Source organism: Clarias gariepinus, chromosome 17 (assembly GCF_024256425.1).
Source record: "Clarias gariepinus isolate MV-2021 ecotype Netherlands chromosome 17, CGAR_prim_01v2, whole genome shotgun sequence".
In the NCBI taxonomy this organism is placed as follows: domain Eukaryota; kingdom Metazoa; phylum Chordata; class Actinopteri; order Siluriformes; family Clariidae; genus Clarias; species Clarias gariepinus.
Window position 1 is genome coordinate 27,308,503 of NC_071116.1, and position 72,089 is coordinate 27,380,591.

Consider the following 72,089-nt stretch of genomic DNA (forward strand, 5'->3'; position numbering starts at 1 on the left):
TGCATCTATAGTAGTTATAATTGGTAAAGTAAAGGATCATTTCAGTTGTAGTATACGCATGTTAATTTTTAGATTTTTCTTTAGACCTATGTTTATTTAAATTCTCTTTTTGTTTAACGTAAGCTCACAGGCAGCGCCCTTCTTGCTCATTTTGCCTGAGGATCCATCTGAGCAGATGCTTAGACCCTGCTTTATCCATATCAACACAATCACCTTATCAGAGCACTTATTCCTCTGAAGAGGGTATTGCTGAGGATTAATATTTTCCCCCCCTTCTTTAAATACATTTATGTTTTTGTCTGCTCTTAAAAGTCATACATTTGTATCTTTGTCACCCCTTTGGCTCAGTACAGTAAAATTTAAGTGTGAATAAAGTCATTGAAAGGCTATAGAGGGTCTTGATCACAGGTAAATAAAAATAAAGAGCACATTGCATCTGAAAGCTTTAAAAGCTGCAGGAACACACCAAACCTGAATTACTTGCATCACTAATGCTTAGCAACTCTTCCCTAAAAGACATTTTGCAGCATCCTTGGAATAATTTCATACCTTAAGCATTTAACTTACAGTTTGGTAGTCAGCCCCCCCCCCCTTCAGCTGCAAACAAATGACCACTTATGCAATATAATCTTGTGCATCAGTATTTGTTTCACACCTCAACTCAAACTAGTATAATAAATGTGAATTTTGCAAAGCAGATGGCTTTCCAACATTTACCCCACAAATTGTTTCCACAATGCTGTAACCATTAAAGCAAGTTCTTAAATACTGGTAAAACCCATTACCATTTGATTCAAGAAGAGACATTTAAAGAAAACCAAGTCAAAATATGCACTCCATTTATTAAGAAATATTCAGACAAGCATTAAGGCAACAAAAATCACCTTAATCAAAGTTCACTGGGTTACTGGCCACTTCTTGCCATAGCTGCTTAACTGGGGTAAAGTACCCTGAAAAGTAATACCTGCAATTTTCTGTGGGGCACCTTGAGGGGTAGAACCAGACTGACTCCAAGCCTGTGCTGTATTGGGTTGAAACATCAGGTTCTGGAATCTGGAAAATTGGTTTGTGGGGACTACAGACTGAGAAGAGGTTGGAATGTTCTGGCTCTGTGCTGCCAGAGACCCAAAGGTTGGACCCTGGTACCATGCTGAAGCACTTGAGAACTGAGCTTGAGAAGGTGAAGGCTTGCTTGCAGAAACCACTGTTGTGGAACTGGGCTTGAATGACGGCTGGGACAGAGCTCCAGATATCTGGTTTGTAGCCACAGATGGGAAGTATGATGGAAAGCTTTGATCCTGTGAATTGTACCTGCTTAAGGCTTGCCCTTGATACAGCACAGGACCCAAGGATGGCAAAAGAGCAGTAGAGTCAGACTGGCCTGCCAAAATCTGTGTTGTGCTAGGCTGGTATAAAGATGGGGCCTGGAATCCAGACACTTGGGAAGATGGAATCTTACTCTGCAAAAAGGTGTTCCAGGCAGAGGTTTGACTTGGATATGAAACTGGATTTCCCAAGGACTGAATCGGAGCAATATGAGTATCTCCTGGCAAAACCCATGTTGCACTTGGCCAGTATGATGTCTGGTTCTGAAATCCAGAAATCTGGCTTGAGGAGGGCACAGACTGCAAGGAGGCTGTAATGCTCTGGTCCTGTGAAGGTAAGCCTTCAGCTGGTACTTGATACATTGTAGTAACACCTGAGCTCTGAGATGGAGGGGTAAAAGCAGACTGGCTTGGAGCAAGTTGTATGGTGTTAGGCCAGTATGTGGACTGGTTCTGAATTCCAGATATTTGGTTTAGGGCAGCAACAGACTGGAAGAAGGATGGGGTGCTCTGGTACTGTGATGTCAGATTGATGTTAGAGGTTAGACCTTGATAAAGTGGTGAGTCACCCATGGACTGAGCCTGAGATGCAGCAGGCCGACTTGTGGAGCTAGGCTGTTGTAACGCAGTCTGAAAAGCAGACATTTGAGAAGTTGGAATCATCTTACCCAACAAAGTGGTGTACCAACCAGGTGTCTGACTTGAACACAAAAGTGAATTTCCCAAGGATTGAGCTGGAGCAAGAGCAGACTGCTCTGTCAAAACCTGAGTTGTGGTGGTAGGCTGGAATGATGACTGGGTTTGTGATGAAATTATCTGGCTTGAGGTGTCCATAGACTGGGAGAAGGATGGAATGCTCTGGTCTTGTGAAATGCTGGACATGCCTGAGGTTTGCCCTTGAAACAGCTGTGAAGCACTTGAGCTCTGAGGGAGAGAGATAGACTGGCTTGAAGAAATTGGTGTGTTAGGCCAGTAAGTGTTCTGCAACCCGGATATTTGGTTTGTGACCATAGGCTGGGAGGAGGGCAGAATGTTTTGACTCTGGGAAGTCGGATACCTGCCGGAAGTTAGAGCCTGATACAAAGATGAAGCACCCATGGACTGAGATGAGACCGACTGACCAGGCATAACCTGCATTGTAGTGCTTGGCTGGTATGATGACTGGGCTTGGAATCCAGAGACTTGCGAAGGGGATGGAATCTGACCCTGTAAAATTGTGTACCATCCAGAGGTCTGAGGTGAATATGAAGCTTGTAAGAATTTATCCTGAGCAATAGACTGGCCCGTCAAAAGCCGTGTTGTGGTGCTAGGCTGGAAGGATGACTGGGTTTGTGATGAAGTTTTCTGGCTTGAGGTGTCCATAGACTGGGAGGAGGATGGAATGCTCTGGTCCTGTGAAATGCTGGACATGCCTGAGGTTTGCCCTTGAAACAGCTGTGAAGCACTTGAGCTCTGAGGAAGAGAGGAAGAAACTGGTGCGTTAGGCCAGTAAGTGTTCTGGAATCCAGATATTTGGTTTGTGGTGGCCACAGACTGGGAGAACAGTGGATTGCTGGAGCCCTGCATTTGATACTGTGTTAAAGCATCCAAGGGCTGTAATGTGGCAGTAGAAGCAGATGGGCCTGGCAAACCCTGTGTTGAGCTAGAGGGAATTACCAAGCCTGTCTGGACTCCAGAAACTTGGGAAGATGGAATCATCTTACCCAGTAAAATGGTGTACCAGCCAGAGGTCTGGGGTAGATTTAAAGATTGATCCTGAGCAGCAGACTGGCCTGACAAAGCCTGTGTTGTAGTGCTAGGTTGGAAAGATTGCGCCTGAGCATCAGTGACCTGGCTTGTGGTGACCACAGACTGGGAGGATGGACCGCTCTGAGCTGATGAAGCAAGATACCTGCCAGAAGTTAGAGCTTGATACAATGTTGAAGCTCCTATAGACTGAACAGGAGAAGCAGATTGACCAGGTGACACCTGTGGTGCAGTGCTCGGCTGGTATGACTGAGCCTGGAATCCAGAGACTTGTGAAGGAATCTGACCCTGTGAAATTGTGTACCAGCCAGATGCCTGAAGTGGATAGGCAGCCAATGCCTGCAAGGATTGATCCTGAGAAATAGCAGACGGTCCTGTCAAAGCCTGTGTTGTAGTACTAGGCTGGAAAGATTGGGACTGAGCTTCAGTGATCTGGCTTGTGGGGACCACAGACTGGGAGGATGGACTGCTCTGACCAAGCAAAGCCAGATACCTGCCAGAAGTTAGACCTTGATACAAAGACGAACCACCTATAGGCTGAGATGGCAAATCAGACTGGCCCATCAAAAGCTGTGTTGTGGTGCTAGGCTGGAAGGATGACTGGGTTTGTGATGAAATTATCTGGCTTGAGGTGTTCATAGACTGAGAGGAGGATGGAATGCTCTGTTCCTGTGAAATGCTGGACATGCCTGAGGTTTGCCCTTGAAACAGCTGTGAAGCACTTGAGCTCTGAGGAAGAGAGATAGTTTGGCTTGAAGAAACTGGTGTGTTAGGCCAGTAAGTGTTCTGGAATCCAGATATTTGGTTTGTGGTGGCCACAGGCTGGGGGGAGAGTGGAATGCCCTGACCCAGAGAAGCCAGATACCTGCCAGAAGTTAGACCTTGATACAAATTTAAAGCACCCATAGACTGAGACGGCAAAGCAGACTGGCCTGCCAAAACCTGTGTTGGGATGTTGGGCTGGTATGACTGGATCGGGTTTGTTGCGACTACAGACTGGGAGGAGGGAATGCTTTGGTCTTGTGAAACATGCCAGCTTAAAGATTGATACGGTGTTGAAGCACTTGGACCCTGTGCCTGAAAGGCAGAAGCAGACTGGCCTGCAGAGAATTGTGTTGGGGAGCTAGGTTGGTATAACTGGGTCTGAAATCCTAGCACTTGGGAAGAGGATGGACTTTGAAATCCAGGCAGATCTTTTGCTGGCCAATGCTGAGATGGCAAAGGGCCACAGTTACCAGGCTTGATAAACCCATTCCAATAAAATCCTGAAGACTGAGATGAATCATTAGGCTGGTGGCTAGGAGCAGCTTGACCATAAGCATTTAGTATTTGTTTGATGAGCACCACCACCAGAAGACTGAACAAAACTAGAGTCACGTTGAGCAGGTGGGACTTCCGAAGTAAGCACAGCATTTCCAAAGTTTCCACTGCCATCATTTCCATTTGGACCTTTTCTGGAAGGTAGCTCAAGTTGACCAGGTGTAGCAAGTTGAAAATTTTGGCTCCATGCGACATTAGAACGTCCAGCTTGCCAATCAAGAATAGATGTCCTATTCCACACTGTAGAAACATTTAAAGAAACATTTTTAGACCATAGTAAACTACAATTAGACATAGCTTACATTTAAGATATTTAAAAATTCTTACCATTAAATCCATCTGTATATCCACAAAAAACTAAAGCAATGGAAAGCAGATAGAACCTGGAAAAAAAGACACCACTTGAAAAACAGACTTAAAAAAAAAAATCAGGTTTTAAAAAACCTAAATACATACCTCATCACTGCCCATAACATCTCTCAAAGATTGCTTAACAGCAGGAGCCCTGATTAAAAACAGAGCTGCTACACTACACACAAATACTAAAACTATCACCAAACACAGCACGCTGATTATATAATGAGTAGCACCTGGTCACATGTCCACTAAGAACCATAATTAAGTCTCTCCAGGGTCCTAAACAATCTTGGTTAACTTTACTATTTAATTGTACCCTTATCTGTTTTCATTAGTCCCTTTAAAGGTGATGGAAAACTGAATTTTGGCTAAGGGCAACTAGCTATCATAAGTTCGCTCACATTCAACTTTGATTTTATTTTTAACGTTTGGGTCCTAACATGACTACACTAAATCACTAAATTTGCAGCTGGATCAACAATGTAAACTTATATACTGTATAATATAAACTTAACACTGTAAATCCACTTTCTATATATCCGCTATCTATATAAAAATCATGATCATGGGGATCACAGGTTTATGGCGTCACGCGGTTCGGAAGAAACACGTGATAGTCTTCGGCCCTCCCGGCTGAATGGTAGTAGTAGCCTTAATGTGGGAGCCCCCTAGTGACGGGGAAATATTGGCCACGACTAAATTAGGGAGAAAATTGTGAAAAAATCCCCCCCAAAAATTTATTAAATAAATGTAACCTTTTGTTGACTCTTTAATTTTGTGTTTTTTTCCTGTAATATTCCATTGTATTTGTACAATTTAATAAATAATCTGTATTAACTTTATATTTTGGTTTGACTCTTCTTTATGTTGCAGCCTCAAACAAGCGAGTTGTAACATAAAATTGGGCCTCTCATTTTTCATAAGGTAAAACTTTGATGTTTTTCCGTATATGTGTGGTTTGTGATCCCTACCAGATATCAAAATAATTTGACAAATGAGTTGTGACGGTCCCTTTTTTAAAAAAAATTGTACTTTAAAATTTTTTTTACACTCTAGTTACATGTGTGCTTGCCTTGTTGTGTGTTTGTTCTGTTTTCTCTTCTAGTAGGTATATCGTTATCCTCAGTAGTCGAGGATTTCTTTGCAATTTTTTTTTCAGAAATATTATTGGAGAGGTGCGCGAAGGAAGAGCTTTTGCAGATTGCTGAACAATTTAATGTGAAAGTAACGAGTAGTGATAAGAAGCTCAAGGAAACTCTGGTTAAATTTGTGAAGAGCGCACTTTCTGAGCAGGGCGTTTAAGAGGTAAGAGCTCAACCTATTAATCCTGAGGAGTGTTTATCCTCCCCTCTTGGTGATGACGATCAAAATACAAAGTTTAGCGAGATGCCTTTACTAGAGAAGCAGTTGCGTATTGATGCGGGAAAACCTTGTGCAGAACGTGATGTTTGTGTTTAAAAGAAAGATTTGGAGAATAATTTTAAAACAAAGAGGTTACAACAGCAGTTACGTAAAATAGAATTACAATTTGAAAAGGAAAGAAAGGAGAGAGAGTTTCAGCTGCGGAAACTTGAGCTAGAGCTGAAAGTAAAAACCGATCCAACAGTTTTGTCATCTGTTGAGACCGTGTTTGCTGCGCCTGTGTTTGATGTTTATAATGCAGAGTCCTTAAAATGGCCAAAAAAATTTTGGACTTTATTACAATGCGTGTTGGTAGGGAGAGCACAAGAGGTGTATTTCGCGTTGACTACTGAGCAAAGCGCTGATTATGAAATTGTAAAGCCTGCTATTTTACATGCTTATGAAGAGGCATACCGCCAGAAGTTAGGACTCATTCTACTGTAAGTCTGAAAAGTGTACTTATCTTGAGTTTGCTAGAGAAAAAGAAAATTTGTTTGATTGTTGGTGATTTCTGTAAAAATTACCACTAAGGAACAGCTTAGGGAGCTTATTCTTTTAGAGGAGTTTAAAAGTTGTGTTCCAAATGCTGTTGCTATGTATCTTAAAGGGGTCATACAGGCCTACATGCAAGCTGTTTGGACTGAACTGTGTGTTAGGAGAGTGCGTACACAACCACTCTACGATGATAAAGAGCCGCCCAGTGGTTTTTCTTTTCATTTATTACAATAACATGCCCCTTCTGAAATCAGGCCAATCGCAAATGCCTGTCGATGTGACGCCACACCACAAGAGGCTGCTCCCACACTAGTTGATTGACACTGGTGTTTTAGCAAAGACCCGCCCCGAGTGAGAAGAAGCTGTCGGCCATTGTTTTTCGCCGCTGGAGCAAAATGGTGCCTAAGCGAGTGTTGTGTACAGTAGTTGGGTGTAATAGCGAACACAGCAGTCGTCATTCACTACCTAGGTTTAGTGACCTAGGGTACCTACCTAGGGTTAGGTATCTGAGCCACTGAGGAGGCAGTGGCTGAATTTAGTTTTTAAAGCTAACGTCCCCGCTGATTTACCTAAATGCGTTCATGTTTGCGATAATCATTTTAAACCAGACTGCTTTATAAACGCGGGTCAATATAAAGCAGGTTTTACTAGGAAGCAGCTCCTAAAAAATGGATCTGTACTAACGCTTCGTCTTCCTGCTTCATCTTCACCAGGCTCGGTAAGTGTGATTTATTTTACTATGACTCTTTGCAGATCGCCTTTTCTAATAATCACGATGAATGCGGAGTGTAAGTTAACCTAGTTAACTTACGGGAGGGCGGGTTCAGCAGAGGTCATGAGCATTTAAATTAGCATCTACTAAAACAGGTTGCTGAGAACAGAGCTAGTTTTTACCAGGTAAAAGTAGTGTTTTTTTACACAATCCTTTTGAATTTTTAATTAACGTATAATACAAACTTTTCATTAGGACCCTAAAGATCATATTAACATTTAATGAAAAATATAATGTGTAGGACCTTTAACTGATAAACAGTTCAGAGTTTTTAAACAGCTCGTTAACTAAGCGCTCGTGCCACCGTGCAAACTCACGAAAATATAAACCTGGTTATTACCTTGCTAGCTCCTGTACAGTTATCCTCAGCTTGTGCCCTTCATGAACTGCATCACATTATATTCACAGAAATAACCTGCAGATTAACTCTTACCTAAAGAATAAATAAATGCTGAATTTATCCTCAGGTAGAGCAGCTTTTGTAATAGGGACGTAAATAGTATTTTGGAAGCTTTAGCGTCTTTTTAATTGAAAGAGGGGTGATATTGTGAGTTTGTGACACTGACAGTAAGCTTTAATGTTAACTTCAGACATGGTAAACAGATCATTAAGTTATCTAAAGTTAGCTACATCTGACCGCTGCTGGTGCTGCCAGTGATTTTCAAAACGGGCAATAAAAAACTAAACTCGGGTGGGATTGTTAAAATCACATGTTTGCAACTCAGCACAGCTAAATTGCTGGCTTGTGTTAACGTGTTATTGAGAATAAAAGCACCATCTAGTGGTGGCACCAGGAAAATGAATAAATAGGACTTAAATGGGCATGCTTACTGTGAAATCTTGACACGCCATTCTGGCAGTAAAGGGCCCCCGTCCATTGGGCAGCCGTATGCCATTCGCACGCCATTCACACGGCCGCGGCTATTTGACGTGGCTTAATTTTGAAGCTGTCTACTTTCTCCACTGGGCTCTCGTTCATAATAGGAGTCTGGTAGTTCCTCTCCTGTTTAGTGCTGAAGTCCACTATGAACGCCTTTGTCGTACTGACGTTTAGAAGAAGGTTGTTCCTCTGGCACCAGTTCTTCAGATTCCTAATTTCCTTCAAGTAGGCTGTCTCGTTGTTATCAGAGATCAGGTCCACAACGACGGTGTCATCAGCAAACTTAATGATGGTAGTGGAGCTGGTGGTGGCCACAAAGTCATATGTGTACAAAGAGTACAGCAGGGGGCTCAAAACACACCCCTGTGGGGCTCCAGTGCTGAGAATGATGGAGGCTGAGACACGTCCGCTCATCTTTACTGCCTGTGGTCTGCCAGTTAGAAAATTAAAGATCCACTGGCACAGAGATGAGCTGAGTCCCAGTTGCTCTAGCTTGGTGGTGAGTGTGGAGGGAATTATGGTATTAAGTGCTGAGCTGTCGTCGATGAAGAGCATTTTAACATAATTCCCCCTTCTAGTGTCCAGGTGAGTAAGTGACGTGTGGAGGAGATGAGAGATGGCATCATCAGTAGAACGATTTGGATGGTAAGCGAACTGTAGTGGGTCCAGTGTGTCAGGTAGTGAAGAGATGATGAAGTCCTTGACCAGCCGCTCAAAGCACTTCATCACTACTGAGGTGAGGGCTACAGGGCGATAGTCATTAAGAGAAGTAGGATGAGGTTTCTTTGGAAAAGGAACAATGATGAACTCCTTGAAGCATGTGGGGATCACCGACAAGAAATAGATAAAGAGAGGTTGAATATCTCTGTGAACACAGGTGCTAGCTGGTCTGCGCAGACTCTGAGAATATGACCTGAGATGCCGTCTGGTCCTGCTGCTTTCCTGGTGTTTACTCTCTTGAAGGCTCTCCTCACGTCATGCTCGGAGATGATAAACACATTTCTGGTCCTGGCAGTGTCTTCCTGTTTGCAATGGCATCGCTAGCGTCTTTAGCTGCAGCCTCGAAGCGAGCATAGAAAGTGTTCAGCTCGTCTGCCAGAGTCACGTTCGCGTTCGTCATACCGGATGTTGGTGTTTTATAGTCCGTTATTGTCCTTAGTCCCTGCCACAGGCTTCTAGAGTCACTCTGTTGGAGCTGTGAATCTAGTTTCTTCCCATAGCGCTGCTTCGCCGCTTTCACCGCCTTCTGGATATTGTTTGACGCAGCCTTGTGCGGTTCCAAGTCCCGCATTATAGGCAGCGGTGCGAGATCTCAGAGCATCACGAAAAGTTTTATCCACCCACGGCTTCTGGTTGGGAAGCGTTCTGATAGTCATTTTCTGCACGGTATTATTCGCTAGTTTCCCAATGAATGAACACGCTGATGTCATCATCTGAGCTGTTTTTAAACATGTCCAAGTCTGCGTCATCGAGTGCGTCCTGTAACGCAGCCACCGATTGGTCCGCCCAGCGTGCGACCTCCCTCTGAACCGAAACTTCCTGTTTCAGCCTTTGTTTGTATTTTGGCATGAGGAAGATGGCGGCGTGGTCCGATTTACCAAACATTGGATGAGATTGTGCCTTAGCCGTCCTTGATTGTAGTGTTGCAGTGGCTTAGTGTCCTTTCTAAGCCACAGCCTGCTGGTGGGGCAGGTGATGTGCTGATAAAAGTTCGGCACTGCGCGTTTAAGGTTGCCATTGTTAAAATCCCCCGCCACAATAAGCGCAGGACATGTCATGGTTCTGTCACATCAACACCGTGGTGAAAAAGGCCCGGCAGCTGACCACCTCAGGCACTTAAAAGACTTTAGACTTTTACACCTGCACCATAAAGAGCATCCTGAAGGGAAACATCTTAACCGGCTTCAGGAATAGCACCATGCATTACAGACGAGCTCTACAAAGGGTGGTGAGATCAGCTGAGCGCATCATCCGCACCGAGCTCCCTGACCTGCACTTGATCTACAGCAAGCAGTGCTGGACCAAGGCCAGGAAGATCGTGAAGGACCTCAGCCACCCCAGCCATGGACTGTTTTCTCTGTTGCAGTCAGGAAAGTGCTTCCGCTCCCTGAAGGTCAACACAGAGAGACTGAGGAGGAGCTTCTTCCCGCAGGCGATATGCTCTCTAAACCAGATTAACACACAGGACTTATCATCTCCGCGTTTTTGTAATACCGCACAGAATTGGACACTCATGGACATTATTCATCTGTGCACATACTCCAGTACGCTGCAGATCGGACAATCATGAACATTGCACATTTGCACACACATTGCACATTTGCACAACTTCTGGACATTTTATTTGCATTTAAATGCATTTTGTCTTGTACATATTGGTTTTATATTTCTTACATATTTTTGAAAATGTTTATATGTTTTAGTTATAGTTCAGCTATTTAACCAACATGGAACTATGCATACAGAGACACTGCAAATATACCAACAAAATTCATTTATTCATCAAAGATATACTATATCTTTGATGAATTGATGAATTATGTTTGCTTAAATTTCCACATATGTTAACAGGTTACATACCTAATATAAAGAATCTTATATTGTTTTGGGTGGCGATTTTAATGAATTCTTTGATGTTAACGTTCAGACCAAAATATAAAATATTATTTTTGCCCTAATTCAAGAGAATTTACCTGGTCAAATACCTTAACACTTAGGTCGACAATTGATTTGTTCCCAGTATCTCAATTCTTTTTACACTTTATTCAAAATATCTCACACTTGTTCGCCCCTTTTTCTGATTATAAGCAGACATTAGTTGGTGTTCATCAAACCAATTCCACACCAAGTGGATATTGGATAATTCTCTGTTAAACGATAGCACTGACCCTATTCTAATTTCTAAATCTGTCTCTAAATTTTATGGTGATCTTTGCTCTTTTACCCCAATAATTGTAGATCCTTTATCAATAAAATGTTTATGTTTGGAAATGTATTAAAAACCCATTATTCTGTATGTACAAAGAATATTTCGAGCAGAAAGAAATAATAACTGCAATAAAACGGGATTACTGTGCTCTGATTATTCCCAAACCTGATAAAAAAACATTTTTGATTGAGAACTGGTGGCCTAATACACTTTTACCTATTGATTATGAAATTCTGGACGTACTCTGGTATCATGATGGTAGCGGTATCCACGACACTTCCTTTTACACCCTAGTTGTATACTACATGCTACCACGGTACTTGGGTATATTGTAGTACGCAGTTAATTGTCCCATGCCAACATACCTACCTTTTATATATAATCTTTCAACCAACACTACTGTATTTGTTAATTGAAGGCAGCCCTGCCGACCATGCCAATATGTCGTGGCAAATTTTGTGAACTGCACCAATTTTCTAAACACAAACCAAACAACTACTTGAGTATTGAAAAAGCAAAAAAGTTTATTGCAACCAAAAGTAAATGGACAGCACTGGACTGGCCAGCCAGAAGACAACAGACACTCCACAAAAATTCCGCAAGCTCCCTCCACTAAGTATTCCACAATACTTTTGTTCAGTTTAGATTGATCAGAGGTGGGACAAAGTCATTGTTTGGCAAGTCACAAGTAAGTCTCAATTCATTGCCCTCAAGTCCCGAGTCAAGTCCCGAGTCAAGACAGGCAATTCCCGAGTCAAGTCCCAAGTCAAAGCCAACAAGTCTCAAGTCAAGTCCAAAGTCCTACGGTTTGACTTTCGAGTCTTTTTAAGTCTTTTTAGCAAAAAAATAAAATGTATACAGATTATGTATGGTTGTAAGATCTGTATTTATTAAACAAACCTTTTTTTATGAAAGAACATTGCTCAGATACATAAAAATACAAATGTTAGTAAATGCTAGTAGCAATGTAAAATGGTAGCACATATTCTCAATGATGTAGGCTACTTCATACAAACAATAACGTTGTTTTCTTCACATAACATTAAAGAACTTTGCTCCCTACCTTCCACTCACGTAGGCTACCTCATACAAACAATCCGGTGCTGTGTCGAAGTTGGTTCCACCATTGGGATGTATTTTTTTAGCCCCACCCCCGTGACAACGGCACAGTGAACATGCATTTAGGAGAAGGCTCGCCCGCGAAGGGTTATGCGTGGACCACTGAGATTCTACGGAGCGCGGTAAAGAATAAAAAGGACAGTTAGTGTTTTTTAATCCCTGACGAACTCTAGCCAACAGGATGTGTTTCCCTTGTTACAGTATCTTGGACATATTTAGAATGATGAACCTCGGCTGAGTCACTTGTAGGCTGTAAACATGTCAGTATTTTGTCTGATATTTCATATCAAATATGCCTTTTCAGCAAAACCATAATGCCAAAATAGAGACCCGTCAGATACAGTCTCAAGACATTAATAATAATAGTAATAATAATAATTATTATATATAAATTAATAATAATAATTATTATTAATATATCATAATTAAATATTATATATTATAATATTAATAATAATTATTATTATTATAATTAAATATCGTATAATAATAATTATTATTATTATTATTATTATTATGCGAGATAATTAGTCAATTCAAATATGTTAATTCACTAGGTCACATTATTTGAATAAACCCAAACTGCATATGAAAGAAATCGGCACTCGTAGTGGTCCATTTCTTTATATTAAATATATACTGTATTTTAAAAAAATCTCTTGATAAAATAGCATAAACAAATCATGGGTAGTGTATACCAGTGATTAAATATAAACAATACAAAGCATGTGCTGACATGTTTACAGCCTACAAGTGACTCAGCCGAGGTTCATCATTCTAAATATGTCCAAGATAACAAGGGAAACACATCCTGATGGCTAGAGTTCGTCAGAGGATTAAAAAACGCTAACAATTTCCTTTTTGGCCTTTACTGCGTTCCGTAGCCAATATAGCCAATTTTTTATAGCCAAACGAAGCTACCTTCGGTATCATTTCGCGAACTGGCGCGTTCACGTTGTTGTCACGTGTTGGACGCTGTCGAATCAAAAAAATCTACGGTACTTTGATTGGATGTCACACACACGCGCACAGACACATAAACAGAGATAAAGCGGTCCGTGTTAACATACTTTTTATCTTTGGGCTTTTTATGGGAAGTAGCAAGTCTTTACAAGTCAATAGGCGCAAGTCCAAGTGAAAGTCCGAGTTATTTATGTTAAAGTCCAAGTCGAGTTGCAAGTCTTTTTATATTTTGTCAAGTCGAGTCTAAAGTCATCAAATTCATGTCACATGACTCGAGTCCACACATCTGAGATTGATGTGGCATCTCCCCTTACATAATTTTCCCATATCATTTCATATTCATGTCTAGGTAGGACTAAAAGATCTTCTTTCCATTTTTCCCTTTTTTGGAGAAAGTTCGGTTTGTTCCTGTTTTTTTAACTAGACTATTGACCACTGTTGGTAAAGACTTGGGTTTTCGTCTAAAATGTGATTTAAAAAAAAAATCTTCCTCTTTAAGATGCATAAGTACTCTGTTCTTATTATTCCCATTATGTCTGATTTGTCTTTAACTGTCCATAGTATGCCTTACATATATCGATATTATCGTTTAGTACTTTAATATTTATTTAGATTATTATTAGTTTTGATTATACATTATACATAATTGTACAACTATGTGATTTTTTCCAATGATCTTGACCTTACAGTATATATCAACTACAGATCTGGCTATTAAAAATGCACGTTTCGAGAAAAGGGATCCTCATCCTTCATGAAATGAAACAAACAAAAATATATATGCTACTCACTGAATACAACGCGACAGCACGCAGAATCCCTGGGCTTTGACAGCGCTTTGTCCATCCATCAGTAGTAGTACACTAAAAAATGCTGGGTTTCTGTAAACACATCGCTGGGTAGTTTAAAATTCTGTGTTGGTTCAGATACTTTAATCACACTCTTGGGTTGCTTATGCAGTAAACCCCAGGGGTAAACATGATGATTTAAGAATTTAATTAAACACGAATATATATAGAAGTGGCATTTTAATTTAAGTCCAACATTTTAATGGTTAGTGATTGGTGCATGGGCATCAACTCGCACGTTCTGTGATATTGTTATTCATACTGCCAATGTTTTAGAGCCCTTTACTAAAGTATTCGCTAGTTAGTATGTAAGTAAGCAAATAAAAGATAAATAAATAAATAGCTTTAAATGGTACTTCAGCGTAGTAAAAGTACCCTAGCATGAGTTATAAATTAGATTTTCTTTATACATATTTATATTAAACATATATATATAATGAAAATATGTATAAAGAGAATCTAATTTATATATTCGTGTTTAATTAAATTCTTAACATTTTAATGGTTAGTGTTTGTTGCACTATTTTGGGGGGAAGGGATTGGCTTGTACAGGCTACTTTACACTGATCAACAGTCGGCGCCCCGCTGTAACCTGCAGATTAACGGAGCAGTTATCGTCTCTGACACGTAGCCTTCTGAGTTTGGAGGCCAGGCTTGGTTGAAAGGAGAAGGTAACATCACAAACACACCTACACTATAAGACACGCGTGGACACACACAAACTTCTGTGCACACACAAACACAATCTCTCCGTGACTAATGTGTTTAATTATTGGATACTAAGATTAGAGATTAAATCACATGATCATGTTTAAATTAGTATTTATTCATATAACTATTGCTGGTTTAGAGTAATCACATTGATCTGATTACTGGCTTGATTATTAGTTTTTAAACCTATACTACTCAGATCTATATTATTTACATGATTCTATTTAGTTATGCATCTATAGTAGTATATAATAGGTAAAGTAAAGGATAATTTCAGTTGTAGTATGCGTATTGTTATTTTTGGAGTGCAATTTTCAGATTTTTCTTTAGACTTATGTTTATTAAAATTCTATTTTTGTTCAATTTTATCTCACAGGCAGCACCCTACTTGCTCATTTTGCCTGAGGCTACTTTTGAGAGCAGACACTTACACCATGCTTTATTCATACCGGCAAAATAACCTTATTAGAGCACTTATTCCTCTGAAGAGCTTCCTGTTTTTGTATCGTTGCAGCGAAAGTTTTGCGTTTGCGTTTGTATTAGTATTAGCGTTTAAATTACATATCTTTTTCATTTATACAATAATAATATTAATAGCAACTAGTTTTTACATCTCATACTATTTGTCTTCGCCTTTTCGCCTTTTTCTGCGCTTTTTGGAGAACGCGCGAGTTTCTTCTTCTAAGAACAGCAAACGGAATTTAGCTCCAAACAACTAAACTCCCACTCAGGTACGATATCATGTCTAATATTCAGCTTGTTCAGTGTGTAGAGTGCAGGATGTTTAGACATTCTTCTTCCGTCGTTAGTGGTAATTTTATTTGTGATAGGTGTGTGTTAGTGAGCACTCTGACGGAGAAGATTTCAGCGTTAGAGGAGCGCATCCAGACTTTAGAGAGGGTTAGAGAGTGTGAGAGCAGCGTTATTCCTGTAGCGGACAGTCTGGGTGCCGCAGGCGGAGATAACCAGGCCCAACTCTGTCATTAGAGCCCTCACAGCGGGGCAGGTAGGTGACAACTCGGCGGTATACTCGTTTAGCCAAAGCTAACGCTAAGGCTAGCCCACCGGAGCACACCTCTTCTGCGCTTCACGTGTCCAACAGGTTTGCTCTCCTCAGTGATGCACCCGCTGAGAAACCTGAAAGAGCTCTGGTTATAGGAGACTCTATAATGAGGCACGTGAAATTAGCCAGGCCTTTAGGGGCGCCAGCGGCAGTGGTTAGGTGTATCCCGGGAGCCAGAGCACCGGACATAGCAGGTAATCTTAGGGCTCTAGGACAGCATAGGTTCTCTAAGATAGTAGTACATGCTGGAGCTAACAATATACGCCTTCGTCAGTCAGAGGTTAGTAAGAATAACTTTTTAGAGGTGTTTAAATTAGCGAAGGCGATGTCCGATGGAGTAGTATGCTCTGGTCCCATCCCAATGAGACGTGGTGACATAACTTACAGCAGGTTATGGTCGCTGAACCGCTGGATGTCCAGGTGGTGCTCCGAAAACAACGTGGGCTTCATTGATAATTGGAAGACCTTTGAGGGCAAAGCTGGCCTGTTAGGGCGGGACGGTGTCCATCCCACTCGGGAAGGTGCTGCTCTCATTTCTTGCAGTATAGCTCATAGTCTCAGAAGAGGCCTAGTTAATCGGTGACAATCCAGAGCCCAGGCCAGGGAGCAGACAGACAGGCTAAACCAACCGTCTGCTAGCTGCATAGAGTCGTCACCCAGGGTTCACTGTATTGAGACTGTGTCTGTTCCCCGAGCTAAAAACAAATTTAGAAAGACTCAGAAAGTCTGTTTTAGTAATTTAATTAACATAAAGACCACAAACTTGGATCAGACTGAATGCGCAGCCGGCACCTCTGATCTGAAGCTAGGACTGTTAAATATTAGATCTCTCGCATCTAAAGCAGTTATTATTACTAAAACTATCACAGACCAGGAATTTGATATACTCTGTTTAACAGAAAACTGGATTAAACAGGACGAGTATGTAGCTCTAAATGAAGCTAGTCCTCCTGGATACAGCTACATACACCAGCCTCGGTTAACTGGTAGAGGAGGAGGCGTCGCAGTTATTTACAATGATAATTTGACTATTGTACAAAAACACGGACACAAATTTAATTCATTTGAAATTCTTTATAGTAACATAAGTGTATTTAACTATATTAAGTCAGCTCAGTCGATCCCGCTAATTGTCATTTACAGACCTCCAGGGCCGTACTCTGAATTTCTTAGTGAATTTGCAGATTTCCTCTCAAACCTAGTCGTTTCTCTAGACAAATTGTTAATTGCTGGAGATTTTAATATTCACCTAGGAAACCCAGAAGACCCTCTGAGAACAGCATTTATGTCCATACTGGACTCGGTAGGAGTAAATCAGTGTGTAGTAGGACCCACTCATAAAGCAGGTCACACTTTAGATTTAATAATATTATTCGGATTAAGTATAAGAAATTTATTCACAATTCCACTATCTAAAGTTATCTCAGATCACTATCTTGTCTCAATTCAAGTGTCTCACAGTAATAATGTACGCACAGCGCCGCGCTACCGTATGAAACGTACATTCACATCAACTACCAAACAATTCAATTCAATTTCAATTCAATTTTATTTATATAGCGCTTTTAACAATGGTCATTGTCCCAAAGCAGCTTCACAAAAAAAAAATTAAAGATTTTTTTTTTTTTTTTTTTTAGAAAAGAAAAGAAAAGAAAATATTTGGAAGTGTGTATGTGTGAGAAAAATGTGTGTTTCATAATAATGAAATGAATGAATGATGAATGAAATGTCTCTGATGAGCAAGCCAAGGGTGACGGCGACAGTGTCAAGGAAAAACTCCCTGAGATGGCAATAGGAAGAAACCTTGAGAGGAACCAGACTCAACAGGGAACCCATCCTCATCTGGGTGATAACAGATAGAAATAACATCAAGTGTGTTGTGCAGGTAAAAGTTCAATATATCAGAAGTTGTGTAGATTCAGTTCAGCAGTAGGTGCAGAGGGCAGATGGGGTCAGGATCACTGGAAGCACAGGAGCAGGATGTGTAGCTCCAGCCATCATAAAGCAGAATCTAGCTGGAGCAGGTCCTTCTCAAGATGCCTTAGAAACCTCGCGGGGTTGGCCTTTGTCTACTGAAGCTGGCACAATCTCCAGATGCCTCAGGATGGGTAGAAAAATACAGAAAAGATGGAGAGAATTAGCGTAGTTGCCATTCAGGATAGGTGTACTGGAGTATGAGGTTATGGGATGAGTTACGCGTATGCCAGATTAAAGAGATGCGTCTTGAGCCTACTTTTGAATTGGGAAACCGTGTCTGCTCCCCGAACAGTGTCTGGAAGGCTATTCCAAAGCTTTGGAGCCAAATTTGAAAATGCCCTGCCCCCTTTTGTAGATTTTAAAATTCTGGGAATTACCAGAAGTCCGGAGTTTTGTGATCTTAAGGGACGTGGTGGATTATAGCGTATCAAAAGACTGGTTAGGTATGAGGGAGCTAAACCATTTAAAGCCTTGTATGTAAGTAGTACTATTTTGTAATTAATTCTAAATTGAACAGGTAGCCAGTGCAAGGATGATAATATACTGTAGGTGTTATATGATCATATTTTCTGGATCTAGTGAGAACCCTGGCGGCTGCATTTTGGACTAACTGTAGCTTGTTTATTGAGGATGCAGGAAAACCACCTAGTAATGCATTACAATAGTCCAGTCTGGAGGTCATGAATGCATGAACTAGCTTTTCTGCATCAGATACGGATAGGATACTCCTAAGTTTGGCAATATTTCTAAGATGGAAAAAGGCTGTTTTTGTGATATTGGAAATATAATTTTCAAAAGACAAGTTACTGTCTAATATCACGCCCAGGTCTTTTACTGTTGAGCTAGTAGTAACAGTACATCCTTCTAAACGCAGGCTGAATTAAGAAAGCTGTTGTGTGCTGGTTTTTGGGCCGATGAGCAATATCTCTGTCTTATCTGAATTTAGTAAAAGAAAGTTATTGGTCATCCAATCCAATGTCCTGGACACACTCTGTTAATCTAGACAACTTGGGTATTTCATCTAGTTTTGTTGAGATGTATAATTGGGTATCATCAGCATAACAATGGAAACTAATCCCATGCCCTCTAATGATGTTTCCCAGGGGAAGCATGTAAATTGAGAACAGGAGAGGTCCTAAAACTGACCCTTGTGGGACCCCATATTTCACTGGCATTACATCAGACGGTACTCCATTTAGATCTACAAAATGGTATCGATCAGACAGGTATGATCTAAACCATTTTAATGCCTGCCCCTGAATACCTATATGATTTTGTAGGCGATCTATGAGAATAATATAATCTATGGTGTCGAACGCAGCACTAAGATCAAGTAAGACTAGTATTGAGATGCAGCCTTGGTCTGAAGCTAAAAACAAGTCGTTTGCAATCGTAACTAGTGCAGTTTCTGTACTATGATGGGGCCTGAAACCTGACTGAAATTCTTCTAGGATGTTGTTTTCCTGCAAGAATGTGCACACAGAGTTTTATCAGTAATCTCCCAGAGTTATCAACTTCGATTAGATCATCGTCTGACCCCACAGAATTCGATCAGGCAACTGAATATTTAGAGTCGACATTTCGCTATATCTTAGATAATGTAGCTCCAGTTAAAAGAAAAATTATTAAAGTTAAGAAACTTGCTCCCTGGTATAACGATCACAGGCACACTTTAAAACAGACCGCTCGGAAATTAGAACGTAAATGGCGTCAAACTAAATTACTAGTATTTTAAATATGGAAGGAGAGCATCCTGAACTATAGAAAAGCTCTTAGTGTAGCTAGATCAACATATCTCTCCACTCTTATAGAAAATAACAAAAATAATCCTAGAATAATTAAATTAAATTAAAATTCTTATTCAATGCTGTAGCCAAATTAACCAGAAATAAGACCACTGCAGAAATCTCCACAACAACATCATGCAATAGTGAGGACTTCATGAACTTTTTTAATAATAAAATTGTAAATATTAGGCATAAAATTGAGGTTTTGAAACCGAACAATGTAATTGATGCAGATGTTAATCTAGCCATGTCAGATCAGAACCTAGAATACTTTACTCCCCTTGAAGAGAATGAACTAATTTCACTCATCTCTTCTTCAAATTCATCAACCTGTATATTAGATCCTGTACCGACACATTTTCTTAAACAGATAGTACCAGCAATAACAGAACCGCTGTTGAGAATAATTAATTCTTCACTCAGCATTGGTTATGTTCCAAAATCTTTTAAATTAGCAGTTATCAAACCAATAATTAAGAAACCTGACCTCGACCCCTGTCAGCTGTCCAGTTACAGGCCAATATCAAACCTCCCCTTTATCTCTAAGATTCTGGAAAAGATAGTAGCGGAGCAGCTATGCTCATATCTACATAGAAATGGCATACATGAACTGTATCAGTCAGGATTTAGGCCTCATCACAGTACAGAGACAGCACTCGTTAAAGTAGTAAATGACATCCTATTGGCCTCTGATCAGGGTTGTGTAACTATGCTTGTATTACTTGACCTCAGTGCAGCTTTTGAGACCGTTGATCACGCTCTTCTTCTTCACAAATTAAAAAATGTAGTAGGAATTAAGGGTACAGCCCTCTCCTGGCTCAGATCCTATCTGACCCATCGTTATCAGTATGTAGACTTAAATGGTGATTATTCTGCATGTTCTCTAGTGGAGTTTGGCGTTCCGCAGGGTTCAGTTTTAGGTCCACTGCTTTTTTCCCTTTGCATACTTCCTCTGGGCAACATAATCCATAAGCATGGTATTAGTTTTCATTGTTATGCTGACGATACACAGTTATATGTCTCAGCAAAACCTGATGAGAAAAAACAGCTTACTAAAATTGAGCAATGTGTGCAGGACATAAGAAATTGGATGCTAATTAACTTCCTTCTGCTAAATCCGGATAAGACAGAAGTTCTAGTCATAGGACCGCATACAGCTAGGAGTAAAATTTTAGATCACACCGTAACTTTAGATGACCTTTCTGTTCCATCAAATGCAACAGTAAAAGACCTTGGTGTGATTATTGATTCCAGCCTTTCATTTGAAGTTCATGTAGATAATATTACCAGGATAGCATTCTTTCACCTCAGAAATATTGCCAGGATAAGAAATTTATTGTCGCTAAACGATGCAGAAAAACTATTTTATGCTTTTATCACCTCTAGGTTGGACTATTGTAATGCCTTACTGAATGGTTGTTCAGCTAGATGCATAAATAAGCTTCAGCTAGTCCAGAATGCAGCAGCGAGAGTCCTCACTAGAACCAGAAGATATGAACATTTCACCCCTATCTTATCTTCAATCCATTGGCTCCCTGTGAAATTTCGCATTGATTTTAAAATACTACTCTTGACATATAAAGCATTAAATGGTCTCGCGCCGCAGTACCTGAGCGAACTGCTAGTGTCTTACGATCCACCACGCCTACTTCGATCAAAGGATGCAGGCTGCTTGTCAGTACCGCGTATTATGAAAAATACAGCTGGGGGCAGAGCTTTTTCTTACAAAACCCCAAAATTATGGAATAGTCTTCCAAATAGTATTCGGGACTCAGACACAGTCTCAGTGTTTAAGTCCAGGCTAAAAACCTATTTATTTAGCCAAGCCTTTTTATAAATAGATTTGCCATAGGTAAAGGAGCAGATCTGGGGGACTCATGGACGTAGAGTATTATGGTGAACTGGTATGTTTGGATGCTGTCTTCCTCACTCTCATTGATCACTCAGGTTTGCTGACGGTGAGGTGATTGTTTGCTTTACATCTCAGAAAGCCCTCATGTTTGTGTTACCTTCTGGCTCTTCCTTTTAGTTATGCTGTCATAGTTAGTCCTACCGGAGTCTCTGCTTTCACTCTACAGTTAATATACATTCACATTATACATTGTGTGACTGTAACCATACCTAACTGCCATCTCTCCTCCTCTTCTGCTCCCCCCTCTTTCTCTTTCCTCTCTCCTCCTGTCTCCCCCTTTCACGCTTTCTGTCGAGCTACACATGTCGTTCCTGAGCTGCCAGTGATCCAGACTCCCTCTGCCCTCCGGACCTGTCTGACCCATCCTGGTGCCCCGCTTCTGGCTGAAGATCTCGTCACATGGATGCCCCGTGTGTCTCTCTGGGATGCGTCTGGTGTCTGGGGATGATTCCCTCTACCTAGAAAATGGTTCTGGCCTTGACTGGTGTTGGCAACTGTTTCTCTGGGGACTTGGCAGTTCGATAGTTCAGGACTGGAACTTCTTACAAGTCTACCTGGGTCTTCAATAACTACCTGGACTCCATATTAACATCAACTATTATAGCTGAACTGCCTCCCACCCTACACACTGTATAAATGCAGATCATTTACTGCTTTCTGTTTCACCCAAATGAGGATGGGTTCCCTGTTGAGTTTGGTTCCTCTCAAGGTTTCTTCCTATTACCATCTCAGGGAGTTTTTCCTTGCCACTGTCGCCCTCGGCTTGCTCACCAGGGACAAACTGACCATTTTGATTCATACAAACTTAATTCTTTTGACCTTGTAAAGCTGCTTTGCAGCAATGAAAATTGCTAAAAGCGCTATACAAATAAAATTGAATTGAAGAGGGTATTACTGATAATTAATGATTAATTTTGATTTTTCTTTTAATACCTTTTTAGTCTGCTCTTAAAAGTCATACATTTGTATCTTTGTCACCCCTTTGTCTCAGTACAGTGAAATTTAAGTGTGAATAAAGTCAATGAAAGGCTATAGAGGGTCTTGGTCACAGGTAAATGAAAATAAGGAGCACATTGCATCTGAAAGCTTTAAAAGCTGTAGGAACATGCCAAACCTGAATTACTTGCATCACTGATGCTTAGCAACTCTTCCCTAAAAGACAATTTCCAGCATCCCTGGAATAATTTTATACCTCAAGCATTTAACTTACAGTTTGGTAGCCAGCTTCCCCCCCTCCCAGCTGCAAACAAATGACCACTTATGCAATATAATCTTGTGCATCAGTATTTGTTTCACACCTCAACTCAAACTAGTATAATAAATGTGAATTTTGCAAAGCAGATGGCTTTCCAACATTTACCCCACAAATTGTTTCCACATTGCTGTAACCATTAAAGCATCCATTAAAAGTTCTTAAATACTGGTAAAACCCATTACCATTTGATTCAAGAAGAGACATTTAAAGAAAACCAAGTCAAAATATGCACTCCATTTATTAAGAAATATTCAGACAAAGCATTAAGGCAACAAAAAGCACCTTAATCAAAGTTCACTGGGTTACTGGCCACTTCTTGCCATAGCTGCTTAACTGGGGTAAAGTACCCTGGAGAGTAATACCTGCAATTTTTTGTGGGGCACCTTGAGGGGTAGAACCAGACTGATTCCAAGCCTGTGCTGTATTGGGTTGAAACATCAGGTTCTGGAATCTGGAAAATTGGTTTGTGGGGACTACAGACTGAGAAGAGGATGGAATGTTCTGGCTCTGTGCTGCCAGAGACCCAAAGGTTGGACCCTGGTACCATGCTGAAGCACTTGAGGACTGAGCTTGAGAAGGTGAAAGCTCGCTTGCAGAAGCCACTGTTGTGGAACTGGGCTGAAATGATGGCTGGGACAGAGCTCCAGATATCTGGTTTGTAGCCACAGATGGGAAGTATGATGGAAAGCTTTGATCCTGTGAATTGTACCTGCTTAAGGCTTGCCCTTGATACAGCACAGGACCCAAGGATGGCAAAAGAGCAGTAGAGTCAGACTGGCCTGCCAAAATCTGTGTTGTGCTAGGCTGGTATAATGATGGGACCTGGAATCCAGACACTTGGGAAGATGGAATCTTACTCTGCAAAAAGGTGTTCCAGGCAGAGGTTTGACTTGGATATGAAACTGGATTTCCCAAGGACTGAATCTGAGCAATACGAGTATCTCCTGGCAAAACCCACATTGCACTTGGCCAGTATGATGTCTGGTTCTGAATTCCAGATATTTGATTCAGGGCAGCAACAGACTGAAAGGAGGATGGGGTTCTTTGGTACTGTGATGTCAGATTGATGTTAGAGGTTAGACCTTGATAAAGTGGTGAGTCACCCATGGACTGAGCCTGAGATGCAGCAGGCCGACTTGTGGAGCTAGGCTGTTGTAACGCAGTCTGAAAAGCAGACATTTGAGAGTATGGAATCATCTTACCCAACAAAGTGGTGTACCAACCAGGTGTCGGACTTGAACACAAAGGTGAATTTCCCAAGGATTGAGATGGAGCAAGAGCAGACTGCTCTGTCAAAACCTGAGTTGTGGTGCTAGGCTGAAATGATGACTGGGTTTGTGATGAAGTTATCTGGCTTGAGGTGTCCATAGACTGGGAGGAGGATGGAATGCTCTGGTCTTGTGAAATGCTGGACATGCCTGAGGTTTGCCCTTGAAACAGCTGTGAAGCACTTGAGCTTTGGGGAAGAGAGATCGTCTGGCTTGAAGAAACTGGTGTGTTAGGCCAGTAAGTGTTCTGGAATCCAGATATTTGGTTTGTGGTGGCCACAGGCTGGGGGGAGGGTGGAATGCCCTGACCCAGAGAAGCCAGATACCTGCCAGAAGTTAGACCTTGATACAGTGTTGAATCACCCGTAGATTGAACAGAAGCAGATTGACCAGATAAAACCTGTGTTGCAGTACTTGGCTGGAATGGTTGCACCTGCAACCCAGAAGAGGATGGCATTATCTGACCCTGTAAAACACTGTACCATTTATTATTCCCTGAAGATTCAGTCACATAGCTGCCTTGAGACCGAGACATAGAATCAGACTGGCTTGCTGTAGTCCATGTTCTGTTAGCCCAGTATGGTGTCCTGCTGGAGCCTTGCATTTGATACTGTGGTAAAGCATCCAAGGGCTGCAATGGGGCAGTAGAAGCAGATGGTCCTGGCAAACCCTGTGTTGAGCTAAAGGGAATTACCAAGCCTGTCTGGACTCCAGAAACTTGGGAAGATGGAATCATCTTACCCAGTAAAATGGTGTACCAGCCAGAGGTCTGGGGTAGATTTGAAGATTGAACGGATTGATCCTGAGCAGCAGACTGGCCTGACAAAACTTGTGCTGTAGTGCTAGGTTGGAAAGATTGGGCCTGAGCATCAGTGACCTGGCTTGTGGTGACCACAGACTGAGAGGATGGAACACCCTGACCTGGTGAAGCAAGATACCTGCCAGAAGTTAGAGCTTGATACAATGTTGAAGCACCCATAGACTGAACAGGAGAAGCAGATTGACCAGGTAAGAACTGTGTTGCAGTGCTTGGCTGGTATGACTGAGCCTGGAATCCAGAGACTTGTGAAGGAATCCGACCCTGTGAAGTTGTGTACCAGGCAGATGCCTGAACTGGATAGGCAGCCAAAGCCTGCAAGGATTGATCCTGAGAAATAGCAGACTGTCCTGTCAAAGCCTGTGTTGTGGTGCTAGGCTGCAAAGATTGGGCCTGAGCATCAGTTATCTGGCTTGTGGGGACCACAGACTGAGAGGATGGAATGCTCTGACCAAGCAAAGCCAGATACCTGCCAGAAGTTAGACCTTGATACAAAGATGAACCACCTATAGGCTGAGATGGCAAATCAGACTGGCCCAACAAAAGCTGTGTTGTGGTGCTAGGCTGGAAGGATGACTGGGTTTGTGATGAAATTATCTGGCTGGAGGTGTCGATAGACTGGGGGGAGGATGGAATGCCCTGGTCCTGTGAAATGCTGGACATGCCTGAGGTTTGCCCTTGAAACAGCTGTGAAGCACTTGAGCTCTGAGGAAGAGAGATAGTCTGGCTTGAAGAAACTGGTGTGTTAGGCCAGTAAGTGTTCTGGAATCCAGATATTTGGTTTGTGGTGGCCACAGACTCGGGGGAGTGTGGAATGCCCTGACCCAGAGAAGCCAGATACCTGCCAGAAGTTAGACCTTGATACAAATTTAAAGCACCCATAGACTGAGACGGCAAAGCAGACTGGCCTGCCAAAACCTGTGTTGGGATGTTGGGCTGGTATGACTGGGTCGGGTTTGTTGCGACTACAGACTGGGAGGAGGGAACGCTTTGGTCTTGTGAAACATGCCAGCTTAAAGCTTGATACGGTGTTGAAGCACTTGGAACCTGTGCCTGAAAGGCAGAAGCAGACTGGCCTGCAGATAATTGTGTTGGGGAGCTAGGTTGGTATAACTGGGTCTGAAATCCTAGCACTTGGGAAGAGGATGGACTTTGAAATCCAGGCAGATTTTCTTCTGGCCAATGCTGAGATGGCAAATGGCCACAGTTACCAGGCTTGATAAACCCATTCCAATAAAATCCTGAAGACTGAGATGAATCATTAGACTGGTGGCTGGGAGCAGCTTGACCATAAGTATTTAGTATTTGTTTGATATGAGCAACACCACCAGAAGACTGAACAAAACTAGAGTCACGTTGAGCAGGTTGGACTTCCGAAGTAAGCACAGCATTTCCAAAGTTTCCACTGCCATCATTTCCATTTGGACCTTTTCTGGAAGGTAGCTCAAGTTGACCAGGTGTAGCAAGTTGAAAATTTTGGCTCCATGTGACATTAGAACGTCCAGCCTGCCAATCAAGGATGGATGTTCTATTCCACACTGTAGGATTTAAAGAAACATTTTTAGACTATAGTAAACTACAATCAGACAGATTTTATTAAGACGTTAATTAACTAATTAAAAATTCTTACCATTAAATCCATCTGTATATCCACAAAAAACTAAAGCAATGGAAAGCAGATAGAACCTGGAAAAAAAAAACACCACTTGAAAAACAGACTTAAAAAGAAGAACAGGGAAAAAAACTAAATACATACCTTATCATTGCCCATAACATCTCTCAAAGATTGCTTAACAGCAGGAGCCTTGATTTAAAACAGAGCTGCTACACTACATCCAAATACTAAAACTACCACCAAACGCAGCACACTGATTATATAATGAGTAGCACCTGGTCACATGTCTACTAAGAACCATAATTAAGTCTCTCCAGGGTCATAAACAAGGTTGGTTAACTTTACTGCTTAATTGTACCCTTATCTGCTTTCATTAGTCCCTTTAAAGGTGATGGAAAACTGAACTACTGGCTATTATAACTTCGCTCAAATTCAACTTTCATTATATTTTTAACTTTTGAGTCCTAACATGTGAGGAGGAAGTTTTATTTTTTTTTATTTAGGGCTGGAGCTAAAATCGGCTCTCTAGGACAGAACTTGTCTACCCCTGCAATAGAGAATCAGCTCAGTGCAGTAACATGCTTTTTGTTATGAAATTTTAGATACTCTAGACTTGCACTTTAAATTATTTTAGTATATTACATTTATCTAGTATCTGTAAACATATCTATAGGTTAGCATTTTTTAATTTGGTTAATAAGGGGTTGTACTGTAATTCTGTATATAAAACAGGAAATGATATACTAGGTCAGTCAGGGGAGATATACCATATACAGTACATATGACAATCATCTAAACTAATTATCTTTGCAATTGGTGCCTATAACTCACTACTTGTCTCTATGCTAGCAATCTAAATTTGCAGCTGGATCAACAATGTAAACTTATATACTGTATAATATAAACTTAACACTGTAAATCTGCTTTGCAACAATGTCTGTTAAATGTGCTATCTATATAAAAATTAAAATTAGGTTTGATCATGGGGATCACATGTTTATAAATGAAACCTTGTTGATATACTGTATATGCATATGCCATATTCTGGCATATACTATAGACCTTTAGCTGTTATGAACCAATTGGTCAAGGGTCCTGCCAAAGGGCAGTCATCTCATACAAGTCTGTAGACATGTGTCAGAGAACACACCTGCCACCAATTTGGTAATTGTATAAAACTCTTATTGGAAATGTTTGTGAATGTTCGTTGAAGTCTATAATATTTTAAATTTGGGAAAAAGAAACCACTTGTCTCAGCCTCCCTCACTCTCAGCACTGGGTTGTGTTCTGAGCCCCCTGCTGTACTCTCTGTACACCTATGAGTGCGTGGCCACTACCAACTCCACCACTGTCATCAAGTTTGCTGACGACACTGTCGTGGTGGGCCTGATCACGAACAACGCTGAGTCTGCCTACCTGAAGGAGCTTGGTGTTATTTGATCTTATTGGTTTAGAAATTGATATTTCAATAAATAGTAAACTTGGCTGATTTCGTTATTATTTTATATAATAATAGTGTAAAAAAATATAAGTGGGGCTTGAAAATTCCCCCTTAAGTGGGGAATGACAGAAAATGTTTAAGAACCACTGGGTTAAATAATGACACTAATTAACACGCCAAGCTGAACACATCTGTGAAGCTATTGTAAAGAGCGAGACAGTGAGACATAATATAAACTTAAAAGTCCCAAAGGCAGGCAAAACATAAAATAGTCCTCTAGTACAGAGCACCCTTCAGGGGTTATCCCTGACAACAACCAGTTAGTCCACACACCAAGGCGATAAAGCTAGAGCTCCTGATTACATTATACACTCTTACAAGTCAAATAAAAATTTTATTTGTCACATACACAGTCATATACAGTACTATATGCAGTTAAATGCTTGTACGACTGCCAGTGACCTTAAAAAAAAATAGTAAAAGCTTATACATAAAAAATAATATGAATGAAAGAAATACGTTAAAAAATAAAATTAACTGGTAAAATATGCTGTACAAAGTAAAATATACTGTAATAAGAGAAATACGTTAGAAAAATAAGATTAACTAGTGCAATGTACTGTAAAAGGGAAAGGAAAATATACTGTACAAATAAGAACAAAATATCTATAAAAAAGCAAAATATCAATATATCAAATATAGAAAAGAAAATAGAAATAGGAATTTGTCAAAAACAAATTTAGAATTTTTAAATGGCTGTGGTGTGCAAGTATGCATAAAAAGTGACTTTGTAAAGTGTCTTATTTAAAGTGATTTGTGCATTATTTAAAGTAGTTTGTGCAGTGGAGTTATGAAAAGATGGTAATTAGTCCTGTGTTGTGTTGTGGTTGAGAGACCTTATCGCCTGCGGGAAGAAGCTTCTCCTCAGTCTCTCTGTGTTAGCCTTTAAGGAGCGGAATCACTTCCCAGACCGCAACAGAGAGAAAAGTCCATTGTTGGGATAGCTGAGGTCCTTCATAATCTTCCTGGCTTTGATCCAGCACCGCCTGCTGTAGATTGAGTACAGGTCAGGGAGCTTGGTACGGATGGTGCGCTCAGCTGATCGCACCACCCTCTGTAGAGCTCGTCTGTCCTGCATGGTGCTGTTTCCAAATCAGGTAGTGGTGTTTTCCGTCAGGATGCTCTCTATGGTGCAGGAGTAGAAATTCCTGAGCATCTTGGAGGGCAGTCTGAAGTTTCTCAAGCGTCTTAGGTGGTAGAGACGTTGCCGGGCCTTTTTTTACCACGTTGATGATGTGACAGGACCAATACAGGTCCTGCGTGATGTGAACACAGAAGTATCGAAAGCTGTCCACTCTCTCCACTGGGCTCCTGTTGATGATGGGGGTCTGGTAGTTCCTCTCCTGCTTTGTACAAAAGTCTACATCAGCTCCTTTGTCTTGCTGACGTTTAGGAGGAGATTGTTCCTCTGGCACCATTTCTCCAGATTTGAACTCCGAATTTAATAGCTGCGTAAATAAACCCGCAAATAAGATACCCACATTCCTTTTTACATTGTCTTTAAGCTCCATCTGCCTTAAAATATACATGTTTAAAAGCATAAACACCATTATTCTCTGCGGTGCAACGAATGATTTAGAGATCATCGCAAAATGCTGCACACCAACAAAAAGCGTTAAACGATATTGATCCTACCTTTTGTTCAGCGGCTGAAGGATCAAAAAGCAACTTTGTTGCCACACTGGAAACTAGAAATGCCAGACTAGTACTGCCTGATAAAATATATAACACATTGGAATAAATGAAATTACATAAATAATACCAAATGTTTCCTTATATATTGTTTCTCTGCAAATAACATGCCGACGTTAAACCATTATTGTTGCACTATGGTTCCACTTTTTCTCTTACTGTCAATAAAAAAAAGCATGAATTAGAATAGGTACTTTCCTATTATTTTCCACTAATTCCCTCCGGTTCATTGCGCACCACCTGTCATGTATTCCCCACTAGTGGGGCGCGCCCCACACTTTGAGAATATGTATAGATGTATAATTTAAGGCGGATGTAGCTTAAAGACAATGTAGAGAGGATATATGTGGGTATCTTGTTTGCGGGTTTATTTATGCAGCTATTGAATTCGGAGATGCGAAAGTATAGAAGTAAGCTAGTTATAACGATTGCATGTGTATTTTATCTGTTTTGAAACTGGTGTTATTTGATCTTATTGGTTTGGAAATTGATATTTCAAAAAATAGTAAACTTGTCCGATTTCGTTATCATCAAGTGGGACTTGAAAATTTGCCCACCCCCTTAAGTGGGGAATGACAGAAAATGTTTGAGAACCACTGATACTGTATAAGCATTCACACTCTATAATCAGATTAGGTAAAGAATAAATTTAATCCAACAATAAGTGGAAGTTATTGATGATTTTAAAACCCATCCAAAGCTCATCCAAGCCCGTCAGTACCAAAAATCTGTTCTGATTTCTTAGGAAGACCAAAGCAGCAAAAACTGTATCAGGCACCAGAACACAGTCACCAGAACATAGTCACCAGAACACGACAGTCTGCCATGTGTACTAGTAATGACCCTAATGTTTCTCCAGACCCTCCTGGGAAAAGTGTGGCTGATTCTGATTGGCCTATCCTATGGTTAATTGCAAGTCTGCTTTCATGTCTGAAAAACCATTCATATGTGATTACCAAGCTTATATTTGTTCTTTGTCTCCACTTTATAGTGTGACTCGAGCTGAATTGATTAACGCAAAGCACGCAGATAAAGCTCTTCAAGAATTGTCTTTTTTAGCTACTGCTGGACGAGAAAATAAAACTTTGTTCTCCTTCTACTATCTCCAAGATGGATTGCTTTGCAGACAACAACCTATGAGTTCTGATTCTTCGCTTGATGCTAGTATCCAAATTGTAGTTCCTCTAGTGTTTCGTCAGGCTGTTTTACAGCTAGCACACCAGGGCCTTGTTGGTCATATGGGGGTACAGAAGATGTATGATAGAATTCTAAGGAATTTTTTTTGGCCTAGATTCAAGAGACATGAGGTTAAGTTTATACGATATTGCCACATTTGTCAAATGATTGGGAAACCAAATCAAAAGTTTCCACTGGCCACTTGACAGCCTATTCCTGTAGTTGCCACTCCATTTAAACATTTACTTGGCGACTGTGTTGGTCCTTTACCCTAAATAAAGGCGGGGCATGCCTTCTTGCTTACTGTAATGTGTCAGTCTACACGTTATCCTGCAGGTTATCCGCTAAGATCGATCACCACTAAATTAATTTTAAATGGCTTTACCGAGTTTCATGTCTGTTCTTGCCATGCCAAAAACCATTCAATCTGATCAGGGCTGAAATTTTATGTCTCGACAGTTTTCAAAAGTCATGCAACAACTCAAGGTTAAACACAACATCTCAAGTGCCAAGGAGGATTAGAAAGATTCCATCAGACTCTTAAGTCACTTTTAAGGTTGTATTGTGTTAAACTTGATTGTGACTGGGAGGATGGACTTCCTTGGATGCTGTTAGCTATTCGTGAGGTTGTGCAAAAGAGCACAGGTTCAGTCCTAACGAGTTAGTATTTGGACACGCTGTCAGAGCCCTATTGCTGTTACGGCAGATGAATGAAAAATGTCTGATCCACCTGAGAATGTCAAAGACTACGTAAATAGTTTTTGTTATTGAAGTATATTGAACTATATGAAGCCAGATCTATTGCTCTACGGAAACTGGGTCAGTCTCAGGAAAAGATGAAGAGGTTGTTTGATTGTAAGGTTGAGTCCAGAAGCTTTTAGGTAGGTGATCAAGTCCTTGCTTTATTACCTGTGTTGAGTAGTCCATTTCAAGCTAGGTTTACTGGACCTTATATGATAGCAAAATGCTATCCTAATAACAACTACCTTTTAAACACGCCTGGTCAAAGGAAAGTACAGATTTGTCATGTTAAATTTATTGAAGGCTTATGTAACTCCTGTACTGTCTCTGCCTGTTATTGTTGTAGCTGGTGACATGGTAGATCCAAGTGTCTCGGAAACATTTGTAGAGATGTCTGGTGTTCTGGAGGTGGAAAATGGTCCTTCTTGTAATACTGTACTAACAGAACTTAACAGTTCCAGAGGGTTAGCGCCTGTTATTGCAGGACAGTAATTACCTACTAGATACTACTGTATTTTTTACTGCTTATATATTTTTGCCATAGTTTTATTTGGTTTTACACCATTTTATGTGTTATTTGTGTGTGTGTGCGTGTGTGTGTATGTGGGTGTGCGAGAGAGAGTGAGAGAGAGCGAGCCCGTGCGCGAGAGAGGGCTTTTATTGTGATTTGTCCAAGGTTACTAAAGCTTGGCTTACTACTAATAAAAATCATTTTAATGTAACCCATGGGTCTCAATCAGAAAATTAGCCAACGCTGTAAATAGATAACACAACAAATTATATACTCTGAAACGTTCATTTGAACATAAATATTAAAACAATCAACTATTATTGTTAAAGTCAGCCCCTAGCTGTTCAGGGTCAAGTTTACGGGGCTTCTTGGTCTTTCGTTAATTTTACTTCTGACTCAAAACCAATATGGCTTATTAAAGATGCACTGTTTTATTGGACATGGCTGTTTTGTAATGTTCAGCAAAATAAACACTGTCTATGGTTCGAATATGCCGTGAACATCTGAAAGTCATGATGTAATAGAGACAAGTCTCTTCAGATCCTTCTGCACTAATGTTATGTTAATTATTAACGTATTGATGTATTTTACTTGAGGACAGAATAGACCATCCCAAATAGCACAGGTACGTCGCAGAGATGCCTGCTAAAGAGCGTATCATCTGGTAAACATCGTGTTTTTTTTTATTTTTTATAATTGTATTTTGATCGTCTGTAGATCGCCTGTTTCAGCTGTTAAATAATACATCGTCTTTACATCTATACGACGTCTATACGATGTATCTTTATCATGCAAAATTTGCTGGTATGTGGACGGGAAGCTGCAGCATCAGCTATATCGAAGCAAACATCGCGAGAAGAGAACACAGTTTCTTGAGAAGACAAATGTTTGGCGGGCGTGTGGAAAAGGTAAGCAGGAATTAATTCCCATCTTTCTAAATAGAAACGAAATACTGAACATGAATGTTACCTGCTGTTTAGCGATGTTTAGTCACGTTATTTTGGTTTAAGCTATTTCTTGTATTTTTAATCACACTTAAAATACCGACGGTTATATGCGCGTGCTTAATCAGCGGTTCGGTTCTGGTTTCGGTCTGTTCTCATGAGTTGTGAATCGAGAGGAACAAAGTATAAATATTGTTCATTTGCTAAATTAAGTATCATGAATTTTTATTGAATCTATCTCTATATTTTTTCACAGCAGTTTGTGACTGAAAAGTGTCCTGTCTGCATCTGACTTTAAGAGTTTCCTGACCAACCGTATCTAACAGTCATATTTAAAGGTCATGACGTACAGTTAAAGTACAAAACGTTTCTGTGGTGTATAATTTTTTTTCTATGATTAATACTTATTTGTGGTGTTTTATGTTTTATACATCTTTTCAAATTGAGACTTCATTTGTAAGTTGCTGCTGGTGTAAAACAGTGTTTTTATTAAATATAAAATAAAAATCTCAGTTTTTTTTCCCATTTGTCTTATGTATCCTTCCTTCACAGAATTTCGTTGACCATGGTTAATTATAATTAACCGAGGGTATTTAATTAAAATAATAGGAGGGAGTGTTTTATTAAAACAACATCTATCCGGCATGAATCAGACATTTGACAGATGTATAAACATCTGATAAACATCGTCTAAACGTCTAAAGAGCAGATCAGGGTCGTTTTAATTCATTTACGTCTTAAATACGTAGTCTAAGCGTTGTTCTAACTTCGGGCACGGACATCTCGGCGACGTCTGCCATATGAGCAAATGCCCTCTGCCAGAGGAAAAAGACGATGTTGACGCGTGTGTGCTATCTGGGATGTGTCTGTTTAATATTTCTTTTAAACAGCTGTGTTCATAGGTTTAATCAGCTATTTACAAGACAATGTTGAAGCACTAACGGCTAAAGTGCCACTGAATTTAGGAATGCACCCCTAGGAACAAACACACACACACACACACACTGAAGAGCAAAGCTGAAATGCGCATTCACACCTCTGACTGTTTTTTGTCTTGTAAATGAGTATCCTCATTCACTTTCTAATCCCCCCAGCACACACACTCTGTACACTGTTGCTATTTGTTGGGGCACTTGGTTATACACAGCACTTTAATTTATGAAACACTTACTTTCTGGTTTGTTTTATTTTAATTATTGCTTAATACCTTATTTAGCAAAATAAACAATGTTATCATTGTGTAAATAATTACCGTATTGATGTCTTTTAATTAAGGACATAAACAGACCCTGCGCTTGTGTTTAGGACTGATGCTGAACAGCTGTGTTCATATGTTTAATCAACGATTTACATGACGATATTTCATGCATTTGTGGATGGAGAGGTGTGTGTGTGCGCTCCTGCATTTTTTCGTTGGCTTTAACATGAACACATTTGCACAGACAGGTCTAAAGAACCCTCCCCCCACCAAAAAAAAAACCCCACAAAGCAGTTATCACCATGTCATAGTCAGTATTCTCCATTGAGGTTTCTCACCTTCACATGGAGTTCTTAAAACCAAAAAAATTATTTATATAAAATGATTATGGGTCACATAATCACAAACTTATACAAACTCATAACACAGATACATATGATCAAATGGTTAACTTTTGTTTTCATTTGTTTCTATGACAATAATAATAATTAATATTATTAATAATTAGCCAACTCTATTTAAAACAAAGTTGTCTCCCATTTTTTTGCCCATTGAAATATTTGGTTCAAGTAAATGTTTTTTTTAAAAACCCAAACAATCCCCCAACAATTAAAACACGCACACATGACTTTAAAAATAAAAATATTCTTCCAAAACTAGTCAAAGGTAAAACAGTAATTTGTATAAAACAGGTGAATCATGTTGTTTCTCTTTTCTGTTCTGGCACCTAGGTGGTGGAATGAACTTCCTCTAGATGTCCGTACATCAGAGACTTTGACTATCTTTAAACGACGACTCAAGACGCGTCTGTTTCTCCAGTACTTGGACTAAGCCCCCCCCGAAAAAAAAAAAAAAAAAAACCTCTTCTCAGATGTGTTGGACTAATGGCACTTAGTTATTAACCTAGTTAACCCAGTGTAAGTATGTATCCAATGTTGTAAACATTAAAGCACTTTTTGTAAGTCGCTCTGGATAAGAGCGTCTGCCAAATGCCTAAATGTAAATGTACATGTTGTGTTTTGCTTAAAGATCAGTAAAATACCCGGATAACACCAGCTGCTTATTAATTTCTATCTGGTTCTTTTATATTAAAACATCAATTTTAAAAACTAGTAAAGATGGAACAGTTTAAGTCTTTGTTTCCCCCAAAGTATCAGACGTTTTGTAATTCTATGTTCAGTAGACCTGACCAAACATCATTCTAAAGCTGTTGCACTGTGACGTCATTCCTACTACAGCTCCCTCAACAGCTTGTTCAGGCTCCTCCAGTATCTCCAAAAGACCAACCATCAACCGTTTGACCTCCATCCTCCACAGCAGAGCTCTGATTAACGAGAACAGGAGAATTTAGTTAAGACAAAGATAAATAAACTTTACAGAATATCTAGTTGTAATAAAAAAAAAAGATATTAGTAAACCTACACCACAGAATGTGTAAAAGACTGTTTTTTGGGGAATTCTGGAATGTAAATAAACTGCCTGTGCTAACTTTAACCAGTGAACTTTGTTAGGGTTAACCACGGTCTGTCTGTATTATCGTCTGCATTAAATTAACCAAGAATTTACTTAATGCCCTTTTCCTACAAATAAGTTAAGCGATATAACACTCAAATATGAGCATTTGTTCATCTCTGAAGCCAAACTATAACTTACTGAGTACTGAAGCCCCCCACACCTCCCTTCTCCACACACACACCTCCCCCACTCCTTAACTGATAAACAGTTCAGAGTTTTTAAACAGCTCGTTAACTAAGCGCTCGTGCCACCGTGCAAACTCACGAAAATATAAACCTGGTTATGAGCGTTTAGCTAGCTAGCTCCTGTATCCTCAGCTTGTGCCCTTCATGAACTGCATCACATTATATTCACAGAAATAACCTGCAGATTAACTCTTACCTAAAGAATAAATAAATGCTGAATTTATCCTCAGGTAGAGCAGCTTTTGTAATAGGGACAGTAATAGTATTTTCAAAGCTTTAGCGTCTTTTTGATTAAAATAGGAGTGACATTGTGAGTTTGTGACACTGACAGTAAGCTGTAATGTTAACTCCAGACTTGGTAAACAGATCATTAAGTTATCTAAAGTTACATCTGACCGCTGCTGGTGCTGCCAGTGATTTTCAAAACGGCCAATAAAAAACTAAACTGGGAAATAAACTGTAAACTACCCCAAACAAATTGTATAAAATAAAACACCACTTACCGCTAATAGTCCATCAAGTCGCCATCTTCATCTCTGTAGTGCAGCTTGATAGCATTAGTTTGGGGTGGGATAAAAGCACCATCTAGTGGTGGCACCAGGAAAATGAATAAATAGGACTTAAATGGGCATGCTTACTGTGAAATCTTGACACGCCATTCTGGCAGTATTCTGGCGTCCATAGGGCAGCCGTATGCAATTCGCATGCCATTCACACGGCCGCGGCTATTTGATGTGGCTTTATCTGTGTTTGAAGCTGTCCACTCTCTCCACTGGGCTCTCGTTCATGATGGGAGTCTGGTAGTTCCTCTCCTGCTTAGTGCTGAAGTCCACTATGAACGCCTTTGTCGTACTGACGTTTAGAAGAAGGTTGTTCCTCTGGCACCAGTTCTTCAGATTCCTAATTTCCTTTAAGTAGGCCATCTCATTGTTATCCCACCACGACGGTGTCGCCAGCAAACTTAATGATGGTGGTGGAGCTGGTGGTGGCCACAAAGTCATATGTGTACAAAGAGTACAGCAGGGGGCTCAGAACACACCGCTGGGAGGCTCCACTGCTGAAGGCTGAGACATGTCCGCTCATCTTTACTGCCTGTGGTCTGCCAGTTAGAAAATTAAAGATCCACTGGCACAGAGATGAGCTGAGTCCCAGTTGCTCCAGCTTGGTGGTGAGTGTGGAGGGAATTATGGTGTTAAATACTGAGCTGTAGTTAATAAAGAGCAGTTTAACATAATTCCCCCTTAGAGTGTCGAGGTGAGTGAGTGATGTGTGGAGGGGATGAAAGATGGCATCATCAGTAGAACGATTTGGATGGTAAGCGAACTGTAGTGAGTCCAGTGTGTCAGGGAGTGAAGAGATGATGAAGTCCTTGACCAGCCGCTCAAAGCACTTCATTACTACTGAGGTGAGGGCTACAGGGCGATAGTCATTAAGAGAAGCAGGATGAGGTTTCTTTGAAAAAGGAACAATGATGAACTCCTTGAAGCATGTGGGGATCACAGACAAGATATAGATAAAGAGAGATTGAATATCTCTGTGAACACAGGTGCTAGCTGGTCTGCGCAGACTCTGAGAATATGACCTGAGATGCCGTCTGGTCCTGCTGCTTTCCTGGTGTTTACTCTCTTGAAGGCTCTCCTTACGTCATGCTCGGAGATGATGAACGCGTTTCCGGTCCTGGCAGTGTCTCCTGTCTGCAGCCGTTAGCGCTGCTAGCATTGGCATGGCTAGCGTCGTTAGCTGCAGCCTCGAAGCGAGCATAGAAAGTGTTCAGCTCGTGTTCTGCCAGAGTCACGTCCGCATTCGTCATACCGGATGTTGGTGTTTTATAGTCCGTTATTGTCCTTAGTCCCTGCCACAGGCTTCTAGAGTCACTCTGTTGGAGCTGTGACTCTAGTTTCTTCCCGTAGCGCTGCTTCGCCTCTTTTACCGCCTTTTGGACATTGTTTGATGCAGCCTTGTGCGGTTCCAAGTCCTGCGTTATAGGCAGCGGTGCGAGATCTCAGAGCATCGCGAATGGCTTTATCCACCCACGGCTTCTGGTTGAGAAGCGTTCTGATAGTTGTTTTCTGCACGGTATCATCCGCTAGTTTCCCAATGAATCCCACAACCGCTTCCGTAAACATGCTAATGTCATCATCTGAGCTGTTTTTAAACATGTCTAAGTCTGCGTCATTGAGTGCGTCCTGTAACGCGGCTGCCGATTGGTCCGTCCAGCGTGCGACCTCCTTTTGAACCAGAACTTCCTGTTTCAGCCTTTGTTTGTATTTTGGCATGAGGAAGATGGCAGCGTGGTCGGATTTAACAAACATTGGATGAGATTGTGCCTTAGCTATCCTTGATTGTAGTGTTGCAGTGGCTTAGTGTCCTTTCTAAGCCACAGCCTGCTGGTGGGGCAAGTGATGTGCTGATAAAAGTTCGGCATCCCGGTGTTGTGTCTGGTGCTGTGTGAGTGCCTCATGCAGCTTGCATAAGGCAGTGTCCGTGTCCGCTTGTGGTGGAATATAAACAGCGCTGATTATGACCGATGTGAACTCCCGAGGCAGATAAAAAGGACAACACATGATGGACAGTAGTTCCAGGTTGGGTGTGCAGGAGCGTGTAAGTGAAACGATGCTCACGCTGTTGCAGCGTGAAAACACATTGAGCACATCCCCTTGACTTAACTGAGTCCCGTGTCCTGTCCATGCGGTGAACCGAGAAGAACTCGGCTGGCTGCCATCTACGATGAGGACTCAGCTCATCTCTGTGTCAGTGGGTCTCCAACTTCTAAACTGGCAGACCACAGGCAGTAAGGATGGGCGGATATGTCTCAGCCTCCCTTACTCTCAGTACTGGAGCTCCCTAGGGTTGTGTTCTGAGCCCCCTGCTCTACTCATTGTACACCTATGACTGCGTAGCCACTATGAACTCCACCACCATCAGAATTGCTGACGACAATGTCGTGGTGGGCCTGATCTCTGACAACAACCAGACATCCTACCTGGAGAAGGTTGAAAATCTGGAGAACTGGTGCCAGAGGAACAATCTCCTCCTGAATGTCAGCAAGACAAAGGAGGTAATAGTGGACTTTAGTACAAAGCAGGAGAGGAACTTCCAGACCCCTGTCATTAACAGGAGCCCAGTGGAGAGGGTGGACAGCTTCCTATACCTCAGTGTTTACATCACGCAGGACCTGTCATGGTCCTGTCACATCAACACAGTGGTGAAAAAGGCCCGGCAGCCGACCACCTCAGGCACTTAAAAGACTTTAGACTGCCCTCCTAGGTGCTCAGGAACCTTTACACCTGCACCATAAAGAGCATCCTGAAGGGAAACATCTCAACCTGCTTCGGGAATAGCACCATGCTTACAGACGAGCTCTACAAAGGGTGGTGCGATCAGCTGAGCGCATCATCCGCACCGAGCTCCCTGACCTGCACTCGATCTACAGCAAGCAGTGCTGGACCAAGGCCAGGAAGATCGTGAAGGACCTCAGCCACCCCAGCATGGGACTGTTCTCTTTGTTGCAGTCAGGAAAGTGCTTCCGCTTCCTGAAGGTCAACACAGAGAGACTGAGGAGGAGCTTCTTCCCACAGGCGATATGCTCTCTAAACCAGATTAACACACAGGAATTATCATCTCCGCGTTTTTGTAATACCGCACAGAATTGGACACTCATGGACATTATTCATCTGTGCACATACCCCAGTACGCTGCAGATCGGACAATCATGGACATTGCACATTTGCACACACATTGCACATTTGCACAATTTCTGGACATTCCCATTTATTTCCATTTTTATTTCCATTTGGACACTTCTGGACATTTTTATTAATTTCCACTTTTTATATCCATTTAAATGCATTTTGTCTTGTACATATTGGTTTTATATTTCTTATATTTTTGAAAATGTTTATATACAGAGACACTGCAAATATACCAACAAAATTCATTAATTCATCAAATATATACTATATCTTTGATGAATTGATGAATTATGTTTGCTCAAATTTCCACATATGTTAACAGGTTACATACCTAATATAAAGAATCTTATATTGTTTTGGGTGCCGATTTTAATGAATTCTTTGATGTTAATGTTCAGACCTAAATATAAAATATTATTTTTGCCCTAATTCAAGAGAATTTACCTGGTCAAATACCTTAACTCTTAGGTCGACAATTGATTTGTTCCCAGTATCTCAAATTTTTTTTTACACTTTATTCAAAATATCTCACACTTGTTCGCCCCTTTTTCTGATTATAAGCAGACATTAGTTGGTGTTCATCAAACCAATTCCACACCAAGTGGATATTGGATAATTCTCTGTTAAACGATAGCACTGACCCTATTCTAATTTCTAAATCTGTCTCAAAATTTTATGGTAATCTTTGCTCTTTCACCCCAATAATTGTAGATCCTTTATCAATAAAATGTTTATGTTTGGAAGTATATTAAAAACCCATTATTCTGTATGTACAAAGAATATGTCGAGCAGAAATAAATAATAACTGCAATAAAACAGGATTACTGTGCTCTGATTATTCCCAAACCTGATAAAAAAGACATTTTTGATTGAGAACTGGTGGCCTAATACACTTTTACCTATTGATTATGAAATTCTGGACGTACTCTGGTATCATGATGGTAGCGGTATCCACGACAATTCCTTTTACATCCTAGTTGTATACTACATGTTACCACAGTACTTGGGTATATTGTAGTACGCAGTTAATTGTCCCATGCCAACATACCTACCATTATATCTAATCTTTCAACCAACACTATTTGTTAATTGAAGGCAGCCCTGCCGACCATGCCAATATGTCGTGGCAAATTTTGTGAACTGCACCAAAACACAAACCAAACAACTACTTGAGTATTGAGAAAGCAAAAAGGTTTATTGCAACCAAAAGTAAATGGACAGCACTGGACTGGCCAGCCAGAAGACAACAGCTCCCTCCACTAAGTATTCCACAATACTTTTGTTCAGATCAGATTGATGTGGCATCTTCCTGTTACATAATCTTTGCTTCTCATTTCATATTTATTCATGTCTAGGTAGGACTAAAAGATCTTCTTTCCATTTTTCCCTTTTTTGAACAAAGTTCGGTTTGTTCCTGTTTTCTTAACTAGACTACTGACCACTGTTGGTAAAGACTGAACTGTGATAAAAAAATTAAAAAAAACTTCCTCTTTAAGATGCGTATGTACTCTGTCCTTATTATTCCCATCATGTCTGATTTGATTTAACTGTCCATAGTATGCCCTTACATATATAGAAGTGATCTTTTAGTACTTTAATATTTATTTTAATTATTAGTTTTAATTATACATAATTGTACAACTATGATTTTTCCAATGAACTTGACCTTACAGTATATATCAACTACAGATCTGGCTATTAAAAACGCACGTTTCGAGAAAAGGGATCCTTATGAAATGAAACGAACAAAAATATATATGCTACTCGCTAAATACAACGCGACAGCACGCAGAATCCCTGGCCTTTGACAGCGCTTTGTCCATCCATCAGTAGTAGTACACTAAAAAATGCTGGGTTTCTGTAAACACATCGCTGGGTAGTTTAAAATTCTGTGTTAGTTCAGATACTTTAATCAAACTCTTGGGTTGCTTACGCAGTAAACCCATGGGTAAACATGATAATTTAAGAATTTAATTAAACACGAATATATATATATATATATATATATATATATGGCATTTTATTCCAACATTTTAATGGTTAGTGATTGGTGCATGGGCATCAACTCGCACGTTCTGTGATATTGTTATTCATACTGCCAATGTTTTAGAGCCCTTTACTAAAGTATTCGCTAGTTAGTATGTAAGTAAGCAAATAAAAGATAAATAAATAAATAGCTTTAAATGGTACTTCAGCGTAGTAAAAGTACCCTAGCATGAGTTATAAATTAGATTTTCTTTATACATATTTTTATTAAACAGTCGGCGCCCCGCTGTAACCTGCAGATTAAAGGAGCAGTTATCGTCTCTGACACGTAGCCTTCTGAGTTTAAAGGCCAGGGTTGGTTGGAAGGAGAAGGTAACATCACAAACACACCTACACTACAAGACACGCGTAGGCACACACACAAACACAATCTCTTCGTGACTTCGTGACTTAATTATTGGATACTAAGATTAGAGATTAAATCACATGATCATGTTTAAATTAGTATTTATTCATATAACTATTGCTGGTTTAGAGTAATCAGATTGATCTGATTATTGGCTTGATTATTAGTTTTTAAACCTATACTACTCAGATCTGAATTATTTACATGATTCTATTTAGCTATGCATCTATAGTAGTATATAATAGGTAAAGTAAAGGATAATTTCAGTTGTAGTATGCGTATTGTCATTTTTGGAGTGCAATTTTCAGATTTTTCTTTAGACTTGTTTATTAAAATTCTATTTTTGTTCAATTTTATCTCACAGGCAGCACCCTACTTGCTCATTTTGCCTGAGGCTCCTTTTGAGAGCAGACATTTACACCCTGCTTTATCCATACCGGCACAATAACCTTTAGAGCACTTATTCCTCTGAAGAGGGCATTACTGAGGATTAATGATTAATTTTGATTTTTCTTTTAATACCTTTTTTGTCTGCTCTTAAAAGTCATACATTTGTAACCTTGTCACCCCTTTGTCTCAGTACAGTGAAATTTAAGTGTGAATAAAGTCAATGAAAGTCTATAGAGGGTCTTGGTCACAGGTAAATAAAAATAAGGAGCACAGCTGTAGGAACATGCCAAACCTGAATTACTTGCATCACTGATGCTTAGCAACTCCTCCCTAAAAGACAATTTCCAGCATCCCTGGAATAATTTCATACCTCAAGCATTTAACTTACAGTTTGGTAGCCAGCTTCCCCCCCTTTCAGCTGCAAACAATTGACCACTTGTGCAATATAATCTTGTGCATCAGTATCTGTTTCACACCTCAACTCCAACTAGTATAATAAATGTGAATTTTGCAAAGCAGATGCCTTTCCAACATTTACCCCACAAATTGTTTCCACATTGCTGTAACCATTAAAGCAGTTCTTAAATACTGGCAAAACCCATTACCATTTGATTCAAGAAGAGACATTTAAAGAAAACCAAGTCAAAATATGCACTCCATTTATTAAGAAATATTCAGACAAGCATTTAGGCAACAAAAATCACCTTAATCAAAGTTCACTGGGTTACTGGCCACTTCTTGCCATAGCTGCTTAACTGGGGTAAAGTACCCTGGAAAGTAATACCTGCAATTTTTTGTGGGGCACCTTGAGGGGTAGAACCAGACCGACTCCAAGCCTGTGCTGTATTGGGTTGAAACATCAGGTTCTGGAATCTGGAAAATTGGTTTGTGGGGACTACAGACTGAGAAGAGGATGGAATGTTCTGGCTCTGTGATGCCAGAGACCCAAAGGTTGGACCCTGGTACCATGCTGAAGCACTTGAGGACTGAGCTTGAGAAGGTGAAGGCTCACTTGCAGAAGCCACTGTTGTGGAACTGGGCTGAAATGACGGCTGGGACAGAGCTCCAGATATCTGGTTTGTAGCCACAGATGGGAAGTATGATGGAAAGCTTTGATCCTGTAAATTGTACTTGCTTAAGGCTTGCCCTTGATACAGCACAGGACCCAAGGATGGCGAAAGAGCAGTAGAGTCAGGCTGGCCTGCCAAAATCTGTGTTGTGCTAGGCTGGTATAATGATGGGGCCTGGAATCCAGACACTTGGGAAGATGGAATCTTACTCTGCAAAAAGGTGTTCCAGGCAGAGGTTTGACTTGGATATGAAACTGGATTTCCCAAGGACTGAATCTGAGCAATACGAGTATCTCCTGGCAAAACCCATGTTGCACTTGGCCAGTACGATTTCTGGTTCTGAAATTCAGAAATCTGGTTTGTGGAGGGCACAGACTGCAAGGAGGCTGTAATGCTCTGGTCCTGTGAAGTATTTGGTAAGCCTTCAGCTGGTACTCGATACATTGTAGTAACACCTGAGCTCTGAGATTGAGGGGTAAAGGCAGACTGGCTTGGAGCAAGTTGTATGGTGTTAGGCCAATATGTGGACTGGTTCTGAATTCCAGATATTTGATTCAGGGCAGCAACAGACTGAAAGGAGGATGGGGTTCTTTGGTACTGTGATGTCAGATTGATGGAGGTTAGACCTTGATAAAATGGTGAGTCACCCATGGACTGAGCCTGAGATGTAGCAGGCTGACTTGTGGAGCTAGGCTGTTGTAACGCAGTCTGAAAAGCAGACATTTGAGAAGATGGAATCAGCTTACCCAACAAAGTGGTGTACCAACCAGGTGTCGGGCTTGAACACAAAGGTGACTTTCCCAAGGATTGAGCTGGAGCAAGAGCAGACTGCTCTGTCAAAACCTGAGTTGTGGTGGTAGGCTGGAATGATGACTGGGTTTGTGATGACGTTATCTGGCTTGAGGTGTCCATAGACTGGGAGGAGGATGGAATGCTCTGGTCTTGTGAAATGCTGGACATGCCTGAGGTTTGCCCTTGAAACAGCTGTGAAGCACTTGAGCTCTGAGGGAGAGATATACTCTGGCTTGAAGAAACCGGTGTGTTAGGCCAGTAAGTGTTCTGGAATCCAGATATTTGGTTTGTGGTGGCCACAGGCTGGGGGGAGGGTGGAATGCCCTGACCCAGAGAAGCCAGATACCTGCCAGAAGTTAGACCTTGATACAGTGTTGAATCACCCGTAGATTGAACAGAAGCAGATTGACCAGATAAAACCCGTGTTGCAGTACTTGGCTGGAATGGTTGCACCTGCAACCCAGAAGAGGATGGCATTATCTGACTCTGTAATACACTGTACCATTTAGTATTCCCTGAAGATTCAGTCACATAGCTGCCTTGAGACTGAGACATAGAATCAGACTGGCTTGCTGTAGTCCATGTTGTGTTAGCCCAGTATGGTGTCCTGCTGGAGCCTTGCATTTGATACTGTGGTAAAGCATCCAAGGGCTGTAATGGGGCAGTAGAAGCAGATGGTCCTGGCAAACCCTGTGTTGAGCTAGAGGGAATTACCAAGCCTGTCTGGACTCCAGAAACTTGGGAAGATGGAATCATCTTACCCAGTAAAATGGTGTACCAGCCAGAGGTCTGGGGTAGATTTGAAGATTGAACAGATTGATCCTGAGCAGCAGACTGGCCTGACAAAGCCTGTGTTGTAGTGCTAGGTTGGAGAGATTGGGCCTGAGCATCAGTGACCTGGCTTGTGGTGACCACAGACTGAGAGGATGGAATGCCCTGACCTGGTGAAGCAAGATACCTGCCAGAAGTTAGAGCTTGATACAATGTTGAAGCACCCATAGACTGAACAGGAGAAGCAGACTGACCAGGTAAGAACTGTGTTGCAGTGCTTGGCTGGTATGACTGAGCCTGGAATCCAGAGACTTGTGAAGGAATCCGACCCTGTGAAGTTGTGTACCAGGCAGATGCCTGAACTGGATAGGCAGCCAAAGCCTGCAAGGATTGATCCTGAGAAATAGCAGACTGTCCTGTCAAAGCCTGTGTTGTGGTGCTAGGCTGCAAAGATTGGGCCTGAGCATCAGTTATCTGGCTTGTGGGGACCACAGACTGAGAGGATGGAATGCTCGGACCTGGTGAAGCCAGATACCTGCCAGAAGTTAGACCTTGATACAAAGATGAACCACCTATAGGCTGAGATGGCAAATCAGACTGGCCCAACAAAAGCTGTGTTGTGGTGCTAGGCTGGAAGGATGACTGGGTTTGTGATGAAATTATCTGGCTTGAGGTGTCCATAGACTGGGGGGAAGATAGAATGCCCTGGTCCTGTGAAATGCTGGACATGCCCGAGGTTTGCCCTTGAAACAGCTGTGAAGCACTTGAGCTCTGAGGAAGAGAGATAGTCTGGCTTGAAGAAACTGGTGTGTTAGGCCAGTAAGTGTTCTGGAATCCAGATAATTGGTTTGTGGTGGCCACAGACTCGGGGGAGTGTGGAATGCCCTGACCCAGAGAAGCCAGATACCTGCCAGAAGTTAGACCTTGATACAAATTTAAAGCACCCATAGACTGAGACGGCAAAGCAGACTGGCCTGCCAAAACCTGTGTTGGGATTTTGGGCTGGTATGACTGGGTTGGGTTTGTTGCGACTACAGACTGGGAGGAGGGAACGCTTTGGTCTTGTGAAACATGCCAGCTTAAAGCTTGACCTTGATACGGTGTTGAAGCACTTGGACCCTGTGCCTGAAAGGCAGAACCAGACTGGCCTGCAGAGAATTGTGTTGGGGAGCTAGGTTGGTGTAACTGGGTCTGAAATCCTAGCACTTGGGAAGAGGATGGACTTTGAAATCCAGGCAGATTTTTTCCTGGCCAATGCTGAGATGGCAAAGGGCCACAGTTACCAGGCTTGATAAACCCATTCCAATAAAATCCTGAAGACTGAGATGAATCATAAGACTGGTGGCTAGGAGCAGCTTGACCATAAGTATTTGGTATTTGTTTGATATGAGCAACACCACCAGAAGACTGAACAAAACTAGAGTCACGTTGAGCAGGTGGGACTTCCGAAGTAAGCACAGCATTTCCAAAGTTCCCACTGCCATCATTTCCATTTGGACCTTTTCTGGAAGGTAGCTCAAGTTGACCAGGTGTAGCAAGTTGAAAATTTTGGCTCCATGTGACATTAGAACGTCCAGCCTGCCAATCAAGGATGGATGTTCTATTCCACACTGTAGGATTTAAAGAAACATTTTTAGACTATAGTAAACTACAATCAGACAGATTTTATTAAGACGTTAATTAACTAATTAAAAATTCTTACCATTAAATCCATCTGTATATCCACAAAAAACTAAAGCAATGGAAAGCAGATAGAACCTGGAAAAAAAAAAAACACCACTTGAAAAACAGACTTAAAAAGAAGAACAGGGAAAAAAACTAAATACATACCTTATCATTGCCCATAACATCTCTCAAAGATTGCTTAACAACAGGAGCCTTGATTTAAAACAGAGCTGCTACACTACATCCAAATACTAAAACTACCACCAAACGCAGCACACTGATTATATAATGAGTAGCACCTGGTCACATGTCTACTAAGAACCGTAATTAAGCCTCTTCAGGGTCCTAAACAGGGTTGGTTAACTTTACTGCTTAATTGTACCCTTATCTGCTTTTATTAGTCCCTTTAAAGGTGATGGAAAACTGAACTACTGGCTATTATAAGTTCGCTCAAATTCACCTTTCATTATATTTTTTACTTTTGAGTCCTAACATGTGAGGAACATTTTTTTTTTAGGGCTGCAGTTCTGCGGCTCTCTAGGACAGAACTTGTCTACCCCTGCAATAGAGAATCAGCTCAGTGCAGTAACATGCTTTTTGTTATGAAATTTTAGATACTCTAGACTTGCACTTTAAATTATTTTAGTATATTACATTTATCTAGTATCTGTAAACATATCTATAGGTTAGCATTTTTTAATTTGGTTAATAAGGGGTTGTACTGTAATTCTGTATGTAAAACAGGAAATTATACCATATATACCATATACAGTACATATGACAATAATCTAAATTAATTATCTTTGCAATTGGTGTCTATGGCTCACTACTTGTCTCCATGCTAGCAATCTAAATTTTCAGCTGGATCAACAATGTAAACTTATATACTGTATAATATAAACTTAACACTGTAAATCCTCTTTGCAAAAATGTCTGTTGTTAAATGTGCTATCTATAAAAAAATTAAAATTAGGTTTGATCATGGGGATCACATGTTTATAAATGAAACCTTGTTGATATACTGTATATGCATATGCCATATTCTGGCATATACTATAGACCTTTAGCTGTTATGAACCAATTGGTCAAGGGTCCTGCCAAAGGGCAGTCATCTCATACAAGTCTGTAGACATGTGTCAGAGAACACACCTGCCACCAATTTGGTAATTGTATAAAACTCTTATTGGAAATGTTTGTAAATGTTCGTTAAAGTCTGTAATATTTTAAATTTGGGAAAAAAAACGACTTGTCTCAGCCTCCCTCACTCTGAGCACTGGGTTGTGTTCTGAGCCCCCTGCTGTACTCTCTGTACACCTATGAGTGCGTGGCCACTACCAACTCCACCACCGTCATCAAGTTTGTTGACAACACTGTCGTTGCGGGCCTGATCACGAACAACGCTGAGTCGGCCTACCTGAAGAAGCTTGGTGTTATTTGATCCTATTGGTTTAGAAATTGATATTTCAATAAATAGTTAACTTGGCCGATTTCTTTATCATTTTGTTGACAAGTGGGGCTTGACAGAAAATGTTTAAGAACCACTGGGTTAAATAATGACACTAATTAACACGCCAAGCTGAACACATCTGTGAAGCTATTGTAAAGAGCGAGACAGTGAGACATAATATAAACTTAAAAGTCCCAAAGGCAGGCAAAACATAAAATAGTCCTCTAGTACAGAGCACCCTTCAGGGGTTATCCCTGACAACAACCAGAGTTAGTCCACACACCAAGTCGATAAAGCTAGAGCTCCTGATTACATTATACACTCTTACAAGTCAAATTAAAATTTTATTTGTCACATACACAGTCATATACAGTACGATATGCAGTGAAATGCTTATACTGTACGACTGCCAGTGACCTTAAAAAAAATAGTAAAAGCTTATACATAAAAAAATTATATGAATGAAAGTAATACATTAAAAAATAAAATTAACTGGTAAAATATGCTGTACAAAGTAAAATATACTGTAATAAGAGAAAAACGTTAGAAAAATAAGATGTGCATGAGTAGAAATTCCTGAGCATCTTGGAGGGCAGTCTGAAGTTTCTCAAGCGTCTTAGGTGGTAGAGACGCTGCCGGGCCTTTTTTTTACCACGTTGATGATGTGACAGGACCAATACAGGTCCTGCGTGATGTGAACACAGAAGTATCGAAAGCTGTCCACTCTCTCCACTGGGCTCCTGTTGATGATGGGGGTCTGGTAGTTCCTCTCCTGCTTTGTACAAAAGTCTACATCAGCTCCTTTGTCTTGCTGACGTTCAGGAGGAGATTGTTCCTCTGGCACCATTTCTCCAGATTTCCAATTTCAAAACAGATAAAATACAATTGAACTCCGAATTTAATAGCTGCGTAAATAAACCCGCAAATAAGATACCCACATTCCTTTTTACATTGTCTTTAAGCTCCATCTGCCTTAAAATATACATGTTAAAAAGCATAAACACCATTATTCTCTGCGGTGCAACGAATGATTTAGAGATCATCGCAAAATGCTGCACACCAACAAAAAGCGTAAAACGATATTGATCCTACCTTTTGTTCAGCGGCTGAAGGATCAAAAAGCAACTTTGTTGCCACACTGGAAACTAGAAATGCCAGACTAGTACTGCCTGATAAAATATATAACATATTGGAATAAATGAAATTACATAAATAATACCAAATGTTTACTGTCAATAAAAAAAAGCATGAATTACAATAGGTACTTTCCTATTATTTTCCACTAATTCCCTCCCGTTCATTGCGCCCCACCTGTCATGTATTCCCCACTAGTGGGGCGCGCCCCACACTTTGAGAATATGTATAGATGTATAATTTAAGGCGGATGTAGCTTAAAGACAATGTAGAGAGGATATATGTGGGTATCTTGTTTGCGGGTTTATTTATGCAGCTATTGAATTCGGAGATGCGAAAGTATAGATGTAAGCCTGTTATAACGATTGCATGTGTATTTTATCTGTTTTGAACTTGGTGTTATTTGATCTTATTGGTTTAGAAATTGATATTTCAAAAAATAGTAAACTTGTCCGATTTCGTTATCATTTTGTTGACAAGTGTGACTTGAAAATTCGCCCACCCTCTTAAGTGGGGAATGACAAAAAATGTTTGAGAACCACTGATATAAGCATTCACACTCTATAATCAGATTAGCTAAAGAATAAGTTTATTTCAACAATAAGCAGAAGTTATTAATGATTTTAAAACCCATCCAAAGCTCATCCAAGCCCGTCAGTACCAAAAATCTGGTCTGATTCCTTAGGAAGACCAAAGCAGCAAAAATTGTACCAGGCACCAGAACACAGTCACCAGAACAACATAGTCTGCCATGTGTATTAGTGATGACCCTGAAGTTTCTCCAGACCCTCCTGGGAAAAGTGTGGCCGATTCTAATTGGCCTATCCTATGATTAATTGCTAATTGGTTGCATATAAAAGACTTTGTAGGGACGGAGTCTCAAAAGTGGTTCTTTTTTGTTTAATATGTAACCTTTTTTTGACTCTTTAATTTTGTATTTTTCCTGTGATATTAAGATTAAATTTTGGTTAGGATTATATTTGTTTTTTATTTATCCCTAGACTTACATTTACTATTTTGACCATTGTATTTGTACAATTTAATAAATAAACTGTATTAACTATATATTTTGGTTTGACTCTTCTTTATGTTGCGACCTCAAACAAACGGGTTGTAACATAAAATTGGGCCTTTCATTTTTCATAGGGTAACACTTTGTCCTTTTTTCGTATATGTGTTGTTTGTGATGCCTACGAGATATCAAAATAATTTGACAAATGACTTGTGATAAGTCTTTATTTTGTAACACTGAGGTCTCTCTTTTTTTTTTTAGCGTGTTTGTTATGATGGTCCCTGGCGAAGTGTCTGATAGGATTTTGTATTTATTTATTTATTTATTTATTTATTTTTTACACTCTAGTAACACGTGTGCTCGCGTTTATGTGTGTTTGTTCTGTTTTCTCTTCTAGTAGGTATATCGTCGTCCTCAGTAGTCAAGGATTTCTTTGCATTTCCTTCAGAAATATTATTGGAGAGGTGCACAAAGGAAGAGCTTTTGCGGATTTCTGAACAATTCAATGTGAAGGTAACGAGTAGTGATAGGAGGCTCAAGGAAACGCTGATTAAGTTGTGAAAAGCGCACTTTCTGAGCAGGGCGTTTTAGAGGTAAGAGCTCAACCTATCAATCCTGAGAAGTGTTTATCCTCCCCTCTTGGTGATGACAATCAAAATACAAAGTTTAGTGAGATGCCTTTACAAAGAAAGCAGTTGTGTATTGATGCGAAAAAACTTTGTGCAGAACGTGATGTTTGTGCTTTAAAAGAAAGAGTTGGAGAATAATTTTAAGACCAAGAGGTTACAGCAGCAGTTACGTAAAATAGAATTACAATTTGAAAAGGAAAGAAAGGAGAGAGAGTTTCAGCTGCGGAAACTTGAGCTAGAGCTGAAAGTAAAAACCGATCCAACAGTTTTGTCATCTGTTGAGACCGTGTTTGCTGCGCCTGTGTTTGATGTTTATAAAAAAATTGGGCTTGTGTCGCTGTTTTTGGGAAAAGAGGTGTTTTGAGCATTTTGAACGCGTTGCAGAGTCCTTAAAATGGCCAAAAAAATTTTGGACTTTATTACAATGCGTGTTGGTAGGGAGAGCACAAGAGGTGTATTTCGCGTTGACTACTGAGCAAAGCGCTGATTATGAAATTGTAAAGCCTGCTATTTTACATGCTTATGAAGAGGCATACCGCCAGAAGTTAGGACTCATTCTACTGTAAGTCTGAAAAGTGTACTTATCTTGAGTTTGCTAGAGAAAAAGAAAATTTGTTTGATTGTTGGTGATTTCTGTAAAAATTACCACTAAGGAACAGCTTAGGGAGCTTATTCTTTTAGAGGAGTTTAAAAGTTGTGTTCCAAATGCTGTTGCTATGTATCTTAAAGGGGTCATACAGGCCTACATGCACTTTTTTAAGCTGTTTGGACTGAACTGTGTGTTAGGAGAGTGCGTACACAACCACTCTACGATGATAAAGAGCCGCCCAGTGGTTTTTCTTTTCATTTATTACAATAACATGCCCCTTCTGAAATCAGGCCAATCGCAAATGCCTGTCGATGTGACGCCACACCACAAGAGGCTGCTCCCACACTAGTTGATTGACACTGGTGTTTTAGCAAACACTGGTGTCTTGCTTACTGTAATGTGTCAGTCTACACGTTATCCTGCAGGTTATCCGCGGAGATCGATCACCACTAAATTGATTTTAAATGGCTTTAACGAGTTTCATGACTGTTTTTGCCATGTCAAAAACCATTCAATCTGATCAGGGCTGAAATTATCTGTCTCGACAGTTTTCAAAAGTTTACAACTCAAGGTTAAACACAACATCTCAAGTGCCAAGGAGGATTAGAAAGATTCCATCAGACTCTTAAGTCACTTTTAAGGTTGTATTGTGTTAAACTTGATTGTGACTGGGAGGATGGACTTCCTTGGATGCTGTTAGCTATTCGTGAGGTTGTGCAAAAGAGCACAGGTTTCAGTCCTAACGAGGACTAACGTTAGTATTTGGACACGCTGTCAGAGCCCTATTGCTGTTACGGCAGATGAATGAAAAATGTCTGATCCACCTGAGAATGTCAAAGACTACGTAAATAGTTTTTGTTATTGAAGTATATTGAACTATATGAAGCCAGAGCTATTGCTCTACGAAAACTGGGTAAGTCTCAGGAAAAGATGCAGAGGTTGTTTGATCGTAAGGTTGAGTTCAGAAGCTTTTAGGTAGGCGATGAAGTCCTTGCTATATTACCTGTGTTGAGTAGTCCATTTCAGGCTAGATTTACTGGACCTTATATGATAGCAAAATGCTATCCTAATAACAACTACCTTTTAAACACGCCTGGTCAAAGGAAAGTACAGATTTGTCATGTTAAATTTATTGAAGGCTTATGTAACTCCTGTACTGTCTCTGCCTGTTATTGTTGTAGCTGGTGACATGGTAGATCCAAGTGTCCAGGAAACATTTGTAGAGATGTCTGGTGTTCTGGAGGTGGAAAATGGTCCTTCTTGTAATACTGTATCAACAGAACTAAACAGTTCCATAGGGCTAGCGCCTGTTATCGCAGGACAGTAATTACCTACTAGATACTACTGTATTTTTTACTGCTTATATATTTTTGCCATAGTTTTATTTGGTTTTACACGATTTCGTGTGTGTGTATGTGGGTGTGCGAGAGAGAGTGAGAGAGATAGAGCGCGTGCGTGAGAGAGGGCTTTTATTGTGATTTGTCCAAGGTTACTAAAGCCTGGCTTACTACTAATAAAAATCATTTTAATGTAACCCATGGGTCTCAATCAGAAAATCAGCCAACGCTGTTAACAGATGACACAACAAATTATATACTCTGAAATGTTCATTTGAACATTTAAAAATATATACAAGTAACATAAATATTTAAAAAATCAACTATTATTGTTAAAGTGGGCCCGTGGCTGTTTAGGGTCAAGTTCACGGGGCTTCTTGGTCTTTCGTTAATTTTACTTCTGACTAAAAACCAATATGGCTTATTTAAGATGCACTGTTTTATTGGACATGGCTGTTTTGTAATGTTCAGCAAAATAAACACTGTCTATGGTTTGAATATGCTGTGAACATCTGAAAGTCATGATGTAATAGAGACAAGTCTCTTCAGATCCTTCTGCACTAATGTTATGTTAATTATTAACGTATTGATGTATTTTACTTGAGGACAGAATAGACCATCCCAAATAGCACAGGTACGTCGCAGAGATGCCTGCTAAAGAGCATATCATCTGATAAACATTGCGTTTGTTTTTTTTTTAAATCGTATTTTGATCGTCTGTAGATCGCCTGTTTTAGCTGTTAAATAATACATCGTCTTTACATCTATACGACGTCTATACGATGTATCCTTATCATGCGAAATTTGCTGGTATGTGGACGGGAAGCTGCAGCATCAGCTATATCAGAGCAAACTTGCGAGAAGATATCGCGAGAAGTCACAGTTTTGTTAAGAAGACAAACGTTTGGCGGGCGTGTGGAAAAGGTAAGCAGGAATGAATTCCCATCTTTCTAAATAGAAACGAAATACTGAACATAAATGTCACCTGCTGTTTAGCGATGTTTAGTCACATTATTTTGGTTCAGGCTATTTCTTTATTTATATATTTTTAATCACACTTAAAATACAGATGGTTATATGTGCGTGCTTAATCTGCGGTTCGGTTCTGGTTTCATGAATTTTACTTGAATCTATCTCTATATTTTTTTCACAGCAGTTTGTAACTGAAAAGTGTCCTGTCTGCATCTGACTTCAAGAGTTTCCTGACCACCATATCTAACGGTCATATTTAAAAGTCATAACGTACAGTTAAAGTACAAAACGTTTCTGTTGGTGTAGAATTTTTTTTTCTATGATTAATACTTATTTAGGGTGTTTTATGTTTTGTACATCTTTTCAAATTAAGACATTTACATTTACACATTTGGCAGACGCTCTTATCCGGAGCGACTTACATTTTTATCTCATTACACATCTGAGCAGTTAAGGGTTAAGGGCCTTGCTCAAGGGCCCAACAGTGGCAACTTGGTGGTTGTGGGGTTTGAACCTGGGATCTTCCGAACCATAGTCCAATGCCTTACCCCCTGAGCTACCCCTGACCAGACATAATTTGTAAGTTGCTGCTGGTGTAAAACAGTGTTTTTATTAAACATAAAATAAAAATCTCAGTTTTTTCCCATTTGTCTTATGTATCCTTCCTTCACAGAATTTTGTTGACCATGGTTTATTATAATTAACCGAAGGTATTTAATTAAAATAATAGGAGGGAGTGTTTTATTAAAACAACGTTTATCCGCCATGAATCAGACATTTGGCAGATGTATGAACATCTGATTAACATCGTCTAAAGAGCGGATCAGGGTCGTTTTAATTCATTTACGTCTTAAATACATAGGCTAAGCGTTGTTCTAACTTCGGGCACGGACATCTCGGCGACGTCTGCCATATAAGGAAACGCCCTCTGCCAGACATCTGCCAGATGAAAAAGACAATGTCGATGTTTGTGTACTATCTGGGATGTGTCTGTTTAATATTTCTTTTAAACAGCTGTGTTCATAGGTTTTATCAGCCATTTACAAAACAACGTTGGAGCACTAACGGCTAAAGTGCCACCGGTATGTGTGTGTGTGTGTGTGTGTGTGTGTGTGTTTGTGCTCCTGCATTCCTCAGGTTTGTCTGAGCTTTAACACAAACACATTTGCGCGCCAGCAGGTCGAAAGAACCCATCTTAGCAACATCTAACAGTCAATAGTGGGCGGAGTCAGTACATTCTTACATTCCACTCCTCCCAAGTTTGTCTTTTAATGAAGTTCGAAGAAAGCTAAGAAAAAAATAATTAGGGGCACTTAAGCACAAAATAGCACAGATGCAAATAATCAAGTGTTTAATTATTGTTGTCATTTTCTCAAAGATGATTTTCCCAACTTGCCGTTTATAAAGATTCAGACAGACTGAATTTAGGAATGCACCCCTAGGAACAAACAGACATACACTAAAGAGCAAAGCGGAGATGCGCATTCACACCTCTCACTGTCTTTTGTCTTGTAAATGAGTATCCTCATTCACTTTCTAATCCCCCCAGCACACACACTCTGTACACTGTTGCTATTTGTTGGGGCACTTGGTTATACACAGCATTTTAATGTATAAAACACTTACTTCCTGGTTTGTTTTGTTTTATTTTAATTATTGCTTATTACCTTATTCAGCAAAATAAACTAAGTTATCATTGTGTAAATTATTAACGTATTGATGTCTTTTAATTAAGGGGTGGGTTGTTAAAATCACGTTTGCAACTCAGCACAGCTAAATTGCTGGCTTGTGTTAACGTGTTCTTGAGAACAAAGCGCCATCTAGTGGTGGCACCAGGAAGAGGAATAAATAGGGCTTGAAAGGGGATGTTTACTGTGAAATCTTGACACGCCATTCCGGCAGTAGAGGGAGGGGGGATCACGGCATATTTTATGTGGCTTTATTTGTATTTGAAGCTGTCCACTCTCTCGACTGGGCTCTCGTTGATGATGGGAGTCTGGTAGTTCCTCTCCTGCTTAGTGCTGAAGTCCACTATGAACGCCTTTGTCTTACTGACGTTTAGAAGGAGGTTGTTCCTCTTGCACCAGTTCTTCAGATTCCTAACTTCCTTCAAGTAGTCTGTCTCGTTGTTATCAGAGATCAGGTCCACAACGACGGTGTCATCAGCAAACTTAATGATGGTAGTGGAGCTGGTGGTGGCCACAAAGTCATATGTGTACAAAGAGTACAGCAGGGGGCTCAAAACACACCCCTGTGGGGCTCCAGTGCTGAGAATGATGGAGGCTGAGACACGTCCGCTCATCTTTACTGCCTGTGGTCTGCCAGTTAGAAAATTAGAGATCCACTGGCACAGAGATGAGCTGAGTCCCAGTTGCTCCAGCTTGGTGGTGAGTGTGGAGGGAATTATGGTATTAAGTGCTGAGCTGTAGTCGATGAAGAGCATTTTAACATAATTCCCTCTTCTAGTGTCCAGGTGAGTGAGTGATGTGTGGAGAAGATGAGAGATGGCATTATCAGTAGAACGATTTGGATGGTAAGCGAACTGTAGTGGGTCCAGTGTGTCAGATAGTGAAGAGATGATGAAGTCCTTGACCAGCCGCTCAAAGCACTTCATCACTACTGAGGGCTACAGTCACTAAGAGAAGCAGGATGATTCAGGATGAAGCATGTGGGGATCACCGACTGAGATAAAGAGAGGTTGAATATCTCTGTGAACACAGGTGCTAGCTGGTCTGCGCAGGCTCTGAGAATATGACCTAAGATGCCGTCTGGTCCTGCTGCTTTCCTGGTGTTTACCCTCTTGGAGGGTCTCCTCACGTCATGCTCGTAGATGATAAACGCGTTTCCAGTCCTGGCAGTGTCTTCCTGTCTGCAGCCGTTAGCGCTGCTAGCATTAGCATGGCTAGTGTCTTTAGCTGCAGCCTCGAAGCGAGCATAGAATGTGTTCAGCTCGTCTGCCAGAGTCACGTCCACGTTCGTCATACCGGATGTTGGTGTTTTATAGTCCGTTATTGTCCTTAGTCCCTGCCACAGGCTTCTAGAGTCACTCTGTTGGAGCTGTGACTCTAGTTTCTTCCCGTAGCGCTGCTTCCCCTCTTTCACCGCCTTCTGGACATTGTTTGATGCAGCCTTGTACGATTCCAAGTCCCGTGTTAAAGGCAGCGGTGCGAGATTTTAGAGCATCCCCAATGGTTTTATCCACCCACGGCTTCTGGTTGGGAAGCGTTCTGATAGTCATTTTCTGCACGGTATTATTCGCTAGTTTCCCAATGAATGAACACGCTGATGTCATCATCTGAGCTGTTTTTAAACATGTCCAAGTCTGCGTCATCGAGTGCGTCCTGTAACGCAGCCACCGATTGGTCCGTCCAGCCTGCGATCTCCCTCTGAACCGAAACTTCCTGTTTCAGCCTTTGTTTGTATTTTGGCATGAGGAAGATGGCGGCGTGGTCCGATTTACCAAACATTGGATGAGATTGTGCCTTAGCCATCCTTGATTGTGGTGTTGCAGTGGCTTAGTTTTATTTGGCTTTCTAAGCCACAGCCTGCTGGTGGGGCAGTTGAAGTGCTGATAAAAGTTCGGCGCTGCGTGTTTAAGGTTGGCATCCCGGTGTTGTTTCTGGTGCTCTGTGAGTGCCTGATGCAGCTCGCATAAGGCAGTGTCCGTGTCCGCTTGTGGTGGAATATAAACGGCGCTGATTATGACCGATGTGAACTCCCGAGGTAGATAAAAAGGATGACACATGATGGACAGTAGTTCCAGGTTGGGTGTGCAGAAACGTGTAAGTGGAACGAAACTCACGCTGTTGCACCAGCTGCTGTTCACCATTAAGCACATGCTGCCTCCCCTTGTGGAATCCCCAGGTGGATGGCGTGGTCTGTTATTGTCCTTAGTTATCTCCTCTGCTCTGTGTCCTGTCCATGCGGTGAACCGAAAAGAACTCGGCCGGCTGGATGGCGTGGTCCGGCACTGCTGGGTTCAGCCATGTTTCGGTAAAGCAGACGAGATGGCCTGTCCTGTCCATGCGATGAACCGAGAAGAACTCGGCCGGCTGGATGGCGTGGTCCGGCACTGCTGGGTTCAGCCATGTTTCAGTAAAGCAGAGAAGATGGCAGTCCCGAATGTCTCTCTGGAACTTAACCCTTTACCCTTAAAAACAAAGAAAAGGGGGTTGGAGCCGACCTCACCGGCGCCATCTACGATGAGGACTCAGCTCATCTCTGTGTCAGTGGATCTCCAACTTCTAAACTGGCAGACCACAGGCAGTAAGGATAGGCGGATATGTCTCAGCATCCCTCACTCTCAGTACTGGAGCCCCCTGGGGTTGTGTTCTGAGCCCCTGCTCTACTCATTGTACACCTATGACTGCGTGGCCACTATGAACTCCACCACCATCATTATAATTGCTGACGACACTGTCGTAGTGGGCCTAATATCTGACAACAACCAGAGATTCTACCTGAAGGAGGTTGAAAATCAGGAGAACTGGTGCCAGAGGAACAATCTCCTCCTGAATGTCAGCAAGACAAAGGAGTTGATAGTGGACTTTAGTACACAGCAGGAGAGGAACTACCAGATCCCAGTCATCAACAGGAACCCAGTGAAGAGAGTGGACAGCTTCTGATACCTCGGTGTTCACATCACGCAGGACCTGTCATGGTCCTGTCACATCAACACCGTGGTGAAAAAGGCCCGGCAGCCAACCACCTCAGGCACTTGAGAGACTTTAGATTGCCCTCCATGGTGCTCAGGAAATTTTACACCTGCACCATAAAGTGCATCCTGACGGGAAACATCTCAACCTGCTTCGGGAACAGCACCATGCATTACAGACAAGCTCTACAGCGCACCATGCTCCCTGATCTGCACTCGATCTACAGCAAGCAGTGCTGGACCAAGGCCAGGAAGATCGTGAAGGACCTCAGCCACCCCAGCAATAGACTGTTCTCTCTGTTGCAGTCAGGAAAGTGCTTTCGCTCCCTGAAGGTCAACACAGAGAGACTGAGGAGGAGCTTCTTTCCGCAGGCGATATGCTCTCTAAACCAGATTAACACACAGGAATTATCATCTCCGCGTTTTTGTAATACCGCACAGAATTCGACACTCATGGACATTATTCATCTGTGCACATACCCCAGTACGCTGCAGTTCGGACAATCATGGACATTGCACATTTGCACACACATTGCACATTTGCACACCTTCTGGACACTTCCATTTATTTTAATTTTTCTTCCCATTTGAACACTTCTGGACATTTTCATTCATTTCCACATTTTATTTGCATTTAAATGTTGTTTAAATGTTGTACATATAGGTTTTATATTTCTTACATATTTTTGAAAATGTTTATATGTTTTAGGTATAGTTCAGCTATTTAACCAACATGGAACTATGCGTACAGAGACACTGCACATATACCAACATAATTCATTAATTCATCAAAGATATACTATATCTTTGATGAATTGATGAATTATGTTTGCTCAAATTTTCACATATGTTAACAGGTTACATACCTAATATAAAGAATCTTATATTGTTTTGGGTGGCGATTTTACAGAATTCTTTGATGTTAATGTTCAGACCAAAATATAAAATATTATTTTTGCCCTAATACAAGAGAATTTACCTGGTCAAATACCTTAACTCTTAGGTCGACAATTGATTTGTTCCCAGTATCTCAATTCTTTTTACACTTTATTCAAAATATCTCACACTTGTTCGCCCCTTTTTCTGATCATAAGCAGATATTAGTTGGTGTTCATCAAACCAATTCCACACTAAGAGGATATTGGACAAATCTTTGTTAAACGATAGCATGACCCTATTCTAATTTCTAATTGTCTCTAAATTTTATGGTGATCTTTGCTCTTTCACCCCAATAATTGTAGATCCTTTATCAATAAAATTTAAATGTGGATCCTTGTAATTAGTGAAAATTATAAGGCAACTTGTGATTTTATTATAACAGTCGATGAGGTTAAGAATGCTTTGTACTCAATGAGAAAAGGTAATCTTTGAAAGCCCTTGATGGGCTTTCATTGGAATTTTATGTCCATGTTTATGTTTGGAAGTATATTAAAGACCCATTATTCTGTAGGTACAAAGAATATGTCGATCAGAAAGAAATAATAACTGCAATGAAACGGGATTATGCTGCTCTGATTATTTCCAAACCTGATAAAAATACACTTTTGTTTGAGAACTGGTGGCCTAATACACTTTTAACTATTGATTATGAAACTCTGGTAACATGATGGTAGCGGTATCCACAAGACTTCCTTTTACACTGTAGTTGTATACTACATGTTACCACGGTACTTGGGTATATTCTAGTACGCGGTTACTTGTCCCATGCCAACATACCTACCTTTATATCTAATCTTTCAACCAACACTATTTGTTAATTGAAGGCAGCCCTCCCGACCACACCAATTTTTTTGCCCAGAAACCCAAAAACTACTTGAGTTTTGAAAAAGCAAAAAAGTTTATTGCAACCAAAAGTAAATGAACAGCACTGGACTGGCCAGCCAGAAGACAACAGACACTCCACAAAAATTCCGCAAGCTCCTTCCACTAAGTATTCCACAATACTTTTGTTCAGTTTAGATTGATGTGGCATCTCCCCGTTACATAATTTTCCCTTCTCATCTCATATTTATTCATGTCTAGGTAGGACTAAAAGATCTTCTTTCCATTTTTCCCTTTTTTGGAGAAAGTTCGGTTTGACTATTGACCACTGTTGGTAAAGACTTGGGTTTTCGTCTGAACTGTGATTAAAAAAAGAAATCTTCCTCTTCAAGATGCGCAAGTACTTTGTCCTTCTTATTCCGATCATGTCTGATTTGTCTTTAACAGTCCATAGTATGCCCTTACATATATAGAAGTGATCTTTTAGTACTTTAATATTTATTTTAATTATTAGTTTTGATTATACATTATACATAATTGTACAACTATGTGATTTTTTCCAATGACCTTGACCTTACAGTATATATTAACTACAGATCTGGCCATTAAAAACGCACGTTTCAAGAAAAGGGATACCGCGACTTGTGCAGGGCAAGCAGTGAAAATGCCCTTCATTACTTGTAGGGGGCAGTCGTGTTTCAGTCTGAAGTATTGTGTGTCTACTGAAAATGTGTTATCTCTCTTACGTAGGCGCCCATTGACAGCAAGCGACAGAGCTCATAAATGTGTCAAGCTCAAACTGTAAATACTGATATGTATTTATTCTTCATTTTCTTCTCTCCTTCAATGATGATACTTCTTTAACTACTTTCTTTATTCAGTATTATTATTATTAGTAGTAGTAGCAGTAGTGCTCTGAATTTATTATTGTTATTATTATTATTATTGTAACGGACCTGCGCATGTGCAAAAAGAAGTACAACAAAAAATACAAATATGTATGATATGTTAACCTAACACATTATTGTTTTATTGTGTTTATGCGCTTTATATATACACTAAACAATAAACACTGACTTGTGCACAACTCATGCATGAAACTTCTTGATCAAAAGGCTGATAAACGCGTGTGCAGATATGAGCAGATTTATCTATAAAACTACAGACATGAAATTAAACAAACAAAAATATATACGCTACTCGCTGAATACAATGCAACAGCACGCAGAATCCCCGGGCTTTGACTGCGCTTTGTCCATCCATTAGTAGTAGTACACTAAAAAATGCTGGGTTTCTGTAAACACATCGTTGGGTAGTTTATACTGGGTCAAAATTTTGGTACTTTAATCACACTGTTAGGTTGCTTTTGCTATGAATACTAAAAGTGCTGCATGATTAAACTTAATGCAAAAAACGGAAAAAGAAATGTCTCAGTTTCCCCCTAGACCATTTTGTTCCGGTATTTATGCAGTAAACCCATGGGTGAACACGATGATTTAAGAATTTAGTTAAACACGAATATATATATATATATATATATATATATATATAACTGGCATTTTTATTTAAATCCAACATTTTAATGGTCAGTAATTGGTGTATGGGCGTCAACTCGCACGCTCTGTGATATTCTGTCATTCATACTGCCGATGTTTAAAAGCCCTTTACTAAAGTATTCACTAGTTAGTAAGTAAGCAAATAAAAGATAAATGAATAAATAGCTTTAAATGGTACTTCAGCGTAGTAAAGTACCCTAGCATGAGTTATAAATTAGATTTCCTTTATACATATTTTTATTAAATATAATGAAAATATGTATAAAGAAAATCTAATTTATATATTTGTTTAATTAAGTTCTTAACAATTTATTAGTTAGTGTTTGTTGCACTATTTTTGGGGGAAGGGATTGGCTTGTACAGGCTACTTTACACTGATCAACAGTCGGCGCCCCGCTGTAACCTGCAGATTAAAGGAGCAGTTATTGTCTCTGACACGTAGCCTTCTGAGTTTGGAGGCCAGGGGTGGTTGGAAGGAGGAGATATCACAAACAGACCTACAGTATAGGTGGACACACACAAACTTTCTCTGTGACTGTGTTTAATTATCGGATACTAAGATTAGAGATTAAATCACATGATCATGTTTAAATTAGTATTTATTCATATAACTATTGCTATTCTTGGTTTAAAGTAATCACATTGATCTGATTACCGGCTTGATTATTAGTTTTTGAACCTATAATCAGATCAGAATTATTTACATGATTCTATTTAGTTATGCATCTGTAGTAGTAATAATTGGTAAAGGATAATTTCAGTTGTAGTATGCATATTACATTAATTTTTGGAGTGCAATTTTCAAATTTTTCTCTAGACCCATGTTAATTAAAATGCTCTTTTTGTTCCATTTTAGCTTACAGGCAGCACCCTACTCATTTTGCCTGAGGATCCTTTTGAGAGCAGACACTTACACCCTGCTTTATCCATACCGGCACAATAACCTTATTAGAGCACTTATTTCTCTGAAGAGGGTATTGCTGAGGATTAATTTGATTTCTTTTAATATGTTTTTGTCTGCTCTTAAAAATCATACATTTGTAGCTTTGTCACAGTGCAGTGAAATTTAAGTGTGAATAAAGTCAATGAAAGGCTATAGAGGGTCTTGGTCACAGGTAAATAAAAATAAGGAGCACATTGCATCTGAAAGCTTTAAAAGCTGTAGGAACACACCAAACCTAAATTACTTGCATCACTGATGCTTAGCAACTCTTCCCTAAAAGACATTTTGCAGCATCCCTGGAATAATTTCATACCTCAAGCATTTAACTTACAGTTCGGTAGTCAGCTCCCCCTCCCAGCTGCAAACAATTGACCACTTGTGCAATATAATCTTGTGCATCAGTATTTGTTTCACACCTCAACTCAAACTAGTATAATTGTGAATTTTGCAAAGCAGATGGCTTTCCAACATTTACCCCACAAATTGTTTCCACATTGCTGTAACCATTAGAGCAAGGATTTAAGTTCTTAAATACTGGCAAAACCCATTAACATTTGATTAATGAAGAGACATTTAAAGAAAACCAAGTCAAAATATGCACTCCATTTATTATAAGAAATATTCAGACAAGCATTAAGGCAACAAAAAGCACCTTAATCAAAGTTCACTGGGTTACTGGCCACTTCTTTCATAGCTGCTTAACTGGGGTAAAGTACCCTGGAAAGTAATACCTGCAATTTTTTGTGGGGCACCTTGAGGGGTAGAACCAGACCGACTCCAAGCCTGTGCTGTATTGGGTTGAAACATCAGGTTCTGGAATCTGGAAAATTGGTTTGTGGGGACTACAGACTGAGAAGAGGATGAAATGTTCTGGCTCTGTGATGCCAGAGACCCAAAGGTTGGACCCTGGTACCATGCTGAAGCACTTGAGGACTGAGCTTGAGAAGGCTCGCTTGCAGAAGCCACTGTTGTGGAACTGGGCTGAAATGACGGCTGGGACAGAGCTCCAGATATCTGGTTTGTAGCCACAGGTGGGAAGTATGATGGAAAGCTCTGATCCTGTGAATTGTACCTGCTTAAGGCTTGCCCTTGATACAGCATAGGACCCAAGGATGGCAAAAGAGCAGTAGAGTCAGACTGGCCTGCCAAAATCTGTGTTGTGCTAGGCTGGTATAATGATGGGATCTGGAATCCAGATGGAATCTTACTCTGCAAAAAGGTGTTCCAGGCAGAGGTTTGACTTGGATATGAAACTGAATTTCCCAAGGACTGAATCTGAGCAATACGAGTATCTCCTGGCAAAACCCATGTTGCACTTGGCCAGTATGATGTCTGGTTCTGAAACCCAGAAATCTGGTTTGTGGAGGGCACAGACTGCAAGGAGGCTGTAATGCTCTGGTCCTGTGAAGTATTTGGTAAGCCTTCAGCTGGTACTCGATACATTGTAGTAACACCTGAGCTCTGAGATTGAGGGGTAAAGGCAGACTGGCTTGGAGCAAGTTGTATGGTGTTAGGCCAATATGTGGACTGGTTCTGAATTCCAGATATTTGATTCAGGGCAGCAACAGACTGAAAGGAGGATGGGGTTCTTTGGTACTGTGATGTTAGATTGATGTTAGAGGTTAGACCTTGATAAAGTGGTGAGTCACCCATGGACTGAGCCTGAGATGTAGCAGGCTGACTTGTGGAGCTAGGCTGTTGTAACGCAGTCTGAAAAGCAGACATTTGAGAGTATGGAATCATCTTACCCAACAAAGTGTTGTACCAAACAGGTGTCTGACTTGAACACAAAGGTGAATTTCCCAAGGATTGAGCTGGAGCAAGAGCAGACTGCTCTGTCAAAACCTGAGTTGTGGTGGTAGGCTGGAATGATGACTGGGTTTGTGATGAAGTTATCTGGCTTGAGGTGTCCATAGACTGGGAGGAGGATGGAATGCTCTGGTCTTGTGAAATGCTGGACATGCCTGAGGTTTGCCCTTGAAACAGCTGTGAAGCACTTGAGCTCTGAGGAAGAGAAATCATCTGGCTTGAAGAAACCGGTGTGTTAGGCCAGTAGATGTTCTGGAATCCAGATATTTGGTTTGTGGTGGCCACAGGCTGGGGGGAGGGTGGAATGCCCTGACCCAGAGAAGCCAGATACCTGCCAGAAGTTAGACCTTGATACATTGTTGAATCACCCGTAGATTGAACAGAAGCAGATTGACCAGATAAAACCCGTGTTGCAGTACTTGGCTGGAATGGTTGCACCTGCAACCCAGAAGAGGATGGCATTATCTGACCCTGTAAAACACTGTACCATTTAGCATTCCCTGAAGATTCAGTTACATAGCTGCCTTGAGACCGAGACATAGAATCAGACTGGCTTGCTGTAGTCCATGTTGTGTTAGCCCAGTATGGTGTCCTGCTGGAGCCTTGCATTTGATACTGTGGTAAAGCATCCAAGGGCTGCAATGGGGCAGTAGAAGCAGATGGTCCTGGCAAAGCCTGTGTTGAGCTAAAGGGAATTACTAAGCCTGTCTTGACTCCAGAAACTTGGGAAGATGGAATCATCTTACCCAGTAAAATGGTGTACCAGCCAGAGGTCTGGGGTAGATTTGAAGATTGAAAGGATTGATCCTGAGCAGCAGACTGGCCTGACAAAGCCTGTGTTGTAGTGCTAGGTTGGAGAGATTGGGCCTGAGCATCAGTTATCTCGCCTGTGGTGACCACAGACTGAGAGGATGGAATGCCCTGACCTGGTGAAGCAAGATACCTGCCAGAAGTTAGAGCTTGATACAATGTTGAAGCACCCATAGACTGAACAAGAGAAGCAGATTGACCAGGTAAGAACTGTGTTGCAGTGCTTGGCTGGTATGACTGAGCCTGGAATCCAGAGACTTGTGAAGGAATCTGACCCTGTGAAGTTGTGTACCAGGCAGATGCCTGACCTGGATAGGCAGCCAAAGCCTGCAAGGATTGATCCTGAGAAATAGCAGACTGTCCTGTCAAAGCCTGTGTTGTAGTGCTAGGCTGGAAAGATTGGGCCTGAGCATCAGTTATCTCACCTGTGGTGACCACAGACTGAGAGGATGGAATGCCCTGACCTGGTGAAGCAAGATACCTGCCAGAAGTTAGACCTTGATACAAATTTAAAGCACCCATAGACTGAGACGGCAAAGCAGACTGGCCTGCCAAAACCTGTGTTGGGATGTTGGGCTGGTATGACTGGGTCGGGTTTGTTGCGACTACAGACTGGGAGGAGGTAATGCTTTGGTCTTGTGAAACATGCCAGCTTAAAGCTTGACCTTGATACGGTGTTGAAGCACTTGGACCCTGTGCCTGAAAGGCAGAAGCAGACTGGCCTGCAGATAATTGTGTTGGGGAGCTAGGTTGGTATAACTGGGTCTGAAATCCTAGCACTTCAGAAGAGGATGGACTTTGAAATCCAGGCAGATTTTTTCCTGGCCAATGCTGAGATGGCAAAGGGCCACAGTTACCAGGCTTGATAAACCCATTCCAATAAAATCCTGAAGACTGAGATGAATCATTAGGCTGGTGGCTAGAAGCAGCTTGACCATAAGCATTTAGTATTTGTTTGATATGAGCAACACCACCAGAAGACTGAACAAAACTAGAGTCACGTTGAGCAGGTTGGACTTCCAAAGTAAGCACAGCATTTCCAAAGTTCCCACTGCCATCATTTCCATTTGGACCTTTTCTGGAAGGTAGCTCAAGTTGACCAGGTGTAGCAAGTTGAAAATTTTGGCTCCATGTGACATTAGAACGTCCAGCTTGCCAATCAAGAATAGATGTTCTATTCCACACTGTAGGATTTAAAGAAACATTTTTAGACTATAGTAAACTACAATCAGACATAACTTTTATTAAGATATTTAACAATTCTTACCATTAAATCCATCTGTATATCCACAAAAAACTAAAGCAATGGAAAGCAGATAGAATCTGGGGGAAAAAAAAACACCACTTGAAATACAGACTTAAAAAGGAAAAACTGAGAAAAAAAAAACAAATACATACCTCATCACTGCCCATAACATCTCTCAAAGTTTGCTTAACAGCAGGAGCCCTGATTAAAAACAGAGCTGCTACACTACATCCAAATACTAAAACTAGCACGAAACGCAGCACGCTGATTATATAATGAGTAGCACCTGGTCACATGTCTACTAAGAACCATAATTAAGTCTCTCCAGGGTCCTAAACAAGATTGGTTAACTTTACTGCTAAATTGTACCCTTATCTGTTTTCATTAGACCCTTTAAAGGTGATGGAAAACTGAACTACTGGCTATCATAAGTTCGCTCACATTCAACTTTGATTTTATTTTTAACGTTTGGGTCCTAACATGTAAGGAGAGGGTGTTTTTTTTAAGGGCTGGAGCTAAAATCTGCAGTACTGCGTCTCTCTAGGACAGAACTTGTCTACCCCTGCAATAGAGAATCAGCTCAGTGCAGTAACATGCTTTTTGTTTTGAAATTTTAGATACTCTAGACTTGCACTTTAAATTATTTTAGGATATTATATTTATCTAGTATCTGTAAACATATCTATGAGTTACCATTTTTTTATTTGGTTAATAAGAGGTTGTAATTCTGTATATAAAACAGGAAATTATTTACTAGGTCAGTCGGGGGAGATATACCATATACAGTACATATGACAATCATCTAAATGAGTTTTTCTTTGCTATTGGTGCCTATGGCTCACTACTTGTCTCTATGCTAGCAATCTAAATTTGCAGCTGGATCAACAATGTAAACTTATATACTGTATAATATAAACTTAAGACTGTAAATCAGCTTTGCAACAATGTCGGTTGTTTAATGTGCTATTTATATAAAATTTTTTATTAGGTTTGATCATGGGGATCACATGTTTATGAATGAAACCTTGTTGATATACTGTATATGCATATGCCATATTCTGGATGGAACACAGTGGAGAGCATATTTGATGACTTCTACCATAGACCTTTAGCTGTTTTGAACCATTTGGTCAAGAGTCCTGCCAGAGGGCAGTCGTCTCATACAAGTCTGTAGACATGTGTCAGAGAACACACCTGCCACCAATTTAGTAATTGTATAAAAGTTATTGGAAATGCTTGTAAATGTTCGTTGAAGAATGTAATATTTTAAATTTGTAAAAAAAAAAAATTTACTTGTCTCAGCCTCCCTCACTCAGCACTGGAGCCCCCCAGGGTTGTGTTCTGAGCCCCCTGCCGTACTCTCTGTACACCTATGACTGCGTGGCCACTACCAACTCCACCATCGTCATCAAGTTTGCTGACGACACTGTCGTGGTGGGCCTGATCACGAACAATGATGAGTTGGCCTACCTGGAGGAGATTGGAAATCTGGAGAAATGGTGCCAGAGGAATAATCTCCTCCTGAACGTCAGCAAGACAAAGGAGCTGATGTGGACTTTTGTACAAAGCAGGAGAGGAACTACCAGACCCCCATCATCAACAGGAGCCCAGTGGAGAGAGTGGACAGCTTTCGATACCTCTGTGTTCACATCACGCAGGACCTGTATTGGTCCTGTCACATCAACACTGTGGTGAAAAAGGCCCGGCAGCGTCTCTACCACCTAAGACGCTTGAGAAACTTCAGACTGCCCTCCAAGGTGCTCAGGAATTTCTACTCCTGCACCATAGAGAGCATCCTGACGGGAAACATCACTACCTGGTTTGGAAACAGCACCATGCAGGACAGACGAGCCACAACCACAACACAACACAGGACTAACTACCATCTTTTTGTAACTCCACTGCACAAATTACTTTAAATAATGCACAAATCACTTTAAATAAGACACTTTACAAAGTCACTTTTTATGCATACTTGCACACCACAGCCATTTAAAAATTCTAAATTTGTTTTTGACAAATTCCTATTTCTATTTTCTTTTCTATATTTCTATATTTGATATATTGATATTTTGCTTTTTTATAAATATTTTGTTCTTATTTGTACAGTATATTTTACTTTTACTTTGTACAGTACATTGCACTAGTTAATCTTATTTTTCTAACGTTTTTCTCTTATTACAGTATATTTTACTTTGTACAGCATATTTTACCAGTTAAATAATTTTTTGTAACATATTTCTTTCATTCATATCATTTTTTATGTATAAGCTTTTACTATTTTTTTATGGTCACTGGCAGTCGTATAAGCATTTCACTGCATATCGTACTGTACTGTATATGACTGTGTATGTGACAAATAAAATTTGAATTTGACTTGTAAGAGTGTATAATGTAATCAGGAGCTCTAGCTTTATCGCCTTGGTGTGTGGACTAACTGGTTGTTGTCAGGGATAACCCCTGGAGGGTGCTCTGTACTAGAGGACTATTTTATGTTTTGCCTGCCTTTGGGACTTTTAAGTTTATATTATGTCTCACTGTCTTGTTCTTTACAATAGCTTCACAGGTGTGTTCAGCTTGGCGTGTTGATTAATGTCATTATTTAACCCAGTGGTTCTCAAACATTTTCTGTCATTCCCCACTTAAGACTAAAGACTATGTAGACTATGGGTATCTTGTTTGCGGGTTTATTTATGCAGCTATTTATGCAGCTATTGAATTCGGAGATGCGAAAGTATAGATGTAAGCCTGTTATAACGATTGCATGTGTATTTTATCTGTTTTGAACTTGGTGTTATTTGATCTTATTGGTTTAGAAATTGATATTTCAAAAAATAGTAACTTGTCCGATTTCGTTATCATTTTGTTGACACGTGGGGCTTGAAAATTTGCCCACCCCCTTAAGTGGGGAATGACAGAAAATGTTTGAGAACCACTGATACTGTATAGTTCAAGTTCAAGTAGGCTTTATTGTCACTTCAACCATATACAGTTAGTACACAGTAAAACGAAACAACGTTCCTCCAGGACCAAGGTGCTACATGCAACATAAACTTACAACATAAATTAATAGAGAAGCTAAACTAGCTAGCTAGGAGGCCTAGTTAGCTGGCTGGCAGACACAAGACAGATAGTCCTAACATAAATTACAACATAAATTAACAAAAAAACTAACTAAAAAGACTAACTAACTAAAAGACTATCTACAGTTTTTTTTTTTTTTCCCAGACAACAGACAACAACATAAAGTGCACGTGCAAATGTGCAAAACGAGCAACAACAAAGTGACAGTGCGGCAACAACGACATATCAGAACATAAAACATAAAATATGGTGTTGAGGTAGTAAAAAAAAAAAAAAAAAAAAAACATCGCAGCAAGAATTTGTATTTGTGCAAAAAGTAATGAATATTGTGCAGAAGAGATAAACAGTGAGGCATTTACAGATGTGTGTACGATAGTTTGTGTGGGTCAGTGTGTCTGTGCTTGTGTTGATTTGTCAGTCCAGTCACAGTGTTTTGATGTATTGATGTAGTTGAGTTGTAGTAGTTTAGCTGAGTGATAATGTTTGTGTGTGTGTATGTGTGTGTGTGTGTGTTTATCGGTTCAGTCCCTTTTTGTTGGGGAGACGGATGGCTTGTGGAAAAAAGCTGTTGCACAGTCTGTATGTGTGTGCCTGAATGCTTCGGTACCTTTTTCCAGTTGGCAGGAGTGTGAAGTGTGTGTGAGAGGGGTGTGTCCGATCAGCCACAATGCTGGTGGCTTTGTGGATGCAGCGTGAGATGTCTTCAATAGAGGGAAGAGAGACCCCAATGATCTTCTCCGCTGTCCTTACTATCCGCTGTAGGGTTTTGCGGTCCGATATGGCACAATTCCCCAACCCGACAGTGATGCAGCCGCTCAGGATGCTCTCGATAGTCCCTCTATAGAAGGTGATCAGGATCGGTGGTGGAAGCTGGGCCTTTCTCAGTCTTCTTAGAAAGAAGAGACGCTGTTGGGATTTCTTGTGTAGGGAGCTGGTGTTGAGGGACCAGTTGAGGTCCTTCTCCAGGTGGACACCCAGGAATTCAAGGACAACCCAGAAAATCCCCCCCCAAAAAAAAAAAAAAAAAAAAAAACTCAGTTGTGTTGGACTAATGGTACTTAGTTATTAACTTGGTTAACCCAGTGTAAGTATGTATCCAATGTTGTAAACATTAAAGCACTTTTTGTAAGTCGCTCTGGATAAGAGCGTCTGCCAAATGCCTAAATGTAAATGTAAATGTAAATTTAGTGTTTTCGACAATCTCCACAGAGTAGCCGTTGATGCTCAGCGGAGAATGGTCGCCTCGTGTCCTCCTGAAGTCAACAACCATCTCTTTTGTCTTGTCAACATTCAGAGACAGGTTGTTGTTGTTGTTGCACCAGTCCGTTAGCCTCTGCACTTCCTCTCTGTACGCTGACTCGTCGTGTCATCAGCGAACTTAATGATGTGATTTGAACTGTGTGTTGCTACACAGTCGTGAGTCAGCAGTGTGAACAGCAGGGGACTAAGCACATAGCCTTGTGGGGCTCTAGTGCTGAGTGTGGTGGTGCTGGAGGTACAGTTCCCGATCTGTACTGACTGAGGCCTTCTGGTCAGAAAGTCTAGGATCCAGTTGCAGAGGGAGGTGTTTAGGCCCAACAGGCTCAGCTTCCCGATCAGTTGTTGGGGGATGATAGTGTTGAATGCTGAGCTGAAGTCTATGTACAGCATTCGAACGTATGCGTCCTTCTTGTCCAAGTGTGTGAGGGCAAGATGGAGTGTAGTGGAGATGGCATCGTCCGTTGAGCGGTTAGGACGATACGCAAATTGCAGTGGGTCCAGTAAAGGGGGCAGCAGCGTCTTGATGTGTCTCATGACGAGCCGCTCGAAGCACTTCATGATGGTGGGTGTAAGTGCAACGGGACGGTAGTCATTGAGACAGGACACAGTAGACTTCTTGGGCACGGGGACGATGTATAAGCATTCACACTCTATAATCAGATTAGGTAAAGAATAAATTTAATCCAACAATAAGTGGAAGTTATTGATGATTCTAAAACAATTTAGTGATTTAACCCATTTAAAGCTCATCCAAGCCCATCAGTACCAAAAATCTGGTCTGATTCCTTTGGAAGACCAAAGCAGCAAAAAGTGTACCAGGCACCAGAACACCACAGTCTGCCATGTGCGTATATATATATATATTAGTGATGACCCTAAAGTTTCTCCAGACCCTCCTGGGAAAAGTGTGGCCGATACTGATTGGCCTATTCTATGATTAATTGCTGATTGGTTGCATATAAAAGACTTTGTGGGGACGTAGTTTCAGAAGTGGTTCTTTTTTGTTTAATATGGAACCTTTTGTTGACTCTTTAATTTTGTGTTTTTACCT

The 72,089-nt window shown here is 40.6% G+C and overlaps 3 protein-coding genes across 3 annotated transcripts; all 3 read right to left on the minus strand.

Annotated features, from left to right (window-relative positions):
* Positions 1 to 896: 896 nt before the first annotated feature.
* LOC128545515 (mucin-3A-like) lies at positions 897 to 4,925 on the minus strand. Its single transcript, XM_053515826.1, has 3 exons — positions 4,848 to 4,925; positions 4,719 to 4,774; positions 897 to 4,631 (listed from the first exon to the last, which is right to left on the minus strand). Exons 2-3 carry the CDS (start codon positions 4,728 to 4,730, stop codon positions 897 to 899), a joined length of 3,747 nt encoding a protein of 1,248 aa, XP_053371801.1. The 5' UTR covers positions 4,731 to 4,774; positions 4,848 to 4,925.
* An 18,154-nt stretch (positions 4,926 to 23,079) lies between these two features.
* LOC128545709 (mucin-5AC-like) lies at positions 23,080 to 26,724 on the minus strand. The gene is made up of 3 exons (XM_053516241.1): positions 26,702 to 26,724; positions 26,576 to 26,631; positions 23,080 to 26,483 (listed from the first exon to the last, which is right to left on the minus strand). The coding sequence occupies exons 1-3, from the start codon at positions 26,719 to 26,721 to the stop codon at positions 23,155 to 23,157; spliced, it is 3,405 nt and encodes a 1,134-aa protein (XP_053372216.1). The 5' UTR covers positions 26,722 to 26,724; the 3' UTR covers positions 23,080 to 23,154.
* A 16,415-nt stretch (positions 26,725 to 43,139) lies between these two features.
* Positions 43,140 to 66,866, minus strand: LOC128545708 (mucin-5AC-like). The gene is made up of 3 exons (XM_053516240.1): positions 66,847 to 66,866; positions 46,833 to 46,888; positions 43,140 to 46,740 (listed from the first exon to the last, which is right to left on the minus strand). Exons 1-3 carry the CDS (start codon positions 66,864 to 66,866, stop codon positions 43,214 to 43,216), a joined length of 3,603 nt encoding a protein of 1,200 aa, XP_053372215.1. The 3' UTR covers positions 43,140 to 43,213.
* Between the last annotated feature and the right edge of the window lie 5,223 nt (positions 66,867 to 72,089).

Coding starts and splice junctions, on each gene's coding strand:
- LOC128545708 (XM_053516240.1), bottom strand. CDS start 66,866: ATGTTATGGGCAGTGATGAG. Junction 46,889..66,846: donor ATGTTATGGGCAGTGATGAG/GTATGTATTTGT, acceptor TTTTTTTTCCAG/GTTCTATCTGCTTTCCATTG. Junction 46,741..46,832: donor ATATACAGATGGATTTAATG/GTAAGAATTTTT, acceptor TAAATCCTACAG/TGTGGAATAGAACATCCATC.
- LOC128545709 (XM_053516241.1), bottom strand. CDS start 26,721: ATGTTATGGGCAATGATAAG. Junction 26,632..26,701: donor ATGTTATGGGCAATGATAAG/GTATGTATTTAG, acceptor TTTTTTTTCCAG/GTTCTATCTGCTTTCCATTG. Junction 26,484..26,575: donor ATATACAGATGGATTTAATG/GTAAGAATTTTT, acceptor TAAATCCTACAG/TGTGGAATAGAACATCCATC.